The 72,089-nt window shown below is 36.9% G+C and overlaps 1 protein-coding gene across 1 annotated transcript; it reads left to right on the top strand.

Moving 5' to 3' along the window:
* The first annotated feature begins 33,453 nt into the window (after positions 1–33,453).
* On the top strand, positions 33,454–62,463 carry LOC149787389 (mesenchyme-specific cell surface glycoprotein-like). Its single transcript, XM_089977975.1, has 12 exons — positions 33,454–33,707; positions 42,960–43,181; positions 44,063–44,261; positions 45,196–45,325; positions 48,965–49,079; positions 49,902–50,075; positions 51,361–51,408; positions 52,608–52,846; positions 52,964–53,193; positions 56,789–56,889; positions 58,968–59,006; positions 61,992–62,463. Exons 1-12 carry the CDS (start codon positions 33,467–33,469, stop codon positions 62,027–62,029), a joined length of 1,776 nt encoding a protein of 591 aa, XP_089834101.1. The 5' UTR covers positions 33,454–33,466; the 3' UTR covers positions 62,030–62,463.
* The last annotated feature ends 9,626 nt before the right edge of the window (positions 62,464–72,089 follow it).

The raw sequence follows: 72,089 nt of genomic DNA, 5'->3' as shown, positions 1-72,089 counted from the left end.
TATGTCCCAAACATCTCTACTGGCTTTATTCTGTCCATTTGAGAACAATGTTTAAGCATGTACGTTCTTTGGTCTGTTGACTTTGTTTCTAAGTATGTTATTAATTGCTATCTTTAAATTCGTGACTGAACTATACCATCTTTGAAAATACATATATCCTCAGGAAAGCATTTAGAAATATTGATACCTACCGTAACTTTTAATTTTCAATGTTTTAAGAACTTGGAAAATAAACTATGTAGCGGCCCCTTAGACGTAAGCGTAGTAAGTGTAGTACATGACGTGGTATTTCCATGAGGTCTCATAAGCCTTCTACGAGTACCAATAGAGAGCCATTATAAAATATGTTCTCGCTTTATGAAAGTTTTATTGATAATTATTGCAAGTACGCCGATAAGATCGATTATTCTTCTCTGGCGTCTGAATTCACACTGAAAGTCTGATAATCGTTTGTTGAATAAAATATTACACACGAGTTTTTGATTTATCATTCTACCTTGGTTTTGAAAATCCCCCTTATTAATGATGTGTGGTAATAGTTCAAAATGTCTGTATGATCCTTTCCGAGTCAAGGTACTGGTTTCACTATTGCTTGATTTATCATTCTACCTTGGTTTTGAAAATACCGCTTGTTAATGATGTGTGGTAATAGTTCAAAATGTCTGTATGATCGTTTCCGAGTTAAGGTACTGGTATCACTATTGCTTCACACTATGATGGCCAAAAGTCGCCAGTTTCTAAAATTTTATCAGGTAATTGTTTACCTGCTGAGATGTCATTGGTTCAGTTGATGAAGAGAGTTATGTAGTTCAATGAAAGTGTAAGACATTTTTCGGGGGGGGGGTAATCTTCATCAGTAACTATTAAAAATTGAAAGCAACATTTTCGTTATGGTTCTTGAATTGGCAGATGTTTTTTTCTATGATTTTCATGTCAAGTGTTTTTCGATAATATTTCCACCAGTGTACTTGGAAGACCAGATAGGGTAATGTCCAGTTTATCAAATTTCTTGTAGTATTTATTTTCTTTCTATAAACACAAATTGCAGGTCATTTTCCATACACATTCCATACAGATTCCATAAGAGAGCAATAGTTTAACATTGAGACATAGGATATCCATTTTTCTTCTTCTCCCTGTAATGGTATGCGTATTTGTAACGTTATCGGATCGATTGAAAACAGCAAGGCGACGAGACGATACGATTAAACGACAATTTAGAATGGTACAAAACAGTACGATAGAGTAGAAAAGGGTATGCTGTGACGTAGAAATGATACGTACGGATCTTTCAATGTTTAAAACTTGTACTCGTTTTAACAGAATTGATATGGAATCGGCTGTTTCTTTAAAAGTCGAATTAAAGCCGAAAATCTAATTTCGGTAACCGCTTCGGTGGCCTAAGTGGTTAGAGCGTCCGAGTCGGATGCGGTAGGTTGTGGGTTCGAACCCCGGCCGAGTCATACCAAAGACTTATAAAAATGGTACTAGCAGCTGCCTCAATAGGCTCTCGGCATTAAGTGATTAGTGTTATGACTGGTCGGCGAGGAGTCAGGATAACGTGACTGGGTGGGGCATGATGTTACATGTAAGCGACATGATGCCCCAGTACTAGACATCACTATAAACTGCCACACTGCAGACATCGTAGCGATATAACTAAAAATTGTTAAAGCTACGTTAAACATCCAAATCACACACACACACACACACACACACACACACACTAATTTCGGTAGCTAAAGACGGCGAGACTCCGGGATGCTAGTGTGAAAAGGGACAACAACTGCACACAGACTCGACTAATGGACAGTTAGAAATGATAAAAAACGGGAACGGTGCAATAGGGAATTGGAATGATCAGAAAAACTGTATGCAAAACGTACGTACAAATGTTAAACATATATGGAGCTTTTAGCTGGTTAAATCCGATATTTATTCAGATTTACATTAGATTAGCCCATAACATTTTCCTTTCAAATATAGCATTCATGAAAGCAATATAAAAAAGCAGCAAAGAGGGTGAACCGACCTCATTTTATAAGCGTTATTTCGGTAAACTAAGGCTTATACAAAAACGAAAAAAAAAGTATACGCTGATAACGTGAAACCGAGGATTTTAACTTTCCCAGAGTCTCTCTGGGGTTTAACTTTTTTTTCCGCGTCTTCGTTTTCGAAAAACCATATACGTGAGTTTTACTACGTTGACGCCTTATCGAGAATAATTCAGCAGTCATCTTCTGGATGTAAAATTTGTCGTATCATCAACAACGCTAAAATACAACAACAATACTATATGCAACATATCAGAAATTACTTGTGTCTCTGAATATTACCTCGGTACCAGCATAAACACTAAGCAACGGTTTAGTAAAGTATCTTCCGGCAACACGGCGGCAGTAGATATTTCTGTTACCATCAACGTCACGATCATGATCATCTTTACCAGGGTGATTTAATAAAAAACAAAACTTTACCCAATTAGTTATTTTTTGTCTGTTTTCTTCGCGGGGGTGGGTGATTTCATGACTGTTGAAACTCGTAAAATTGTTATATTATTATATTTTACGAGTTTCAAAATTGATGATAAAGGTCTCAGGTTGCTAAAATATCCACTATGATGCGTCATGAAACACACTAAACCATCAAGTGCGAGCCTCATCGGCTAGAAGACTGTGTATTTTCAAGCTGCTGTAGAAACTCCTCGATTGTTGGTGGTTGTTTCTTCTTTCTGACATTATATTCAACTAGTGATCGATATCTGGATGCACGGCAATCAGTGCAGAGTTGAAATTTCACTCTGACTCCTTTTTTACATGCTACACACGGTTTTGGTCCAGTTGATTTATTCTTTCTTGATAAAACTGCATGTGTTCCGCAATATTCGCCATAACATTTTTTGCCGCATAATTCCACCAATCCCTGTGGCAGCCACTGAAATTTGTTTGTAGCTAATACCGGAATTGGCATTGTATATAATCTTCCACTATATTTAATACAAAATTAAATATAATTTATTTGAATGATAGATATAAACATTATTTAAATAATAGATTTAAGTTATAATGTGCAATGAGAAGGTGATATATGAGACTGAACAAACCGATGAGTATTGTGAGTGGATCCTTGAATCGTCAGCACGAAACAAGAACACAACAGATTATCTATTTGATAATACACCTGATGATGAACTGATCGATAGTGCGAAGAATGATTTATTTTATTTACGTGAATATTATTCTAGATACTTAGGTAAATTAAACGATGCGGTTTATTTTTATCACAAAAAAAAATCACAATCGACACATTAACGATGAAGAGTTACAACGAAGATAAATATCTGCTGCAAGGGTTAGTTATCCAACATTACAGCAAATTTTATGTATTTCCATTCGACGATGATTTCAATCTAGTCTCCTCGGGTTTTATTGGTCAATCTTTAGTAACAGAAATAACTCCATGTGTACGTAAACGATATGCAGTATTTGACCTTGATACGAAATATATATGTGAGAAGATTCTCGTTTATTACAACGAACATAACATTGCTCAGACAGATGAGAAGATCAACACCGACGAAATAATTACATATTTCTCTGAGTTATGTGATTGTCCAACCGAGATGGCATTTTTATTTGAGACAAATAAGGTATATCATGTTCTATGTAAGTCAGCGTCGGTTAGTTTCGAAAAACATAAAGAACTACTAAATAAAGCCGCAGATGAGAAAAATTAAGGATGGCAGATATATAAGCAAGTTGGACTATATAGCATTAAACTCTCCAGCACAAGATCGTATAAGGTGAAGGACAGTCGTTGTAAGACGCTAATTTCACACAATCATCATTTCACCGCATCTGAGCTACTCGTTTGTCCTACTTTGATTCAGCCTCGATATATCAAAATAAATGAGAAACCTGATGATGATCATGTCACAATCTGCGATGATATCTCCGCGGTTGATTTGGTTAAAATATCACAAGCACTAACCGGAGAACCGGACCAACTAACAGACATTGTTGATAGTCGTGGTAATATTCTCACTGTGTCGAGAAAACCGAGACATTTTTGCAATATTTGTGAATGACGTCCATAGTTTTCATGATTATGCAGAGAGTGAATGCATCGATTGTTTTGTCACGATATGTTCTGACTGTTTTGTTGTAGGATGCTTCAAAACAGCTGGTAGGAGGATAACAATACCTCGCGACTCGTCAGAAGAGATCGATAAATTTCTTCGTGGAGAGTCAGATAATACAGCAGTCGCAGCCGTCGTTAACGATTTACCAAATGACCAGCGAGATCCAGTATACATAAGATACCTGATGAGCTAAAAGTATCTGATTATCCAGGTGATATGGTTAATAAAACAGCATATTATAATTACACTTGGTTACCGTCAAATGAATTTGGATTAGGATGTCGTGCTATCGCTGATGGTGATTACATCGATGGTTCTGCGAGTGAAGTGGGAAAATCGGAGGCTGCGTGGAAATCGATTTCGATGGACAAATCCGCTCTTTGGATAAATTACAGAAAAACCTTTACGGAGACAATTAAGTTGGATTATCATCTGGAATCTTACTTGGATATCACCGGTGAGATCGTCTTCAAGCCAGGTGAATGTAGAAAAGTTATCGTCCAATGGGAATCACTACACCGCGTTAAGGGAATTCCGAGCGTGTTACTCATCGATGAGTGGCACGGCATCCTAAGACAGTGCTTCTCATCAGTAAAATATTGTCATGATCGTTGGGATAAATGGTCTTCTCACAACATGTCCACGAGTAATACTTCTCGATGCTGATGCGGACAACGATGATCTAATGTTAATTCGTGATCACCTAGGTCGATGGTCAATTAAATTTATCATTAACGGTTATAAATCCGATCATGACAAGAAATTTGTCGTTGAAAAATCACATACTGATAATTTAGTTGTTTTGCTAGATTCTCTTAGAGGGGGAAATCGTGTTGTTGTTTTCACTCATAATAAAACTCACACAAATTATTCCGTAGAAGGTCTAGCAAGACGACTGCAACATGAAGGATACCGGGTGCGATATTATCATGCTTATACCAATCCGGCACAAATATAGGGATTTTTCAGATACAAACAACGCATATGATGATATTGATGTTGTTGTGTTTAATCACACACTAGAAGAAGGAGTCAGTATAACCGATGGTCGATTCAGAACGATGTTTGTATTTTCCGATGAATTAGGTTCTGTAGAGGCTACGAAACAAGCTGTCCATAGATTACGCTGTGTTGATGAGATTCACTATTCAGCTGTGCTACGACAGCGAGATAATCTTCCATTAACCCGTGCAGATATAATTCAGACTATAATCAGTAATGAGAATAATCTCAGTGAGCAGCAGAAATTATTCAGAACTCCGAATCTCGGTGAGATAAATACACCATTCGGATTCGCATTTATCAGTAACATTATTGATGAAAATAACTCAAAGTTGTATTTTACTCCGCTGTTAATTGCAATGATGAAAAATACTGGATATGAGGAGATAATTCAAGCTTCACCTGATGAATATGATCGCTGGTTAATGAAGAAAAAGATGAAAAAAAAACATCCAACGAGGAAATCAAAGATAATCCTGCTGTTGATGAGTTTCTAAGCATGAACATCGGAGAACGAATAAAGTCAGCTGAACAACAGTTATATATTACTGAAGGGCAACAGTCTGTAAAATGCTACAAATATGATCCTGAGGAAAAATTACCTCCATATGACGAGAAATTAAGATATCATGATCATCAATTTCAATGTGATGTTGGAAAATTACCCGAGGATGAGATTGAAAAATTCCATAAAAAATATCACCGCAGATGAGAAAAACAAAACGAGTAATTGTTGATAAATTTATTTGTGGATGCTCTGTGGATACAACGATATCCCGATCATACAAAATATCCCCTCGTGAAAAACTCGACAAGATCAGAGATTTCCTGACGATGTTGAATCTTCCCAAGGTGGTCCATGATTCAGACTTAAACGAGACAACTATTGCGATATCTCGTAAAGATCTAATAGTGCGGATTGAAACCATAATACACGACAGAGAACAACTTGAGAATTATAACGCGCTGATGAAAAACTGGTCTGAAAAAAGTTCGTGAGATAAGATTACAATGACGGGAATTAACGACTAGAAATATCATTGAGAAAATTAAGTCGATCTATAAGGGCTTCGGTGCAGAACTAAAATCAAACGATAAAATAAACGCAAATCGAGGTAATTACACATTGGATTATCCTGTCTGGCCTGAGTCAGATTTTATTAACGATGAATAGTGGAGAAACACAATGACGAATAGCCTGGGATTTTACGGCGGAAATGATATACTGATAACAGACAAACACTCGGAGATTTCAAAATCTCATGTCTGGAGCGTCAACAGATGGTTTGTTATGTTTGACGATGCATCATAATGGTTGTTATATCAATTTGGAGTTTCTATCATTGATGTTGAAGCTATCATAATTATATAAATATGAATAATTTTGATAGTTTTAACAACATAATTGACATGTGTCTCACCGACACTAAAACTATCAAACTGAGACCTCTGCGAAACTATCTTCACTACGGTCATCATTCAATCGTGTATTAAAGCAAAATTTATATTGCATATCAGAGAACGAGCTCAGCCAGAATGTAAAATCCGCTACACAAATATCAGTGGTGTAATTTTTGCTGATATCAGCGATGCCTGCTACGGAGGTTTTTCTCATGAATCATCAGTAAGATATTTAACACGCGACGAAATAGCACGGAGACAGTTACAAGAAAAATATAAGCAGCGGTCGCAACAATATTATTCTGGTAAAATTAAAACATAACAACAATATAATTTTGGTGAAATAAAACTGTTACATGATAATTTTGTCTTGTTTGTTTTTTTATTCTGTATTTGACCAAATCACATATTTTGTTGAGTGTTCACAGAAGTTATTTGTTTGTATCCACAGATTATAAATATTTTCAACGCTGTTCAGAAATTCACAGAAATTATTTGTTTGTTTAAAAATTATAAATGTTTTCAACGCTGTTGCAAAATTCACAGAAATTATTTGTTTGTTTAAAAAATTATAAATATTTTCAACGCTGTTGCAAAATTCACAGAAATTATTTGTTTGTTTCAAAAATTATAAATATTTTCAGCGCTGCTGCAAAATTTACAGAAATTATTTGTTTGTTTCAAAAATTATAAATGTCTTTTTTTTCGTTGTATCAGCAATTATAAAACCTAACTCAGCATCGTCTATAATCAATCTTGTACAATATCTTTTATAATCATATGATCCTCCTTGGGTAGATTTACCGATTATTTTTCTGCCAAGAACTTTTGCGATTTTATTTTCTAATCGGGTATATCAGGATTTTCATCATCAAACTATTTCTTTTGTTGTGGTAACCAAACGATATGATATAATTGCTTCACTTACTGTCAGATATATCAGTATTATTACATCGAGCATATATCGTAACAATACTGTTGGTGCCCAATGTTTTTCTGAAAAATGTTTACCAAACCAGACGTAACAAATTGGATGAAGATTTTTGGCAAACTTAAATGACTGGATACAAGCGAATCCAGTCAAGTCAAAATCCAGTAATGGTCCGTTTATCGATACTCTGGTGATCTCGTGTGTGGGATGACCAAATCGCTCAAAATACTTAGAACACTCTCCCATAACAAGAAAACTTCCGGGATAAAATGCAACATATCAACCGAAATAACACCTTTATGATCGTATTTACTGTTCCATAATCCACTGTGTCCGTATTCGTCACAACTCGATATTATATCATTGAAAAAATCAAACCGAGTTGGTTTCCACGACTTTTTCTCTCAAGCAAAATTAGCCTCAACTGACGGAATTGTAAAAGAATTACTGAGTAATTGTTCAGGATCATCGGTATATTTTAACGCAAGTTTTTCATTTCTTCGTGGAGAGATTCTGTAAGATAACTAACTCCATTGGGTCGTACAAACTGAACATAGTGTCCATCGTCAGCACTTTGAAATAACTATGCTGATACAGGATCGATTTTACTTATTTCGTTAACAAAATCAAATATATCATCGTTATAAATTTAACAGTTAGATTTCGTGGAAATATTATTACTGCATAAGTACACGCATGCGCATTATAAGCAATAATTTCAATCGAAGCTCCTTTTGGTTTATATTTTGATTCGTACAAAATCTCTGCGGTTATCGTTTTTACTATTATTGGGAATTTTAGTTGCTTTCCTAGCTCAGCGACATCTTTGACAGACGCTCTGGTATCTTTAACTATATCTCCTCACTCGTTTATTATTTTACGTGTTTTATACGTTAGACCGTTTCCACGAGTCGAAACGGTAAAATATTCCTTTACTTGTTCGGCTACACAATTTAACCTTGAAAATTTCATTGGTTTTAAATTATTAACGCTGGGTTTATCATTTATCGGATACAACACGTAGATAACTGCTGTTACAGGATACGCTCGTTCATAATACGGTTTGTCAATACCATTCCTGGTTTGGAATTTTTATTCAATATGGCAATTTTTTCATCATTAAGGACAGGGTGAAGTTTGTCACTGACAATCCAAGTATCGTCTACTTCCTTAATAAACTTTATTCTGAAAAAATATCTTCGATTGTCGATATAATTAATGATCGTCACTGCTCGTTTGTCGTTCATCGTAGCATCGACGCCTTTATAGCTGCGTATGATTTTGACCATTGACCATACAGGAGATACGCCATCTTTGCAAAATACTTTCTTGGCGTCATGAATTTTATTAATCAAAGTTTTATTCAGCGGATCAATCAGAGCTTTTATCGGTAAGTCAGGGGATATTCTGACAAGATTAAATTTCTCTTGAGAAGGCTTACTCTTACATAATCTATCAAATTCATCCATATTATAGTTACGACAAATATTTAAATTGAAATATTATATCTATATAATAATTAAAACAAAGAACAAATGCAAGTGGTTAATTATAGGTTCTACGACTCCTTGTAACAAAGCTTGCGTAAACGATTTCTGCGGATACCATTTACAAAGCGTTTGTAATGTAAGTCTACGACCAAAACCGTGTTCGAAATGCGGTGTTGGGTGAGAGGAGAAACGTGGTTGTGTGTGCAATGTGGTGGTAAAAGATAGAGAGAGCTCAAAAGATATTATGGTAAAAATAACTACAATAATGACAAAGTCATAAAAAATGCAGAAGATTGTCTAGCACGATTTTCAAAGCAATAATTTAGACTAATAATCAATTAATCAAATGATATTATATATATGGAGCAAAAAGAATATGTCAAACATCCTATCATCAAGAATTACGAAGCATCCCCTGATGGTGTAATCAGAAACTGTCGACTAAGAAAAACAGTCGGTTATGTTAATGGTACTTCTGCTTATCCAATGTTTGGTGTTGATGGAAAGAAAAAGTATTACTGTCACCGATTTATATTCGAATGTTATTACGGAGCAATCGAAGACGGTCTTGTGATCGATCATATTTACTCAAATCCCAAAAATAACACTTTATATAATTTGTTAGCCAATTATGCAGGTCAATTAAGTGTCCGGATTGGTCGGTGATTTTGAAATGTATTCTTGATAATAAATTATTATGACATCGTAAATAAACAGGATTAATAGGTTCTTGTACAATCAAATATCCAGGAGGTACTTGCGATGTAAATGTATAAAGAACTTATCCTTGCTGAGCTTGATTGATTTTACAAGATCTATTTGATTGCTGCCATCAATTGCATCACTTACAAGATTGACTGCGATGGTAGGAGCTATATTTACAATTCCTGGTGAAATATGACGACCACCATCGTATGGATCATTGTCATGCTTGAAATCATTTGAACGACTTTAGGAAAGTTTTCGTTGATAAGATCGTTAAGTGAATTTTTTAGTCCGTCGGTTTCAAATCTTGGTATTACAAACGTTGGTAATTGTTCTTCGGTTAATCTATGATAATAGATAAATATTTCTTTATCAGTTTCTGTTCTGCTTTCATTTAAATAAGCTACTTGTACCTCAGATATGATCTTAATACTTATCTGATTAATATCGTAGAATTCTGATATAAGCTGATTTAAATTTTGTATTGTTTCAATTATGTTCTTTTTAAATCATCATTAGGATACTCGAGAATATTATCTTTAAATAGATTCACTAAGGATGTATATGCAGTTGTATGTTCATTTCTAATTTCACCGGATAATGGTTTAAATAACTCTTCATTAACGGCATAAAATCATTGTACTGATTTCACAAATTTATGGAGATAACATCCATACTTATATTTTAATGGAGTTTCTACTTCTCGGTATCTTGGAGTTGTTATAAACATTTTCTCATTTGTAAAAAAACCACTTCCAGTAGCGCCAGACTTAGGATTCGTAAATTTCATCAGGGTCATTATATTGCTGTTTAAGTTTTTCAACAGTCTTAATTGCTTCTTTATGTAGTCTTTTATATCTTCCCTCTCTACGTCTCATTATTTCTTGTTTAAAGTCAATAAAACCCTGACTAGTAGTATCCAAAGAATCTCGATTTCTATGAGTGGCATATACTGTAGTAATCCATTTTTCAAGCAAAATCTTTACTCAAATATGTTCCTCTATTTCCCAAAACAGCAGCAATTATTGCTGATGATGATCGATTATTAAGTAATAAATGACTTCATTTAACAAATAAATTTCTATAAGCACTAGTTTCTTGTTCAGGAGGTTGTGGTACTGATTGTGACCGAGTAATTCGTGACCCAAAAGATTGTGGTCGTTTTTCTTGTCGTTCTATTTGTTGCCGCGGCGGAGGAAGTTGATAGGAAGGTTCTTGCTGGGGAGGGTGTGGTTTTGATTGTTTCAGTGCCTCATTATAAAGTCGTTTTATTTCACTAATAAAACTTTTATATTTTAGATCATTATATCTAGTTTGTTTCTTGTTATAATATATGCGATATACCCACTTGATGAAATTATCATTACTTAGAGTATCATGATCAAGTTTTAAATATTTAGACTTTTTAAAAATAGCTTCTTACTCGATGCTTTCTATATAAAATAATGTGCACGTAATAATTACTAGAATATAATCACATGTATCTTTTCTCTAAACATCTGCCTTCCGATTATGTGCAGTGTTAAGACTATATGGTCACAAACTAAGTAACAAAAGAGCAAAATCAGCATGTTGTGTAAAACTTAACAAACAATTTAATCAAAGTCATACATGAAAATGTGAGAGGAACTTATAATATCATGAAGTGAATCCAAATTAATCCTTATAAAAGTCTACGAAATTCCTAAATGAATGGAAAGTCAATTATATATTTCAAAACCGGAAATGTACTGGTCCTCCAAGAACCGTGACGTTGTCAAGATGGGGTTGTCCAGAATTCCTTCGAATAAGTTATAGGAGTTCCAGAATAATATTATCATCCCATTAATGAATACTTTCTATTTCCACTTAAATCAAAACAAATGTTTTTCCTCTCAGATGATATCTAACTACTACATAAACCATGCCTGCAGACTTACAACAGGAACACAAGAACTGTGAATGACTCCAAAATAGGACTGAAACCGTTTGCTCATTTCTCTCTTCATAAACACTGTCTATTGCGACCCTATTTTGCAAGAGACAAAAAGCGACTCATTTTGTGTTGAGTTGGACTATTCATTTGACCTAACCCAACCAATGGGAAGTTACACAATTATTCTAGAAACATTGAAAGCACATCAGCCACTGGGAACTTAAGCCATATGGCGCCATGTAAGTCTTATTATTAAGATTATTATTAATAATTGTCAAAGCATACGTAAATATCACAGCTCAACAGAGAATTGCAGCTCTCCCCCCCCCCATTAAATGGTCAGTTCCTTATCGTAGATGAAATTGGTATGTGCGTATAAATTGTTGTATAAGTTGTAATCTAAAAACTGCAACTAAATTGGTATGATTATGTTTACAATATAGTTGACACCTTGTGAAAGACTGCTTGCAAACAATTTACAGTTTCATAACGAAATACAGCCTTGGTGGATATATAGATAGTGTGCTAAAATATTTTGTTTTCATGTATGATGCCTATGACTAAGTTATATTTGCTGCAACTTCAATCGAGATGCAGCTGTTGTCACTAAGTTTAAATCCTCATGTAAATAATAAAAATGAATTATGGACAAAATGTATTTGTTATTTTTCAAATGATGGCTATCTGCGGAAGTATCCGAAATCTTTTCTGGGAAATCATCAACTTAAATTTGTTTCGTATTAAAAATAGCTTCACCTTGTGTGTTTGTAATGTTGAATCTTCCATAGAAGTCTAAATGTCTTATCAAAACGAGCTTAAAATGATAAATTACAGTAAAAAAGCAAAGTTTTGAAGTTTTAAGAACCATACACAAATATAACTTTTAATCAGCGTATGCGATGAAAATGTTTTCTGAATTTATTCATACAACGATGTGTTGATATTGACAAACAAATATTGTTTATAAAAGTCGTAGACTGAGAGTTTATAAATGATTTTCCTAACGTACCAAAGCTAGACATCACTGAACCAAAGCTAGACATTCAAAGATAAACCATTATATTCAAAGCTATTTTGTCAATTTCCTTCACATTATTTCGTTTAAATGAATTAAGAAAGTATTCAAAGCCAAAATCAATAATTATTATTTACATTTGTTTACTATTACCTCATTTTAATTATTGTTCCAATAATTATCGAAATTGTTCATCTTATCTTAATATGGACTCTTTTACTTAATGACTGTAATTCACTTACATCTTATAACCACACATGTGAAACGTTCTATATAAACCAAACTATACTTTTATTGTTTTAAAACAATGAATTTGCCTTATATTAATGCTACAAGCTTGTGATAATACTTACGTTATGTAACATGTGTACTGGGTATTTTATATAGTATTACGTTTGTATACTTTAATACATCAAGACCCGTACGATGCGAGCCTTCGGATCAACAGTCCACCTAGAATAAATAATAATAATAATAATAATAATAATAATAATAATTATTATTATTATTATTATTATTATTATTATTATTATTATTATTATTATTATTATCATCATCATCATTATTATTATTATTATTATTATTATTATTATTATTAACAAGTCTTAATCTCAAATTTAACATAGAGAGATACGATAATATTTCTAACAATGACGAAAAACATATTTTGTGGCAATGGCGTTGAGACTAAATATTATTTTGTTTCCGTCTATAAAACTTCGGAGCTTCAGCGCCGACTGTCGTGCCTACATTGAGTTGTATGCATCTAACTGAAGAAACACAGCGAGCCTGCTTTTCAAAGCAAAACAAATCTGTTTCGCAATTTTTTTGGAACCAAAAGAAAGATTCTTCTAGATTCTCAGGTGTAGTATAAGCATATACTAGTTATTGTAACGTAACCTATTCTTAGTCGTTACCTATATTGTTATTATTGTAAATACTCATTTCTTATTAGGGCACGAGTTGTACGTTACTTAAATAAAGATTTCATAATTGTAATATGGAAGAATAATATAACATCACATGCTATGTTAAACTGCTTCATGTAAATTTTGTTATAAACATGATTAAAAAATTCTATGCTAGCTAAATGCATTTTACATTCTGATCACATTTGTCTTTTTTTGAAAGAAATCAAAATCTGTCAACAGATTTTTTAAAAATACCAACTGTTGCTATCCACATTGGCCAATTTAAATGATTTCGGAAGGTTCTCATTCAACAGTGTGTTTTTATTAAAAATCAAAGTGTAGTTATCAAAAGGATTTTATAAGAAAAAATTAAGTTTCAGTGTGGTTAATGTGTATTCCATTATCTTACCTTACCGGTATTAACATCAACAATAATTGTAGTCGAACATGTGCAGTATCAGTATCTTTGTTTTAATTTTTTTTAAATTCCTGAGTAATAACTGGTTTTGGTGGTGGGTGTGACAATTGAATATCAAGTGGTGTTGCACTTTCTACCAAATGTAGTTTCTTGCCATTCAGATCAAAATTAACTCTAAGATTTCCACCATATTTGCCATCAATATAAACTGGAAATTATTTTCGATATTTTACAGTTAGATTATATAAAACTCGATCTCCAGCTGATGCCATTAAAATACTTATCTATGACACGAGTTTCTTTCATTAAATCTTGCCAATTCTCGTACATTGTATATATTTTGGTTAATTTTTACAACTGACAGCACGTCAATTCATATTTTCTCTGACACGAATATATGTTTAAAATTGACTGTAACATTTCTTTGGGTACTTTAACTTCAGTTATTATAAAAATGTCAAATGAGATTTCTGAAAATATATCCTACATTTGCATATCAATAAACATGTGAAATGTTTACTGGGTTAACTTTATTCATATGGTTTAAATTTTATTTCCGCATCAACTGATTTTGGTTAATTTTCTTTCTTATAGAAGGTTTTATGGACGCGTTAAAATTGTACATGACAAACGACGTTCTATCATATGCAATATTTACGGTGTAATTGCGCTAAGTGTTTCCTTACTTACATTGTATGAAATCTGAGAAGTTTTAAAGTGATATCCATTAAATATATATATATATATATATATATATATATATATATATATATATATATATATATATATATATATATATATATATATATATATATATATATATATACATACATATAAATGACTCTTTCATGGATTCGGACAATGTAGGTATGTGAGAAAGCTTGCCAGTAGCTTCTCGTGGGTAGGAGGTTCTTTGCGGGGTCTTCCCATGTTCTTCCTCCACCATTTATACTGGCCGCCATGTATAGCCTATCTTGTACTGAAAAATGGCGTTAAACCCTACAACAGCAACAAGAATGACTATTTTAAACTATTGCATAGAACTATGTCTGCTTCCAATGGTCGTCAGCGTGACTAGGATAAAGCCTTCTGGATCGATTTATATCTTGCTTGGTTTTGTAGTGTGTACATAGCTTCTTCAGTAAACCATTTTTTTTTCTTCAGTTCATTGCATATCAATTTCGTTAGTTGTTCCTTACCTGTTGCATAACTGATTATTTTGTGGGAGTAACAATAGATTTTGGATCGTAGTAAATATGCCATAAATACATTTTAGTCATTTAAAACGAAGCAAAAACATCCAGCGAATACTTTGCTTACAATGAATTGTTTGTAGGTGCTGACATCAAGCCAAATGGGCAACTGTCTACAACCGTTCAACAATTTTGCACGTTTATTCATTATTTCATTTTAAATGTATTAATTATTTCAGACTTTTATGTGGAATTCTGTAAGTCCCATGGTTGACTCTACAACGGCTACTTCATATGCTGCGTCATCTGTTGTTTTTATTATAAAAATTTAGTTTTTGAAGAATGGTCGTATATTGACCTTGCAAAGTTAACGAGATCCTCGAAATGTGGCACGAATGTGGTTCAATATAAATTTGTGCATTTATCCACGTGAAATTTTGATTATTCATCTGCACTGTTGTAAGAGTTCATGCATTTATTTTAATGTAATCAGCATTGAAAATAATCAGAAAATTGGCATCCTTTCTGAAACATTGGAATATATTTTTTATATTTGAAATCAGAAAATCAAAACTATCATTGTCTTGAATGCTGTTTTACGACACAACTAGCTGTGGTCACACTTTTATTCCACAAAAACGTAATAGTAGATAGTCATTATTATTGCCTTTATGTTCATCTCGTGAAATATCTTAACGTCTCTAAAAACTGTTAAATTCAATACAATGTAAGTAGTTAAGTGGGATACTATAGGGTCTATGGGACTTACCATTAAAAACACCCCTGGGACACTATAAGGTCTATGTAAATCTAACATGGACAAAATCTCTGGGACACTATAGGGTCTATGGGAATTAACATGGACAAAAACCCCAGGGACTGTATAGGGTCTACGTAAATTTAACATGGACAAAAACCCCTGGGACTGTATAGGGTCTATGTAAATTTAACATGGAGAAAAAACCCTGGGCCTGTATAGGGTCTATGAGGAATTAACATTACAGAACCTCTTGGGCCACTCTAGCGTCAAGGGAAATTTAACATGGAGAAAAACCCTGGGCCACTCTAGCGTCAAGGGAAATTGAACATGGGGAAAACTCATGGGCCACTCTAGCGTCAAGGGGAATTTAACATGGGAATAAATCGTGGAACTGTCTAGAGTCAAGGGGAATTTAACATATGGAAATTGAACATGGTGGGTCTGTATAGCGTCAAGGGGAATTGAACATGGTGGAATTGTGTAGGGACAATGATGGTAGAGGGTCAAACACAACAGAGACAGAGACATACATACACTAGTACAAGCGTGAGATTTATATATAAAGCATTACCAAGACCTGAAATCTTGCTGGGGTGTTCAAAAATTTGCATAATTGTAATGATGCTATAAATAGCTATAATCAAGGAAATGCTCAACGACAAAATGGATGTGACTAAAAGTAACGCTAAAATGACGAAATTGTCCCAGAATTTAAAGGAAAATAAACATATCCCCGAAAAATAAGTTACAATGGTTTAGACTAAAATGGATAAAATTAGTAACTACTTACAATATCAACTTGTGTGACGATCGTGGATAAACACCCATGTATATATTTATAGCTATAATCAGCTAAAATTCCTATGAAATCCCACTATCTATTTATGCTACAACTTGTGGGTTATTCCTTTGGAAAACCCCACTATCTTTTTATAGCCTCAGCTTGAGTGACGTTCCTGTTAATGAACTCTAGTACATATGTATAGCTACAACCTGTGGAAAACCCCAAGTCCATATCTATAGTATCAAAATTTCCAGCGTCAGTGACGTCACTGTACTGAAAACTAGGGCATAAATGGCAACAATGTTGCAAGTGGCTGACCTGAATACCCGCTACTGTAGGTAGGTAGGTAGAATGTATTTGATAGGGATAAAGGGAGTTTTATAGGGTAAAACAGAGACCAATACACACACACACAGACACACACACACACACACAGACACACACAAACACACACACACACACCACAGAGGGAAGAACAAAAAACAAACCCAAAATATACTATTCACACAGGGAAGAAGAACAACCCAACAAATATACTATCCAGACGTTCTTACACTAACACACACACACACACACACAACAGATCGAAGAATAAAACCAAAATTAAAATATAGTATCCATACAAACGTACGCTAACGCGTACAAACCCCAAATATACTATCCATACAAACGTACGTGAACGCATACAAACCCCAAATATACTATCCACACAACGTACGCGAACGCATACAAACCCCAAATATACTATCCACACAACGTCGTTAACGCATACAAACCCCAACTATACTATCCACACAAACGCACGCGAATGCATACAAACCCCAAATATGCTATCCACACAAACGTACGCTAACACATACAAACCCCAAGTATACTATCCACACAAAGTCGCTAACGCATACAAAACCCAAATATACTATCCACACAAACGTACGCGAACGCATACAAACCCCAAATATACGATCCACACGTCTCTAACGCATACAAACCCCAAATATACTATCCACACAAACGTACGCGAACGTATACAAACCCCAAATCTACTATCCACACAAAGTCGCTAACGCATTCAAACCCCAAATATACTATCCAAACAAGGTCTCTAACGCATACAAACCTCAATTATACTATCCATACAAACGTACCCGAACGCATACAAACCCCAAATATACTATCCACACAAACGTTCGCGAACGCATACAAACCCTAAATATACTATCCACACAAACGTACGCAAACACATACAAACCCCAAATATACTATCCACACAACGTCGCTAACGCATAGAAACCCCAAATATACGATCGACACAACGTCTCTAAAGCATACAAACCCCAAATATGCTATCCATACAAATGTACCCGAACGCATACAATTCCCAAATATACTATCCACACAACGTCGCTAACGCGTACAAACCCCAAATATACTATCCACACAAACGTACGCAAACGCATACAAACCCCAAATATAATATCCACACAACGTCGCTAACGCATACAAACCCCAAATATACTATCCACACAACGTCTCTAACGCATACAAACCCCAAATATGGTATCCATACAAACGTACCCGAACGCATACAATTTCCAAATCTACTATCCACACAACGTCGCTAACGAGGACAAACAACAAATATACCATCTGCACTCGGGAGGAAGAAGAAACAAACAACCAAATATACGATTTACATAACGTACGCGAATACAGACACACACAGACACACACACACACAGGGAAGAGGAAAAAACAAACCCCAAATATACTATTCACACAGAAGGGAGATAATACTAACCCCAAATATACTATCTACACATGGAAGAGGAAGAATACAAATCCCATACTTACTATCCACACTAAGGTGGGATGTAAAAAAAATAAACCCCATATCTACAATCTACGCAGAGGGAAGAAGAAATAAATAACCCAACATACGCTATCCTCAAAGAGGGAAGAGGAAAAAATGCCATAATATACTAACCACACAGAGGGAAGAAGAAAAGCATTATACACTATCCACACGGAGTGAAGAAATAACCCTTTATATATACTATCAACATAGAATGAAGAAAATAACCCATTATATTCCATTAACACAGAGTGAAGAAGAAAAAGTTTTTTGAAAGCACCTAAACCCTCACCTGCAATGTCCAACTCTGCCAAGCACCTAACCCCACCCCATCCCCAACACTACAAAACCCATTTAACCCGTTATTTTATGGCATCAGTGTGTGATTTAGGAAACATCAAGACACAAAATGATGGATGAATAGACTGACTATTGTTTACCGACTTGCATGTCTAAAGAGCGTGCGTGAAGGAAAACATCCTTTCATTTCAATTCTAACTAAAACATGTTCCAGAGGGATAGAGATAGGTGAAAGAGCACAATTTCATAAAGTGTGAGTAAAAAACAAAACACGTCATCCGTATTATAGAATGTCAAGACTAAGAGACACTTACGTTTTCTTTCTGGTCTATTCTCTTTTAGAAGGTAGTGTGAAATTTCACATCAGGGCCAACGCATCGGCTCACATTGTCAATTGTTTCCATGTCTTTACTGGCACAAGTTCTTCATCATCTTCAATTTCTTCTTCTTCTGAATCCCTCTTCTCTGTTTCGTTTTGTTTCTGTTTCTTCTCTTTACTCGTAGGGCACTCTGAATCCCAGTGTCCTTTCTCCCGACAGCGATATTAGGCATATTGACTTTTGTTTCTCTTTCTTAGACGAAGCAGGTATTCTGGAGACAAATACCCATTTACCTTTGCTGATATAGCAAACTTCATCAGAACTTATACACTTTCGTATGACTCTCATCAAATCAACGACTAAAAGAGTAAGTTTTGTTGCCACTTTCGCCTGTGAATTATGCTTTCGTATGACTTTTAGCAAATATTTGACCAGCAGGTCGATCTGTGCTGACTCTTCCATCTTCTTGATTGTTTGAGAGTGGAATGAATACTCTGACGCTAAGACACTCTCCCTATGTACAGGGACCTGCTGCGTATGAAGCCTAGTCAAATGTAATTTTGCAATAAGATGAAACGATTTCATTGATAAAGTAAAAGACAATGACGTGCCGTGTCGCCTCACACAAGAGCTGAAGTGTTAGCTCAGTTCCGTGTCAGCGATTTCGAAGACGACATAACTGAGCTTTCATCAATGTTCTCCACATATGCCACAAAACCATGAGTCCTGCTTCACGCCAAAAGAAATTTCGTTCAGTCCGTAAACTATAGTATCACATCTGAGAAACGCAAAAACGAACTTCCAGAAAACTGAGAACGACGACTTACACCTACAACGTAAATGTATGAGTTCAAGTAGTGCGTAAAATTTAGTCAAATTAAATTTTTATAGTCAAGACGAAACGATCTCTTTTCGAACAAGAAAGCAGACACCAAACGACAAGGGCGATCCGTGTCACACAACACTTTTCAAAATGTATATTATCAGAGGTTTGTTCTAGCGATCTGCACGGTAAAATGTATTTTGCAATAAGACGGACACAATTTACATGGGATCGCCCATTGTACCATTGTTCGTGCATTAGTTTAATTTTTAAAAATATTTTTTTTATATAAATCGCCTATAGGAGAGACTCAGTAAAGCATGGCCATTCTCGTCACTGTCTGAATAGCTACTCAAGTCAATTCGAAGCCAACGCGGTAAGAAAATAAGTATAGCCAATGAAATGGCTTACAACGGGTGATGCATTGTTTTGTTCTAGGACTGTGTGGCATAATAATCCATATGTTCTTGCGTTGTTACCATTACAGTGCAGACAGACTGAAATGTGAACTTACAAGCCCTCTTTGTGTGTGTTGTACCATTTCTTCTTACCACATCAAAATACTGAGCGTCACAGTATTGGTTCGCGTTTTCAAGCTGACCATTTTTTTATATCTTACTTAAACATTTTAACATAAACACTCACACTCACATCGGTAGAGTCAGAACAGATGTGTTACAGTATTGAGGGGCATGTTATCCTTTTATTTTTCAAACTAATAAATTTGGGGTTTGTATGAAGTTGTTTTTTTGTTCAAAATTGTTTCGTTTCTTTTTTCTTTTTTTGGAACAAATCTAAGCACTAATATAGAGTGGAAAAGGGAAAATGCACATACAAGCTTTGATATTTCTGAAAAAATGAGGGGATATTCCTAACGTTCATAACCACCTATATATGCTTGGACTTGTCTGTGACTTATCCACAAAACAAGATGTACATATTTCTCGTCAAGCTGCAAGTGTGTGCGTGTTTTTGAAAATGGTAAAAATTGGATATACAATTTTCTCGTGACACATATAAAGTGAAGAGTCTGTGCAAGTGTCAAAAGCCAAAGTCATATAAGTTTTGTATTTTGTACGGCTTGTAAAGATTTCCACTTTAGAAAATGTAAAGTATCACAAGTTATTATCACAAACAGAAGTGGAACATAGGGGGCTTGCAAGAAAGAAAATAACCCAGACAGTTGGTGTCATCAAGAGTGCTAGAGACGGTACCCGAACTTGCTTGCTTGCTTACTTGAATTAAAGTGATTTTCGCTCTAATGGAGCATGTATCACTGGTTTAATAACGCACCGCGTGATTTTTAATTACTCCTGGGGAAGGAAAGAGAGCCTCATCCCCCAGGCTTTTATGTCCTCACAGACTATTTTTAAATTTAGCCACTTAGGTGTAGGACTAACTAGTCCTTAACAACCTGACTGAAAGGCTTTAAACATGAGTGGGAATTGTCTCATCACACACTCATTTTTCTGTCCGAGCGTAGTAAAGGAGGAAAAAGGCGCCCAGCAAGACAGCCATGGATGTTAAGTACTCACCAAAACGCTAGCCCGTGCTTATTTCAAATCAAGTCGTGTCTCCAAAAAAGACGACGTGGACGACATCAAAGGCATTGTCAAACGCAGAAACCGTAAAGTGGGCAAACGACGTGTCAAAGAAGTCAAAGTACGTTGGAAAGGATATCCGCCCAGTTTTCATTCTTGGATCTACGATTCGCACGTCATCGACTATAAAAAGAAGTGACCATCATTCCCTTTTACACAGATTCAGCTATTGCGATCACTCCTTCACCCAATCCTTCTGTGCAAGATTTACAAAAACAACCCTTGTGGGTGTGGTATGGAGAACGTGTGCCTAAAACGCAAATCGTCTTTTTCTGCCAAACCTTCGTGGTGTATTGTGTCATCGGGGCAGCCATTGCCAATCTGAGTTTGCAACAAGGAGACAAACAATTGTGGACAATTGTATTGAGCAGTTGCATCGGTTACCTGCTTCCTAATCCCTCCCTGAAAATCTCATCGAGCGGGAACAACGGGAACCTTGTGTCCAGTGTCAGTGCCAGTCACCACTCCAACAACAACCCCATTTTGGGCGGAGACACTCCTCTGACTTCCAGTAACACCTCGGGGAGCCACAAAACTCTGGAATTATGAGCAATAACAACCAATTTTACTTAACCTTACCAGTGACAGTTCCATGGAGGTGTTTCCCAAGAACACGTTGTGCTGTTACACGGTGAAATTACCTCAGACCATCCAGTAAGATCACGAAGCCCATTGGGAAGTGGCTTTAGTGGAAATCATTCACCCAACACAAATTAAAAACATCACCGAAAATCAAAACACTTTCGAGGTGGAAATCCTGAATGCCCAATTGGAGGAAGAAATCAATAAAATCGGGTTTTTAGGAGACACAAGACCAGCCAGTAATCCAGCCTTCATTATCTACACCTTGAAAATTCCTTCAGGTTATTATTTTAGTGGTGAACATTTGGTGGACACTATTGCGGACAGGTTCAACTTAGCCTTTGGCAAAGCACTGAATAGAGCCAAAAAATAGTGTGACGATTGAGTACCATAAAGTGGCTCATCGTCTCATGATCAAATTTCAAGATAACGGACACATTGTCCCTCTGGTTCAATGGTAGTTTGTTTGAAATTTTGGGTGGACATGCAGAAATGGTCGCAAACAATTTGAGCCCCAAGATCAACAGTAATATGGATTTTTACAGAGCTTTTGGAAACCCGGTAGAACTGAACCAAGGACTTAATTTGATCTTTTGTCTATTCCGATGTGGTGGAGTACAACGTGGTGGGACACACCTCTGTGCCGTTACTGCGTGTCATTCCTTTCAAAGTGGATAGTACAACAAACAATGACCAGGAAGGTGCAAACACCTATCACGTACACCGTGAATTTGTACATCCTCACTTTTTGCCCGTCAGTAAGTCGTATTTAGACACTGTCAACATTGCTATAAAAGGAGATCTGGGACAAAATATTCCATTCTCCAAAGGGAAAGTTACAGTGAAACTCCATTTTCGAAAACGGTTCTCTAACGAATTGTAAGTCAAGACAGCGACGAGTGACATTTTCACCCTATAAAATCCGGCCAGATGCGTGTGGAATTTCAGTTTGCAGATAATACGGTGAACTCGTCCTGTATGCTGAATTTGACAATACGATATAAACCAACAGTTTGAGAGAAGTCATTCTAGACTATTACAAGTCATGGAAGACTTTTATCAATGTTTATATAGTAGGGATTCTTTGGACATGGAATGTGAAGATCCTGAGGAAGGAGAACCCTAAGACAAAGACGAAGAAGTCATCATGATGAAGTCTAGATGGCCAGAACAAGAATCACATTTAGTTTCCTGTTATGCTATAGTCTTGACAGAAAAAATTAAGGAATTGATCAAGAAAGATTGCTATGGATGTCATAACGATCATCCCAGTCAAATTCAACACGATAAATGCTGATGCTGAGTCAAGAAGAAAAATTGGACGAATATCTGGACGAAGCTTGGAGTCTCATCTCGGAAGAAGACGTGTTACAACAGCGGTATAAAGGCTTGCGTGAACATTATTGTCCTGCATTAACAACTCAAGAGATCCATCGCATCGAAGCTCTCTTGGATCAGAATTGGGAGACAAGGCGAACAAACGGTTACTTTTCAGACATTTTCAAGCAAAAAGTCAGGATCGAATTGATGACTTATTATTACCTGTGAAGAGAAAAACAACACACAAATGGATACCTGGGAACTTTATTACCTTTTGAACCACAGTTCGTACACTGCTTCTTGGAATCATGTCGTCTGTGCTAAAGATGAACTCCCTCATCGCAAACCTCAAGGCCATCAAGCTTATGTGATCAACACGGACGACAGTCATCTCCCAGGAACCCACTGGGTAGCCGTCTACTTTCCTCAAGAAGGATGTGTGGAATATTTCGATTCGTATGGATAGCCCCCTTTGGAAGACAATATCATCGACTTTATGAGAAGAAATGCTCAGACCACACGATTCAATAATGTGAAATAACAAGGCACATATTCCTTGGTGTGTGGACAATATTATGTGTATTTTCTGCATCATCGTAGTCTGGGCTATTCTTTAGAACATTTAGTGACTTATTTTGATCGTCATTCTTCTAGAAACGATGAGAAAGTAGATCGATGGTTTTGTGACCAGTGTGCTTATCTTTTGTCTCTAACTAGGAAACGTAGTGTCCATCAATGGCCTAATGACTTACAACAGTGGAAATCACAATTTCATTCACAACGTTGTCAGCCCTGTCCGAAATAATTTGTGAGTTGAAAAAAATGTTTGTGATTAGAAAAAAATGTTTGATGTTATATTGCTGGATTATTGTTAAAAAGTGTTAGAGTTATTTGTTAGTGTTAAGTAATTTGGAATAAAAATGTTGTGTTTTGAAGAAAAAAAATGCCTTTGTGGTTTGTTTAACTATAGGTATCCTGATTCATGCTCTTTGACTTCTCTCTATCCCTCCCATAACACTATCTGAACGGTTCGACTCGAAAACCGTGTAGTAATGATTTCCGTCACGTCCGCGCTTTGAAAATAAAAACGGGGCACTCTCCAGTCTCCCCATCCATTGTCGACTCATCTTCCTACGAAGATATGCTCAAGATTAGCCAAGTTGAGCGAAGCCTATGTGAATTTGCATAGGGTCATGACAAGTCTGATACCGAGACCTGAAGAGATAGACAATATCATAATGTTGAAAGTCACTGAAGACCTGAAAGAAGAGCTCTTCAAGGAGGAATTCAAGAAGGAGAAAGAAGAATGGACGGAGAAGTACAGACTTCATAAACAGCAGAGAGAGCAGCAACAGCAGCAGCAGCATGAACCTGACAGAGGCTTTGTCAACAGTTGTATCGACACCAAAGAGTTCTTCTTCTCGTTCCGAAGAAGCAGACCTTATCCTGTGAGAAAGCCTGTCGTCATAGGAGGCCGCCATCTTATAACCTAAGCGATCGCCATAGCTTCAAGTTCCCAAAAAAAAAATTTTCAGGTCTACCCCATACTCTCGAAAAGAAATAACATTCCATTGCCTATGATATGTTAGTCAGTTAGAATAAAAAATACAGAAGTGAGTCTATCAGCACATGATTTCTTTATCTTTGTTAGAAAGTGTGACTCTAAGTTGTTCGTTTCCGTCGCTTATCAACATTTTAAAAATAGTAATGTTCTGTAAAAAGTGAGTGAGTGTTTCTTTTAGGTCTGTGCGGTTTTTTTTTGTTGGTGATAATATGGATAATGTAAGTTCGAGTACAACGAAATTAAAAGAATTAGGCCCAGAACTCGGTGTGGAGGGAAGAAATATACGCAACAGCTGCGGGAGCAAGAAATGCAGACCCAGCCAGTTAGCACTCCACCCACCTCGAGAACACAAATAACATCTAGTCAACAGCCGACTATACCTAACAAACAACCCGCCCCGGAAAGAGTGGTGGCAAAACAAAGGGCCAATGTTAGACAAACGGTATGGCAAACTCAAATGTAATTATCGGAGGCACTACGTTCTTTTCTCACTCCGATACTACAGGCAATCTCAGCTGAAAGAACAACCACAACAACAATAACAGCGACAGACACCATAGCAGCGGATTTGAAACTATCTACCTCAACTGAAGAATTAGTATCAGAACCAAAAGAGGAAATTGAGGCGGTTGAGGAGGAGGAGGGGGACGCTGAACCTCGTTGAGAAGTACACCGAAATGGGGCTAGAACAAGCATTGTATGACGTCAACAAAGCAGGGCAGTTTATTAGAGCCATACAATACGTTGCCTACAAATCTCTAGACACCTTTAAACCAAGACCTTCTCAATGGGGATTATGGGTCAGAGTTCTTCCCCAATTCTACAGACAAGCCTACACTGGATACCCCCTCAGTCAACTGGTAGAAGCCGCTGCTTACATTACCGCCCATCATGGCTACGCATTTCCTGATATCAAGAATCATGAGACTAGGAGTGCGGGAAAGAACGTGAAAGCAAAAGAGACGTGTTACCTTCTAACAGAAAAAAACAGATTCTTTTAGGGCTCCAAAACATTGCTTATTATTAAATAGGGAACCATATTTGGCTTGGTATCCCTCCTTGATTAAACTATTCTCGAAACAAACTTGACCCATTGGAACACCGCAACAAACTTAACTTTTTAAACCTAACAGTGACCAAACTGGTATATGTCGCTTAGACATAATAATTTAAATAAGATCAGTATGGCTATTTGTATGTACACTAAATACTAATATTAGACAGATATGTTAGGAAGTAGGAAATTTAACAGACCCGTTAGGTTTGAACTAATTGCAAAGGTGGTTAACACATTATTGGTACTTTTTATTGTCCATTAGCAAAAATGGGTCTTGATTTGAAATAAGTACGGGCTAGCGTTTTGGTGAGTACTTAACATCCATGGCTGTCTTGCTGAGCACCTTTTTCTTCCTTTACCACGCTCGGACAGAAAAATGAGTGTGTGGTGAGACAATTCCCACTCATGTTTAAAGCCTTTCAGTCAGGTTGTTAAGGACTAGTTAGTCCTACACCTAAGTGGCTAAATTTAAAAATAGTCTGTCAGTACATAAAAGCTTTGGGGATGAGGCTCTCTTTCCTTCCCCAGGAGTAATTAAAAATCACGCGGTGCGTTATTAAACCAGTGATACATGCTCCATTAGAGCGAAAATCACTTTAATTCAAGTAAGCAAGCAAGCAAGTTCGGGTACCGTCTCTAGCACTCTTGATGACACCAACTGTCTGGGTTATTTTCTTTCTTGCAAGCCCCCTATGTTCCACAACATCGCTGTGTTTAATCTAATCATGCTTGCCGTATCTCTTTGTGTTTTAGAGGTCATATTTCTTCTTATGTAAATACACGCATCAATAGACAGATTGGGTCATCATCCTTGAGTTTCACTGTACTTTCGGTTCTTTACTTCATACAAACCCCAAAATTATTAGTTTGAAAAATAAAAGGATAACATGCCCCTCAATACTGTTACACGTCTGTTCTGACTCTACCGATGTGAGTGTGAGTGTTTATGCTAAAATGTTTAAGTGAGATATAAAAAATGGTCAGCTTGAAAACGCGAACCAAGACTGTGACGCTCAGTATTTTGATGTGGTAAGAAGAAATGGTACAACACACACAAAGAGGGCTTGTAAGTTCACATTTCAGTCTGTCTGCACTGTAATAGTAACAACGCAAGATCATATGGATTATTATGCCACACAGCCCTAGAACAAAACAATGCATCACCCGTTGTAAGCCATTTCATTGGCTATACTTATTTTCTTACCGCGTTCGCTTCGAATTGACTTGAGTAGCTATTCAGACAGTGACGAGAATGGCCATGCTTTACTGAGTCTATCCTATAGGCGATTTATATAAAAAAAAAAATATTTTTAAAAATTAAGCTAATGCACGAACAATGGTACAATGGGCGATCCCATGTAAATTGTGTCCGTCTTATTGCAAAATACATTTTACCGTGCAGATCGCTAGAACAAACCTCTGATAATATACATTTTGAAAAGTGTTGTGTGACACGGATCGCCCTTGTCGTTTGGTGTCTGCTTTCTTGTTCGAAAAGAGATCGTTTCGTCTTGACTATAAAAATTTAATTTGACTAAATTTTACGCACTACTTGAACTCATACATTTACGTTGTAGGTATAAGTCGTCGTTCTCAGTTTTCTGGAAGTTCGTTTTTGCGTTTCTCAGATGTGATACTATATTTTACGGACTGAACGAAATTTCTTTTGGCGTGAAGCAGGACTCGTGGTTTTGTGGCATATGTGGAGAACATTGATGAAAGCTCAGTTATGTCGTCTTCGAAATCGCTGACACGGAATTGAGCTAGCACTTTAGCTCTTGTGTGAGGCGGCACGGCACGTCATTGCCTTTTACTTTATCAATGAAATCGTTTCATCTTATTGCAAAATTACATTTGACTAGGCTTCATACGCAGCAGGTCCCTGTACATAGGGAGAGTGTCTTAGCGTCAGAGTATTCATTCCACTCTCAAACAATCAAGAAGATGGAAGAGTCAGCACAGATCGACCTGCTGGTCAAATATTTGCTAAAAGTCATACGAAAGCATAATTCACAGGCGAAAGTGCCAACAAAACTTACTCTTTTAGTCGTTGATTTGATGAGAGTCATACGAAAGTGTGTAAGTTCTGATGAAGTTTGCTATATCTGCAAAGGTAAATGGGTATTTGTCTCCAGAATACCTGCTTCGTCTAAGAAAGAGAGACAAAAGTCAATATGCCTAATATCGCTGTCGGGAGAAAGGACACTGGGATTCAGAGTGCCCTACGAGTAAAGAGAAGAAACAGAAACAAAACGAAACAGAGAAGAGGGATTCAGAAGAAGAAGAAGAAATTGAAGATGATGAAGAACTTGTGCCAGTAAAGACATGGAAAAATTGACAATGTGAGCCGATGCGTTGGCCCGATGTGAAATTTCACACTACCTTCTAAAAGAGAATAGACCAGAAAGAAAACGTAAGTGTCTCTTAGTCTTGACATTCTATAATAAGGATGACGTGTTTTGTTTTTTACTCACACTTTATGAAATTGTGCTCTTTCACCTATCTCTATCCCTCTGGAACATGTTTTAGTTAGAATTGAAATGAAAGGATGTTTTCCTTCACGCACGCTCTTTAGACATGCAAGTCGGTAAACAATAGTCAGTCTATTCATCCATCATTTTGTGTCTTGATGTTTCCTAAATCACACACTGATGCCATAAAATAACGGGTTAAATGGGTTTTGTAGTGTTGGGGGTGGGGTGGGGTTAGGTGCTTGGCAGAGTTGGTCATTGCAGGTGAGGGTTTAGGTGCTTTCAAAAAACTTTTCTTCTTCACTCTGTGTTAATGGAATATAATGGGTTATTTTCTTCATTCTATGTTGATAGTATATATAAAGGGTTATTTCTTCACTCCGTGTGGATAGTGTATAATGCTTTTCTTCTTCCCTCTGTGTGGTTAGTATATTATGGCATTTTTTCCTCTTCCCTCTTTGAGGATAGCGTATGTTGGGTTATTTATTTCTTCTTCCCTCTGTGTAGATTGTAGATATGGGGTTTATTTTTTTTACATCTCACCTCCGTGTGGATAGTAGGTATGGGATTTGTATTCTTCCTCTTCCACGTGTAGATAGTATATTTGGGGTTAGTATTATCTCCCTTCTGTGTGAATAGTATATTTGGGGTTTGTTTTTTCCTCTTCCCTGTGTGTGTGTATGTGTGTCTGTGTGTGTCTGTATTCGCGTACGTTATGTAAATCGTATATTTGGTTGTTTGTTTCTTCTTCCTCCCGAATGTAGATGGTATATTTGGGGTTTGTCCGCGTTAGCGAATTTGTGTGGATAGTATATTTGGGAATTGTATGCGTTCGGGTACCTTTGTATGGATAGTATATTTGGGGTTTGTATGCGTTAGAGACGTTGTGTGGATAGTATATTTGTGGTTTGTATGCGTTAGTGACGTTGTGTGGATAGCATATTTGGGGTTTGTATGCGTTCGCGTACGTTTGTATGGATAGTATATTTGGGGTTTGTATGCGTTAGCGACGTTGTGTGGATAGTATATTTGGGAATTGTATGCGTTCGGGTACGTTTGTATGGATAGTATATTTGGAGTTTGTATGCGTTAGAGACGTTTGTGTGGATAGTATATTTGGGGTTTGTATGCGTTAGCGACTTTGTGTGGATAGTATATTTCGGGTTTGTATGCGTTTGCGTACGTTTGTGTGGATAGTACATTTGGGGTATGTATGCGTTCGCGAACATTTGTATGGATAGTATATTTGGGGTTTGTATGCGTTAGCGACGTTGTGTGGTTAGTATATTTGGGAATTATATGCGTTCGGGTACGTTTGTATGGATAGTATATTTGGGGTTTGCATGCGTTAGCGACGTTGTGTGGATAGTATATTTGGGGTTTGTATGCGTTCACGTACGTTTGTATGGATAGTATATTTGGGGTTTGTACGCGTTAGCGTACGTTTGTATGGATACTATATTTTAATTTTGGTTTTATTCTTCGATCTGTTGTGTGTGTGTGTGTGTGTTAGTATAAGAACGTCTGGATAGTATATTTGTTGGGTTGTTCTTCTTCCCTGTGTGAATAGTATATTTTGAGTTTGTTTTTTGTTCTTCCCTCTGTGGTGTGTGTGTGTGTGTGTGTGTGTGTGTGTGTCTGTGTGTGTGTGTGTACTGGTCTGTTTTACCCTATAAAACTCCCTTTATCCCTATCAAATACATTCTACCTACCTACCTACAGTAGCGCGTATTCAGGTCAGCCACTTGCAACACTGTTGCCATTTATCCCCTAGTTTCCAGTACAGTGACGTCACTGACGCTGGAAATTTTGATACTATAGAGATGGACTTGGGGTTTTCCACAGGTTGTAGCTATACATATGTACTAGAGTTCATAAACAGGAATGTCACTCAAGCTGAGGCTATAAAAAGATAGTGGGGTTTTCCAAAGGAATAACCCACAAGTTGTAGTATAAATAGATAGTGGGATTTCAGAGGAATTTTAGCTGATTATATCTATAAATAGATACATGGGTGTTTATCCACGATCGTCACACAAGTTGATATTGTAAGTAGTTACTAATTTTATCCATTTTAGTCTAAACCATTGTAACTTAATTTTCGGGGATATGTTTATTTTCCTTTAAATTCTGGGACAATTTCGTCATTTTAGCGTTACTTTTAGTCATATCCATTTTGTCGTTGAGCATTTCCTTGATTATAGCTATTTATAGCATCATTACAATTATGCAAATTTTTGAACACCCCAGCAAGATTTCAGGTCTTTGTAATGCTTTATATATAAATCTCACGCTTGTACTAGTGTATGTATGTCTCTGTCTCTGTTGTGTTTGACCCTCTACCATCATTGTCCCTAGACAATCCCACCATGTTCAATTCCCCTTGACGCTATACAGACCCACCATGTTCAATTTCCATATGTTAAATTCCCCTTGACTCTAGACAGTTCCACGATTTATTCCTATGTTAAATTCCCCTTGACGCTAGAGTGGCCCATGAGTTTTCCCCATGTTCAATTTCCCTTGACGCTAGAGTGGCCCAGGGTTTTTCTCCATGTTAAATTTCCCTTGACGCTAGAGTGGCCCAAGGGGTTCTGTAATGTTAATTCCTCATAGACCCTATACAGGCCCAGGGTTTTTTCTCCATGTTAAATTTACGTAGACCCTATACAGTCCCAGGGGTTTTTGTCCATGTTAAATTTACGTAGACCCTATACAGTCCCAGGGTTTTTTGTCCATGTTAATTCCCATAGACCCTATAGTGTCCCAGAGGTTTTGTCCATGTTAGATTTACATAGACCTTATAGTATCCCACTTAACTACTTACATTGTATTGAATTTAACAGTTTTTAGAGACGTTAAGATATTTCACGAGATGAACATGAAGGCAATAATAATGACTATCTACTATTACGTTTTTGTGGAATAAAGGTGTGACCACAGCTAGCTGTGTCGTAAAACAGCATTCAAGACAATGATAGTTTTGATTTTCTGATTTCAAATATAAAAAATATATTCCAATGTTTCAGAAAAGATGCCAATTTTCTGATTATTTTCAATGCTGATTACATCAAAATAAATGCATGAACTCTTACAACAGTGCAGATGAATAATCAAAATTTCACGTGGATAAATGCACAAATTTATATTGAACCACATTCGTGCCACATTTCGAGGATCTCGTTAACTTTGTCTCAGAGGTTTTGTCCATGTTAAATTTACATAGACCCTATAGTGTCCCAGGGGTGTTTTTAATGGTAAGTCCCATAGACCCTATAGTATCCCACTTAACTACTAATGTAGCTTTGTTCCGTTATTTAGGTCATGCTAAAAAAAAAAAATTGAGATTTTTTCATGTTCGTTATACTACACCATAAAAGCTACTTCATTTTCGTCGTATGTCTGGTCTAGCAATTTTTAAAGTAGTGTACATCTAGTGAGCGATGAAATCAGAATATTTCGATCTAGTCACTTATTTATTAGTTGTCCATGGGAAGAAAATGGATGTGTAGTTGCATTATATTTCACCATAGCTCTCCATATGTACACTACTGAGCTGTTAAACAAGAAAACGTGTTCAGGTACAGTCTGCTGTCATTATTATGGCATTCTTTACAGCTAATTATTCGTGTTCCGCCGGAAAACTGATGGTAACAAAATTGTTCCATGGTAAATTTTATCTTATAACTGAAGATTCTGCTTCCGATACCAACAGAATTTATATAGCAACAAAAAATCATGTTTTGTTAATACATTGTTCTTTACAACGGCATTTATCCTTCCTAGGGATTTTACTTCTATCGAGAATGTGTGTGAGGACAATGTTTATACATTTTATTTCTAGAAAAAAAAAATGAGTTTCAATTATCAGAAAATATCCTTGAGATTTATGAAACAATGAAGATAATAGAAGAGATGAAGTAAAAATCTATATAGCTGACTTATTCTGCTAGTTTGGTGACGACGAAAGCGTGAAGGCTAATTCTCGTGATTAAAGGCATGGTCTTTACAACCACGAATTCTTTAATGCGACAAAAATGCAAGAAACGAAACTTTTCCATCAGGTAAAGTTGACTATTTTTTATTACTATTTGAAAAAAAATCATTGCTGTGTTAAGTATACCTTTGAGAAGAAAGTGTAAAACATTTCATTGATACCGGTGCTTCTGTGAAATAGAATAGGTTATTCTGGAAACAATGAACTTCATATGCAACCGTTTCAGTTTTTATAAATTTTTTCTTTTTTCGTTTAAATTTTACATTTCCCTCCTTTCAGAATTTTTTTAATAATTTACCACGCGTGGTTATTTTTCCTTTTAAATGTAATTGTAGTGTCATATAAATAAGCCTACAGGTTATGTTAAAAGCCACAGTAATTATACATTGTTCAGCCTTGCATCTATTTAGCGTCAAGCCAAATCAAATTCAGAAATGCGCTCTTTTTGAGTTATTTAATATCCAGGGTCCTTCAAAATGTTTTCATCTACGAAACAATAATTATGTACCTATGGTATAGTCAAGAGGGAAGGAATCACTTAAATAAACCGCTAATGAAACAGAGAGAAAAAACACAGGTGAATAATACAACCTATCATGTCTCTTTAAGTCGCTGTTGATGAGTTACATGCTCAGTCACATATGTGTAAATAATTAACGATAGGATCTATGATTTCGTTTATTGGGTGAAATATCATCTTGTATACGCAAACGTAGAATGAAATACATGCAGTTTCATTATCGGTATGTTTTGTCCGATGTGTGCATGTGTGCGAGCATATACATGTTCAATTTTTATCAAGGCGGAGTTTTGTTCTGGCATGGCTGTTTATACGGTAATGGGCCATAATTAATATGCATAATGAATAATGACACGCTGTTAACAATTAAGCTTTATAGGTGCTTGGTCTGTCATGTATTGCAGTTTATCTCCTCACGTACACAGATCCAACATGAAGAGCAGCGGCCTTCGTTGCACTATTGCCATTTTGTCATTATTCTTACAAATTTCTGTATCTGTCAAAGTTTCTTTGGAGAAACTTACAACATTGTATGTTCCTCACAGTTTTGAAGGTACACGACGGTATGGACTTTCATCGGGTGCCGTTGCCCGAGCCGTGTTCGACCCAGAAGCCAAATTACTGTTTGCTGTTGGTAAGCTATACTCTACCTTTATTTAAGTTCAAAATTTCCATCTCTTGGTTTTGCAGCGATGAAAAAGTTCGTGATGCTGTTCTGTCCAACTAAACAGACTGCAAAACTTAAACGCAGGTATTTTGAAAACATAATATACGCAAGTAGCTAATTGGACAGGTCTGACTTAAAGCCATTAACTGAAAGCTTAATAATTTAAGATGTCGTATAAACATTTTATTTCAGATGGACTTGACCCATGAAAAGTTACATGTATGAGCTTACAATCCTACGCAAAGGTATATGTATCAGTTACAATCCCATGTTACTTAAAACAATCGTCAAATTTATTTATGTACTTATTATGTTATTTATTTATAGAGAGTATTTCAATGTAGAGTATGTTTAGTGTGTCTAAACATGAACGCGTAATTTAAATAAATGACTGAAAACTTTGCAGAAAGTGTTTTACACTGAGAGATGTCATACATGTACATAGTTACTAAAGATTTAACACTATCAATTTATCTTGTCATTCTATTTAAACATCTACAATATTGTCACGCTTCTAGACTGGCATTGTGCTCGCTATTTCTATAATCCTATCTTAGTCGTTTTTGCCTTTTTCATTGGTGAGAAATATATTGTATCATTCATACATAATTTTTTTATTATTTTCATAAGTATTTTCATTTTGTTATAGAGTTCCCGATGTTTGTTTTTTTCAATTAAAATTTGTTACATTCATGATGAATATCAACCGTTCAAATGGACATGTGTCTTGCAGGAAATACATTTCAACGTTCAAGATACCTCAGGATGAAAACATTTCCGTAGATTTCTCAACCTTTTTAAAAGCATCTTTGGGACATTTTACAACTTTATTGTATAGGGGAAATGTTAAGAATGAAATCGAATAGCTAGAAATATGTATCAAGTCAGACTATCAGGAACCATTCCGCCACCAGCTCCCATAGTCTAATCCCGAGGGTCATTCTTAAAAGTACGGTTGAATCATTTTTGAAAAAAGGAACTCTTCTTTTAAATCTCAGATAACGAGGGTTTATATGTTTGGTTGTTCTTAGAAATAATCTACTGCATAATTTACATAATATTTCAAGTTAAAAGTGTTACTTCACTGCAGTAGGCGAACGGAAATTTGTTGGGTCATTTCAGTCATGTCTAGAAATAACCTCAGAAGTGGCTGTAGGAATTAACATCAATTTTATGTACTTGATGATTCGCCTCTGACAGAGTGCACCACATACAGTATGCTACGGCAGATAAGGTGAGGTCATTCTGATCGTGACTTTGTCTCCTTCCGCCACTATACTGTTCCCCTTATGAACAAAAGTAGTTCAGAATATAGTTCTTAGTGGTGACAAATTATATCCGAGGATTCTTTCTCGTCTTAACGGAAAGGCCGATAATGTTCCGGTTGAGCAGTTTGGAGCAGGTATTATCCCTCCCTGAATGCTGAGAGAACAGACTAAAGTAAAATATTGTATAACGACAGTCATTCATTGTATGCTGATGTATGAATACTGATCTTGTAGAAATAAAGGATACTGAAAAGACAAATGCTGTATCTGTAAAAAATAATGTAATCGATGGAGATTCTTTTTTTCAAGAAATCATTTCGATAATTTGGAAGAATTTACAGAAGTATTTTTAGATTTCCAATGCGATAGTACTATCTCGGCATTTCGATATATATTTCCAAACCTTGATATTATATAAGTCACAGAAAGAAAAAAAAGCGTGTAAGTAGCTAGCTTTATTTAAAATGATCTATAATAATTCTGAGAATAAACTTAATTTATTTGGTGTTATAATGGCGGGGGGGGGGGCATTATTGTCGCCCTTAGACAAAAATAACATTTCGCCCTGCTTACTCGATATTTCTGTTTTCATTTCTCCTTTGTTAATCGGTAAAAATGACGCACTTTGCATGAGAAATATGCGTTCGATTATAATTTACGTACTATATAAAAGGGGACGGTTTTTTCCATTTCTCTGTCTGTCTTTCTCCCCCCCCCCCTCCACCACCATTTCCACGACAGCCACAGCAACTCAGTGTTAGAAGGATCGGCTACCATGCCATAAGGTCGCTGGCTCGAATACTACCCAGACTAGCCAGGGTTAGCTGCCCCTGGAGAAGACAATTTACTTCCATAGCCTTGGTACTCGATAGTCACTAATGTCATGCTGTGCTGTTACATTAGAAGCTTCAGACAGAATAGTATCGCAAAGTGCTTTCCATACCCGATTGGACACGTTATTTTTTCATTCATATTTCCATAATTTCCCCCCAAGAAATTAAAAACAGAAAAACAAAAAATAATCATTTGCCCCCTTTACATTTTTCTGATCGAAGATACTGACTGTATGCTGTAGGACAATGGATATTATTTCACTTGATTTGACCGTTCAATCAATACACTTCTATGACAATAGATGGTCTATTCGTTTTGAAGACACATGTAAGAGCAAAATGGGCCAACTCAAGGGAAGTAATACAGTCGGTAATTTGGGCGAATATAACTGAACTAATTTTAGTGCTAAATTAAGGTGGGAGTAAATTGTGAGAAAGAATTGATTTTGTAACGTATACATTATTGTTCAATAAAAGACGAAAAAACACCATAGAGTTACTTAATGATGATAGTTAGCATTTAAGGATATGTGTCAAGGTATATAAGATTTAGAAAAAGGCACTCACATTAAGATGGTCTGAATTAAGTAAGTAAAGCTTTCTTTGCGAAAAATAGCATGACAAACTATTTGCTCATATAAAACTTCTTTAAAGTGAGTGTAATTTATGTGATGCGTGTTTAACTTAGTGTCAGAAAACAAACTGTTGAGTATCACATGTCTTTTGAGTGACAGATGATTTATATAGCTTTCATCCGACCGACATGTAGCTTACCAGCTGAATGTAAAATACCTTCATATGAAGAAAGCTAACCATAATCATGAAATCTCTCTGAGCGTGAAAGTGTATGTCCTATTAGGAATGTATCCCCAGGTAAAAACATGTAATTAGTTTGTTTTTCAGGCAGCGAACAGAGCTAATATAAATTATTACGTTTTATGATCGTTAATAACACTTTTATGACCTGAAGATGTATTTAATTTTCAGATTTTCATAACACGCTTTTGCAAAAAAATAGACAAAGATCCCACATCAGTTTTGTATTCTTCAAACATTAAAAATAAAATGGTTTGAAAAGTGAACTTAAATTTATTTGGTAGTACTACGCTGTACGACAACGTCATTGCCTAAAAAATTTCAACCAAAAAAGAAAAAGAAAAAAAATACGAGATTTTATGCATTAGCTGGTTACAGAGTTATACACGTTTAAAGAGCCTGCTTTTTAGGCACCTGTACGGAACATGTTAAAGTAAAATTAGTGTACTTGAGGTCAAATATCATTTATTCTCTTGAGCTGTTGTTCATTTCAGGTACTAAAAAAATAGTTTGACTCAAAGGGAAAACAAATAATCGCAAATATACACGATGACCTAAATGACATATGCAGCAAATGGAATACTTCTTGGTTTTTTTTATATTTTATTTTGAAGCTGTTGTACATACACCGAGTTTCTTTGTTAATTAGAGGTCAAGAACATCAAACCTCGCATGACTGAACTGTACATGTAATCCGACAGTTTCAACCTCGCATGACTGAACTGTACATGTAATCCGACAGTTTCAACGAAAGAAAACACGTATAATGAGCAACATTCGGCAGGCCCCGTTTTAAGTGAGTGTATTATCATGAATTTGTAGAATTTCGTTTCTTGGGAATATTATATAAAAAATTAGGCTGAATTATGTTGGACGTAAATGTTAAATCATAGATCTTTGAAAATATTCTTTAACATAAGAAATACCGAGTGAATCAAAAACATGAACCTGGCTTACGGCCCATGTTTCCATTATTTCCAAGGACCTCAAGACAACATATATTGTCAACTGAAGGGTTCTTAAACGCACGAGTACAACAAATCATTTTCTATAATCACCCAATGACACACATCACGAAACTTTAATGTCGCACTTGTATGGGTTCTTCTTGTTTCACAGTTGTATGACTTGTCGCCTTTTCGAGTCATGCATTACACAAAGGGACTCAAACGATTCCTATCTCAAAGTACTAAACACGTATACCTAAAAATTATCCAGAGAATTTCTTATGTTAAGAAATTTACGAAACTAATCCACGTTGTCATAAAGTTGAGTGAATATGACGTATAATATGACGTCTGGTCCAAGAAATTGTCTAATTACACAGGATGAGAAATATCTTCCCAACACCGATTCCACACAATCAACAAAGAAACACTAAAATATAACAAAGCCATGAACGGACACGTAAATAGAAATACCACATACCCTAGGTTTATCACAATATTACTTGCCTACCCCTCCCTCACCCCACCCCATATATATATATATATATATATATATATATATATATATATATATATATATATATATATATATATACACACACACACACACACATTTAAAAAGGTGCACAGAAGTGCATTCGTCATTTTAAAATGTCTAACCTAATTGTCGGGGGTGGCAAGGTGGGTGGGGGGATTGACACTTTTTCATGTTAGAATTTCAATCCAAACGCGAGTTTCTTTACTAATTCGGCTATCACATTTGCGTAGACAAGTATTTATGTTCAAAACAAGAGAAGTGATGTAATTCATCGTATTAGATAAACTACGAATAATTCCGTTAATTTCCTTAACAACTTGCAACCCATATACATAAGAGTTACACTGCTTCCTTTCTTCAGTTATTTGGAAAAATAATAAAAATAGACATTGCAAGTATTGGATGCAGACGATGCAGCTTTTAACTTGTGTATGTGTAGTCTAAGGGTCCCACACCTTCACTGACAATGGACTTTTCCACTATCCAGAAAAGGGCATTGACCAGCATGATTGTTGAAACTGAAAACTTCCGTTTGGTTTTGAAGGTGATCAACATTTCAGTGTTACAGATTCTCTGGCGACAATCAGGATATAAATTATAAAATATGAGTAGAATGACTAAGCTGTTCGCATTTGTATATCCTTGATTCTAATCGTTTTAAAAATCGATATGATATTCGTATTCTCCTACGTATAAATAGTTTCTAATCATTGCTTTAAATTGACCGTTATGAATTAATTTTATTACAAGAGAGAGAACGAGATGAGGAAAAATATTTGCGTATATTACCTGTTTATTAATCGATCAATCCAAATGTTATCCAGGGGCTGCGATGGCATAACCACCATCAGCAATTAAATAGACAGTATACCATTTGTTAACAGTTGTCATTTGTTTGTAAGCTTTATAAAATATTTTTATCAACTAGAGCCAATACATATATACTAATATTTCAATGTATACACAATCTCTCTCTCTCTCTCTCTCTCTCTCTCTCAATAAGGTCTGTTGATAATCTGGTCTTTCGTATTTCAAAAGTGTAAAGGGAACATCTTATTCTAAAAATATTGGTACCTGTTATCCTTTCAAGTGAATTATATTTGTATTGACCAAATCACATACGTCTAGGTTTTTTTTAAACTTTGTAGTCTTGTTCCCTTTTTTGTCACTTTATAAACCCATTTTGTCGTATTTAGAGAAGACACATTTAACCGTTTTTCTTCCCAATTTGTATCAATCATGTAGTCCTAAATACCCACATGTTTGCTGCAATATACTCATTATCAGTGTTTACATAGAGTTCTCTCGTGCAAAAGAAATCAGTTTGGTAAGATCTGTGGATCATATGCACAGGTGGACTTCATGTTGAAATACATGCCCTATAGCAGGTATATCGTTAATCTTTTACAAACATAAACTTAAAACGCGATTTGTTCTGTATAAAGAAACACGTAAACATTGACATTCCTTATTATCCAACTGGGTTCTTAATATTTTTTAAAAACAACTGCGTACAAATCTGAATCATTAATTTCCACTGCGATTTGTTTTTGGGGATACAGAGTTTCATATTCATTTTTTTTTTCTGTGGCTTTTTAAATCCAAATTCAGCCTTCAGCGGTTATCCAAACCACAGGAGAGAAGTGTTTCCTACAAATCACAAAATATTTCATTGCTCAACGATTGTGGTGAATTTTACAATGTTAGAATTCTTTCCTCGGGGCCCCGAGTGGCCGAGTGGTCTAAAGCGCTCTCCGTTACGTATCAATGCCATCTCACCTCTGTCTGCGTGGGTTCGAGTTGTCTGCGTGGGTTCGAGTTTCGGATTCGGCTAATGTGGGTATGTGAGAAAGCTTGCCAGTAGCTTCTCGTGGGTCGGTGGTTCTTTCAGGGGATTTCCCGCGTTCTTCCTCCACCATTAATACTGGCCGCCATGTATAGCTTATCGTGTGCTGAAAATGGCGTTAAACCCTACAACAACAACAATACTTTCCTAGTCAACTAGATCATATCTCCTTTCCTCTTAACCAAACAACACTTTATTAAAAGAAATTCGATGTTGATTAACTTGAACGGTGTTCAAGTCTTGACTTCACGGAAATTCACGAAGGTCATTGAAATGACGCCGTATTTTCGCACCTTCTACTAAATTGCCTGCTTTTACACTTACCTTAAAATGCTGATATGCTCTTCATGTATTGCTCTTATTATTCCATGTAACATTTAAAGACTTTACCCTTTACTTAGGAAACTTCATCCAGAAATTTTGATTAATTATGAGACCTTTTTGTGTTTAAAGACACGTTTGTTTTTTGAAAGAAATGAATGATGTCTATATATGTATAATGAATTACATCACTGGCACAACCACATCACACGATATACATTATCATAACAATCTCATAATTTCATATGCATAACAGGATCAGAAGGATACACGATTGTAATGAAAACTGAGTCATCGAAATCACAATTCAGAGACTAGCAGTCTAAATATATCGTAGTTCACATGACTTTAGTTATGAATATTCCCTCCACTTGCCCAAGAAGGTGTATATTTGTTAGTCCCCAACACAGCACTAGTGTTTTATGCCCCAACACACAGCACTAGTTGTTTTTTTTTTTTTTTTTTTTTTTTTTTTTTTTGGGGGGGGGTGTTTTTGCCCCAACGCAGCACAATGGGTTTTACGCCCAAAACACATCACTTGTAGGTTTTATGCCCCAACACAGCACTAGTAGGTTTTATGCCCCAACACAGCACTAGTAAGTTGTATGCTCCAACACAGAACTTAAGACTTACGCTCCAACACACAGCACTAGCTGGTTTTACGCCATACCACACGGAGCTAGTAGGATTTATGCCCCAACACTGCACTAGTGGGTTTTATGCCTCACAACAACATCATCTGATTATACCTCCTCGTTTGTTTGTAGCCCCCTGCCGATTTCAATAACGGAAATCTTTATTGTGATAAAAAGTGCACAGAACTTAGTTCATTCATTTATAGTTTCTAACCTGACTGTGACCAGAGTGGTCCTAACACTGCACCCTCTGCGCCTTTCATGCTAAACGGACTTAACATAGTAACAAGGTGCAAAGTTGCGTACACTATGGGTGAGTTTCTTTTCCTCCGACAACCTTGCGACGCAGTTCATCCTATTCGGTAACTGCCGGATAATTCCGTAAATTACCATAATGCTGAGTTTAGAATTATATTTCTTTGCACACATGAACATAGAAATTACACCGCTTGCAAAATCCACGTTAAAGGCAATTTTGTATTTGTCGTTCTTTTCCTTTGCTTGATACGACATTGTAAATATCGAAGTGCGTGTGTGTGTGTGTGTGTGTGTGTGTGTGTGTGTGTGTGTGTGTTATTTGGATTTGTAACGAAGCTTTAATATTTTTTAGTCATATCGCTACGATGTCTGCAGTGGCAGTTTCAAGTGACGTCAAGCACTGGGGCATCATGCCGCAGACTCGTATCATGATGTCTCACTCGGTCACATGATCCTGACATAAGGCCGACAAGTCCTGGCACCTACCTATTAATGCTGAGCGCCAAGCGAGGCAGCTGTTAGTACCATTTTTATAAGTCTTTGGTGTAATTCAACCGGGGTTCGAACCCGAGACCTCCCACATCCGAGGAGGACGCTCTAACCACTAGGCCACCGGAGCGGTGTGTAAATATCGGAAGCAGACTACGTCGTAGTTTCCTTCTATGTATACACGTCTTGCATTCACCCCTTCGCTGAAAATGGACTTGTCCAGAAACTGGAAATGACTGGCGAGCAAGGTCGTCTTTTACAATGAAAACTTTCGTTTGGAGTGAAACGCGCAGACGATAACGGTGTTTGAGCTTCCCCCCCCCCCCCACAAGCATAGTCAGGTTTGAAATTATAACCCAATAAATGAACTAAGTTCTGTGCATCTTTTTATCTCGTTTGTGCTTTTCGTTTTCTAAAGCGGTGTGGGGGTACAAATAAACGGGGAGGTATGTTCAGACTATTTTAGGTTTTATGCCCCAACACACAGCACTGGTAGGCTTTTTGCCCCAAAACAGCTATATGGGTTTATGCCCTGACACACGGAGCCAGTAGCTTTTATGACCCACACACAGCACAAGTAATTGTTATGCCCCAACACACAGCAATAGGAGGTTTTATGCTTCAATACACCGCTAGTGGGTTTTTTCCCCAATGCACAACAATAGTAGATTTTTTGCCCAAACAGAGCAGTAGTGGGAGGTAAGCATATAGTGTTAACCTTGTTCTTCCGTCCGTCCAGGGCCGTGGACAAGATTTGTGAGCCCTAGGACAAATTCTCCAGGTCGCTCCTATGAATTACAAATTGTGACGGTGGTGGGCCCCCTGACCATTGTGAGCCCCCGGAATTTTGTCCAAGTTGTGCTACCCTGTATGCGGCCCTGCATTACCCCAAACGCACCTAAGACCACGATACACCTCCTTCTTTCGATTTTGCGTTTAGGACAGCATAATGGGTAATGCTGTCGAGTATCAGTACTCGATAAGCAAAACAGTTCTAGTTTCAGTTCTAGCAATGATTAAGGAGAAGGATTGTTGCTTTTTACAGGGAGCAAATTAAACTTCACATGCACTCTTTAAAACTTCAGACCGTCGTCCATACATGATTATGGTACAAATATACGACGCAATTTAAAGAAAGGAAGACAGACTAACATTTTGTAACAAACATGGAATTATTTTCCAAGGATATGTTTACATTAGCTAATTGCACTACTGGATGAAATTGAATTTGTCTTTCTATATGGTATATTGATTATACAATCTTGCAGGTTCCAAAAACATAATCATCGTAGACACAAGCGATCCCCGCAATCTGACTAACACTAGATATCTCCCCTTAACCGGAGTAGATATCACTGACGTCACATTTTGCGGCGGTTACATATTTGTCGCCGTCAACGATAAATCGGACCCAGGGAAAGGAAGAGTTGTGGTCTACCAAGCCTACAACAGAGGAAGTAGCTCCATCACAGAAGTTCACAAAATAGTCGGTAAGTCTGTATGTATTACATTCACATTCTAACACACCTTGCAGATGAATTAAAGTCAGATTCGAAGAAGGAAAACAAAAATGCGTTGGTAACCTGCTTACTTTAAATATTAGTGGTGCATTTTTCGATTCCCGACTTTGACACATGTGCGGAAAAGAGGTCAGTTATTCAAGGTTTATGGTTTAAATTCTCCACGTCAAATGACACCCGCAATACTCATCATTCGAGCTCTCGAAAATACTTACTAGATATTGTGAGAATTTCATCTGCAATCGATGTAATGGTTCAAGTTCGGGGCCCGTTATGACACAATACTAGCACTGTGGACTTAAAATGTGTCATTTGTACGGCAGAGCAATACCATAATGTACTTAAGTACTGAGACAATTAGAGTAAATTTGACTTGTCCAAAGACACAACACGGTACCTGACATGGAATAACTGGACGGTATGATTCGAGTCAGCCTTTTTTCTGTCGCAAGTCCGGCATGTTAACAACTGAGCACTTGTGACCCCTGCCTGCATTACGATATGCAGGAGTGCGCATCGTACCCATTCTACATCCCAGAGCCCGCAAGGTGTATATATTTAGTACACTCAGGGGATACAATAATATTTCCATACTCTCTCTCTCTCTCTCTCTCTCTCTCTCTCTCTCTCTCTCTCCGGTAAACTCTTACGCTTTACATGAGATGCTAGCTGCAGATGAACCGTCTGAATATGTGCATTCTTTATTTGGGTGTCAATGAAATACTACCTTCATCTATTCCTCGCTTAATGCTTTGGAGCAAGACATACCAAATATTCATATTTGTACCAAAAGTAATAGAAGGAAATAAAATACAGGTATTGGATTTAATTAATGTGTTACTATATCCTAGTGGGTGGTCGCCCGGAGATGCTGCTACCGACTGCGGACTGCAGAAAAGTGGTCATCACAATAGAAGCCGAGGCATACCAGAATAAGACTGGTCATGTGATTGATCCTGAAGGTGGAGTGGGAATACTGAAGTTTGACACGGCAAATATTTCCGGAAGCTACACTTTCCGGAAACTGGACTTTAAACACTTCAACGACAAGTATGTATGCACAAATGCCTTTTAAGACAGGTAAATGCCTTTAAAAGCGTTCCCACACCCAAATACGAGTCGTCAATTAAAATCATCACAAACAAAATCAACACAAAGATTGAGAGATTCGGACACATGTTCTATGTCATTTTAAGAAAAGGCTAAATGAAACAAATTATTTGACGATTAGCTCTTAATATACGTTTCCACCTAGAAACCAAGTCAATGCTTAGGATTCTTCAGAAAACTGACTTCTTTCTCTTAAAAAATATTATGTGATATGGTGTCATAAACATATCAAACACTGGCTCAGTGCGTCATGAAATATGCACAGATTCTGCTAAGTTTAAGCTTTGTTTTGTGAATATTCAGTTAGTGAAGAGTGATATACATGCGATTTTGAAGACCGGCAAATAGACTGGATAAATCCTTGTTACAAATCTACATTCAGTATGTGCCAATAGAAGACTTCCAAATTTTAGGACAGGGAATTGTTCTTTAAATGTCTCCATTTTGGAGCACATACACAAATCTTGCACATTTTATTATATATGTTTGCCTTTCTAGCCACTGTCTTCATTAAATAAACTTAAGTCGGCGACCATAATTGTGTTATCATTTCGACACTTTTGAGAACGTTTTGTGCTTCGCTCTTATGGCTTAGGGTCATTCATATATGCGACTTCTAATTGCTTTCCTGTCATCGAAGTGTGGAATGGACATTTCTTGTAATCAACTACTTAATTTATGAAATTAATTCTTCAAGATAGGATCAATTGGAATACCATTATTGCAACAACAAAATACATCAAAGGGTGTGTTGATCATCTCAATCTTGATTACCACGACAAAAAAGTTTAAAGTTTATAATCGTGCCTCAAGGATCTAGTGGTCTTATGCAATCAAATATGATTTATTGTGTCTGTCTCCTTTCTCCGTTTAGGGTGGATGAATTAGCAACGAGAGGAGTTAGGCATGTATTTAGGGAGAATAACAATCCATTTTCCAATGATGTTGAACCAGAACACGTGACATTCAATACAGAAGAGACGAAGGCTTATATATCGTTACAGGTACGTATCATCATAGATAGAGTATAAACAGTCTTTGCTAAGTTCAAACGTTTCGTTGGACACGAGTCTTACGATTCATAGTATTTCCTTAGTACTCTAGAAGACTCGTGAACTTGGCAATCCGAGTATGATTGTTTTCCACAGTAACAAAAACTAGATGAATGCATCATTTACAGCTTGTATTCGATAGGAAACGATAATAATAATAATAATAATAATAATAATAAATATTACTACCAATACAAATAACTTGACCGCCTTGTGCATTTCCCGTCTGTTTGAGAACATCTCAAGGGCTTTGTAACACGTGCCTAACCAACCAGATCCGGTCGAATCATGTGACAAATTTTGTCAGTCGTTGCGTAAAACTTATGTAGAGGATATTGATACGATAGTCATTATATATTATGGTACTCTTTGTACCACAATATGACTCATATTCCTTATTACCGCATATAAAGAGTATTTTATTATATACCAAACTTGCTCATGAACCGAAGCTAATTCTTAATTTTTGTACTGATAAAAATATCCCAAATATGAATAGTAAATCGCCTGATCGATGAGACATTTATAGTAAAGGCCATAGAGGTCATATATGCATTCAGTACCAACTATTTCAGTAACAGGTGTAGATTACATAATTTGATAACACATACCTATAAATAGCGATTATCCATTTTATTTGGATCCTCTACATCCATATTCCTTTGAATGGTCATTATTTAGAGGACCCGATAAACACATACGATAAAACTTAATATTAAAGTAGGTGGTCATTTTTGGACGAGGTCAGCTTAAAGGTGTGATCCAGTACACACCGCATCGAATGTCGCGCATCACAATGAAAGCAGCGGATATTGAAAACAAACTTCGTACTACCATACATTGTGACGATTAAAACAGACGTGCACTTTTCTTCAATCAGCTTAGTACCTTGCAACCATTGTAAAAGTCAAAGCGATCAAAAATTTTCGTCTGGATGCTTTGATTATAGTTAATTTGCAAAACACTAAATAATCAGGATTGAATGGACTTTGTTTAAACTATGTTAATATTAAATTTTAGAACAGAAATTAATATTTACTTTTCAGATGAATAAATGTGCCTACATGACGACATTGACATTTGTTATAGTTAGCGGCAGTGGTGCATAGTGAGCGGCCCCGTGATTGCATCCTTTAGTTCTTCTCTGTTTTCGTAATGATTTCCCCGTAACGAAGCTTTCAATTTCGGAAAAAGACTAATTCCTAATTCCTTGGTCAGAATTTCATCGTTACTTCCGTATGAAATATAAAAATCGTGTACTACCTGTTGGACAGTAACACGTCTTCCTTCACATATGCTTCCACATATTTGACTACTTCCTTTGAAATAAAAGTAAAATCCGTTTCAGCGAGGAAGAATTTTGTAAGATCACTTAAGTTGATACTATCCTAACGATAATTTTTCACTTACTACACATTATAACGTTATATTGTCGGTGATGTCAACACTTAATCACGGTATGGAATCCAAAATGTATCCGTTTTATTTAAACAGTCTTTAAGGAAGTGCAATTTCTCCTGTATTTTCCCCTGACTGATATAGGCATGTTTCTTCCTAGATGTGTTTAGAATATACATATTTCGTTGTCGCTGAGGGAACGGTACTACAACGGTACTACAACGGTCCTACAACGGTACTACAACGGTACTTCTGCGATATTCGTTATCTTAAGGTCTCACTGGACAGCTTTTTGTGAATCTTCATCGGACGATGAAACATTGTAACAACAAAAAAAGATACAATTCAAATGTAAACAACGATTTTTTTTTGCGAAACGCATGCTTGTAACATTTTTATTAATGTATTTGGGTTAATACTAAAATGACATTACCCCAATGCTTGTAACATTTTTATTAATGTATTTGGGTTAATACTAAAATGACATTACCCCAATCTTTTGTCATTAGTGCTCAAATCTGACTATCAGCCGTGCTTTTGTTTTGAATATGTTCTTGTTACAAGGTGGCTGAAACAATTCATATGGGACTTATGCACGAATAAATTATTTGTTATTATTACTGGTGTGCTTTTTATTCGCTACTCAGAAATGACGATTTCGAAATATTTACCACCGTAACAGACATGCATAAACATATAACCAAAACCCTTAATTTCAAACCCAAATTATGCATTTGTTCTCCTATCCTGGTCTAACTGCGAAAGATATGCACCAAAAATGCCAATATATTTTCGAGCCTAACTCAAAGTAAAGGTAAACCAAATTACATATTTAGTTTAGGTGTGAGTTTATAAAAGTTATGCGCATGTTTATTAGGCAGTAGAGTGATTACTGCTCGGTAACACCGTGTTTTTTGAGCAGATATGGGTGTTGATCAGTAACACAGTGTGTTATTGAGCAGATATGGGTGTTGATAAGTAACACCGTGTGTTATTGAGCAGATATGGGTGTTGATCAGTAACACCGTGTGTTATTGAGCAGATATGGGTGTTGATAAGTAACACCGTGTGTTATTGAGAAGATATGGGTGTTGATAAGTAACACCGTGTATTATTGAGCAGATATGGATGCTGATCAGTAAGACGGTGTATTGGTCAGGAGAAATTAGTGTAGGTTAGTAATACTGTGTGTTGGTCAATCACGTATACCCTGATCAATCAGTCAAGCAGCATATATTGTTAGCTGTTTTCAAAGTCAGAAAACGCAAATCTCTTATAGGACACCATACTTTAACCACAGGGGCTCGTGTCGTTGCTTACAGCTTACCTGTCAGTCATACATGTAATATAACATACTACAAGTCACACATGTCCTATAAAATACTTTCAGTATTTTATAGTACATGTATGACTGATAGGTAAATTATAAGCAACAATATCCTTTTCTTCCCGAATAGCAGCAATACAATAAGAAAGAGAGAGTATCAAATCTTGGGAATCAAACACGTAAACAGTACTGCAAAGTGAAGAACAACACTGGCATTGGATATTCTGCAACACACTTTTGCAAACGCTTAATGAATCGACTATCGTTTAAAATCTAGAGTTACAGAAACAAACAATATTGCAAAGGTAGACACCAAACTGACACTGGACATTATGCAACACAGCTTCTGTCATAGACAGTCTTACCCCACTGAGCCTATGGACATGTATTACCTTTCCCTTTTTGACGCCTTTGGATGTTTTAACATTATTTTTCCCCTTCTTTGTAAAGAGGCCCATTATGTTAAACCCTTGTACATTTGCTTTAAAATCACTTTTCCCCATGAAGCGATAGTCCCCTGGTAAGAGCCACCGACCCACGGGAAGCTACTGGCAAACTTTGTTACATACCTACATTGGCCGAGCCCGAGACTCGAACCCATGTGGACAGAAGTTGAATGGCAGTGATCGGTAAAGACGATCCCTTTAGACCACTCGGCCACCCGAGACACCTCTTTTTCCCTTGTTCATATAGAGATCCGTTTTTCCGTTGTTAACTTGCCTGTACTATTTCCATGCTATTATTACGTTCATTTCAGAAAGTCATTGGGCCTGGGAATAAATCACACAAAGAATACATTAAACAGTTAGCCTCACTATCGCCTAAGAAAAACTAAACATTAGTAAAATTAGTTTTTATTGTTCCAGGAAAATAATGCAATTGCTGAGGTCGACCTAGTATCTGAAACGATAACTGCAATCCATGGTCTCGGCTTCAAGGATTGGTCAAAATTTAAGATGGATGCCAGCGACAAGGATGCTGGTAAGACAACCCTTATCTGGTTTTATTATTATTATTATTATTATTATTGCTTGTTCTCAAGTGTATGTCATATTTCGAACTAATCGCACACAAGATTTATTACTTAATAAAAAAATATGTATCTATCTGTTTGTCCATGTACGTGTATCTACATGTTTTTTATTTTCTTCTTTTCATTTGAATTAATATTAGTAGTATTAATATTGTTGAGTAGTGGCGGTAGTATTAGTGGCAGTAGTATAAATGATAGCAGAAATAGTAGCAATAGTAGTAGCAATAGTAGTTTTTGCTATTGTTCTTTTCATCTTCATCACTATTGATGTTGCTTTTAGTGGTAGATTTGGTGGTGCACAGAGAGAGAGAGAGAGAGAGAGAGAGAGAGAGAGAAAGGGGCAGGAGTCGTACTATTCCTCAGAGAATGCCAGATAATTTTGCTAAGTTTTCGACCACGGTGCACATAGTTTATTGGGGCCCAGGCTACTGAGGTGTCTAAGGCGATGGCCTTTACCTATCATCAGTTTCCGCGTGAGTCGGCTCGACGAACATGGGTATGTGAGAATGTTTGCCAGTAGCTTCTCGTGGGTCGGTGGTTCTTCCCTGGGGTTTCATGAGCTTTTCCTCCACCAAATATACTGGCCGCCATGCATAACCTATCATATGCTGAAAAATGGCGTCAAACCTCACACAACTAACCAAATTTTACTCATATTCAGCTGTAGCCAAACAGTGGCTTGAAAAACTTTATTTAGCATATTTAATCAGTTTCAAAATGTTGCATTCTGGTCTGGGTTTTTTCTGGTCTGGTTTATTTTATTTTTATAGATGTTCATCTGAAGACTTGGCCAATATTTGGCATGTACCAGCCTGACGCAGTAAAATATGCAGAGATTGGAAACATAGGATACCTAATCACTGCCAATGAAGGAGACGCAAAGGAGTACAAGAACTGGTCAGAGGAAAGTCGCATGGCGGAACTAGAGCTATCTGATATATTTGGTATGCCATGGAATTGGATCTATAGACAAAGTTCCTTCTATCTACTAATCTCATGTTACTGAATTTAATAAAAATTAAAGAAATTATATTAAACCCATCACACACAATTCAGTAACATTTTTTTTATATTTTAGATTGAACATTTTAAAAAAAATAGATTATAACAATGCGATTGTGTATATGATACTTAACAAAAACCACTTTTGGTGTCAGAGCCTTGATTTAAATACCACACCCATCTATTCACCTTTCTCGTATTTAGAGTGTGATCCTCGATCGCATTCAGTCGATATTCTGCACTTTAAGAGACAACACGGTATTCCGTGGATATGCAAATTTCTGAGCTTAAGCGTTTGTGTGGAACATATCCAGCACATAGAAGTGTACATTTGTTTAAACAACGACGCTTTACTTTTTGTTTAAAAACAAATGATAATTTGTTTTTGTTCAAACAATGAGTCTTTACTTTTTATTCAAAGAATGATGATATAAGTACCTTTTGTGCAAACAACAATGCTGTAAACAAAATATTAAATAGTTGTCGGTCGCTATAGAAGAAATGTTTGTGTAAATACAGTCGAATCATGCTGACTCATACATGGTTGGCTCGGACACATTGGCCATCTCTAACTACGATCTAAGTCCCAATAGAGTGCCTTTGACCCCCCCCCCATGATAATAGTGCTGTCCTCATATTTGATAATTAACAGGTGTAACTCGTACCACCCAAACATCTTAGCATCCAAATCTTTTAGTTTAGTTTGTTTTGTTTCTGCGTTTTTATGCTACAATGAAAGTTAAATATCAATTACTCTTTTCGTTTCCTTTGTGTTCATTTCGCTTAGCAATACATTTAAAGAGGTCTATTTTTAGATATGAGTTTCAGCGTATGAACTAAAGAGGTCTCCGTCTCAATGTGCTTACTTATTTCATAGCCTAGTTTCAGAGGTCTCCGTCTCAATGTGCTTACTTATTTCATAGCCTAGTTTCAGAAAGTTTGTGTCGTTCTCATTTAACTTTGTTTTGCTGGATCTATATTGTCGGAGAGAGAGAGAGAGAGAGAGAGAGAGAGAGAATATTAACAGTATTATTTTTAAAATTACTACATTCTTATGTCTGTACATGGTGGTTACATGTCAGTGATTACTGACCATTCGAACTGATTAATTTGGACTAATGAATTTCGAGCTATACAGACTGCAAGATGTAGCAGATGATCAACACGTCATATTGTTACATTGATATATGGAACAATTAACATGTTGGGATGTTTTATTTGTTTCAGAGAGCAACGCGACCCGTAGAGAGGAGTTAAGACAAATCACCCAGCTTGGTAATGTATAGTAGTAGAAATACAGCCAAAATATATTTTAGAAACTAATGTGAGGAATTTTAGAGTTTCTATAGATTTTAAAAAATGGAACTTTCGTCAACATTAGAGAGCATATTCAAGAGAAAACTCCCAGCCAACATGAAAGTCAAGGACAAGAAATTCAAGATCCTGGATGCAATTACTCTAAGTACCGTGATTTCCGACTTGTCTTAGATAATAATGCGGGTTTACAAGCAAGTGACGTTTATTTTGTAAACTACATAATACAAGACTAATGCTTCTCTAAGATTATAGGTTAAATATTCAGATCATTATCAAGGGGGTAAACATGTTTATTTGAATCGGAGTCTATGGTATCAGTTTTAACGTCTTGACAACTTTGAATATTTTAAACAGGAAACTGCCATACACTCTAGCTCTATTACTGTGCTTCAGCTTTTTATATAATGTTGTTCACTTGAAAAATTACTCTTCTTATTAATGCCTTAATATCTGAAGCAGAATCAGTCTTATTATCGTGTTCAGATTTTAATTTGTGTGGAATTATTTATTCAAATTATTATTCATTGCAATTACAAAGTGCTCAATAATATTTTTAGACTGGAAAATTATTTTTGGAAATATAGTGAATTCAGACAAGATCAGTTTGGTTTATATTATTGTGATACATCAGTAGACTGTGAGCACATCGCCACACTCCAGGCCATTGGCACATGAGCACGTTGGAGACTCCAGGCATATCAACACCTTCAGTATTAGAATTTATTTGGAATACAGCGGTTATTCAATTGGAACTTCATACAGTTGGACTTGTCATAGAACTTTTGAGGACTATTTTGGGATTTAACTCACAATAATTGTAAGTTTCTTTGTAAATTTTCACTTTGTTTTCTAGGGGAATAAGTTATTTATTGAATTTTACAAAACTTGTTGGTTTTCGTTCTTTTCTGTAACTTCGTTTAGGATGGTAGAGTCGTAAGAGTTCTCTCTAGAAAACGGCACTTTTGATTGACTTTACTCATTATTCAAGACAAAGGAGTACTAGGTACACAATAATAATGTTGATCGCTTATTTGATTGGATAAATGGTTTACTATACAGGATTTTGATTGGCAGATATCATGATAAAATTAAATGGATTATAATAAATATATCAAAAGAACGAGCAAGACTTTATTCCTCAGCATCTTTTTTAACAGGGAGGTTAAAGGTAACAAAAATTGAAGGCAAGAATCTTACAACAGGAAAATACGACAAACTGTTTACATATGGCGGACGTAGCTTCAGCATCTGGAGGGCGGACACAATGGAACAGGTGTACGACAGCGGGGGTGATTTGGAATATTTTACCTTTCTCACGAACGGCTTTCTGTTCAACAGCAATGTGGACGATGGAAGGAAATTGTGTGCTTCGTTTGACTCAAGGTCAGACGACAAGGTAACTAGTTCTTGTCTCAGTAAACTCTGTTTACGAAAGTTACATTTCACAATTTTGGACTGGGTCAAGGTATACGAGTATTAACTGATGTTTCTACTGTATTTTTTAATTTTCAAGGGCCCTGAACCTGAATCTTTGGAACTAGGGTACATTGACGATACACTTGTCATTTTTATCGGCAACGAAAGACCAGGTTCACTCATGATATACACCGTGGACAGAACTAAGTCTGTACCGCAACCAGTCTACCAAGGTATGTATGCTGATGTTCCGTCGGAATTCGCTAAGACTTGGGGTGAGCTGTACGCCGAGAGAAAAGTTACAAACCTGGATCCGGAAGACCTAGTGTACGTTATTTTTTCTTTCTTCCTTCTTTCATTCACATAATTTGCTGGAATTTCTTGAAATTGCTACATTTCTTAAATACACACTATTAATAAAGTTCAAGATCACTGTATTCTGCTATGTCCATAAATGTGAAGATAAGACAAGGACACGTATTCTTGAAATTATGATATTCCCAATAGTATTCCAAACGTTGCTAATAATCAGAACACAATTAAATATTATAACATTTAAGCACACTTAATTACTGGTATCTTCCTCAAATGTTTAATAATAGGAAATTTGTTCCATTCATTTCCATAATGTTTACACTTTCAACCTGCCATAGTTTGTAAATTCCATGTTTTATGTCTTTGCAGAGGTAATTTTTGTCACTAAAAATTAAAAACCAATTATTTTATCTATGATTAAATAAGCACTGATTTTTATTACGTTAAAATTAAAACCTCTATGCAAGTGTATTGATTGAATCATAATGTAAAAGGGATCAAACTAGTGTTATGGCATGCATTCTTGCACTCTCCCCGTATAATAAAGTCATGCTAAATGATTCTCGAAAAAGGCCACATTAAATACGTATCTCACGTGATTGGAGAAACTGTATGGCACACATTGGCCGAAGGGGTCAAGGTATGTCACGGGGACACAACGTGGCCCTCGAGAGAAATGAATTTAAAGTAGTTCATGCCATCAGAAAGAGGTGTAATTTAATTCATTATTAGAAGTGGTGTGCTTGTTGTAGTTTTTCATCATTAACGTTTGAATGTTTGTTGTTTCTTATATGCTTGGCTATGACATCGTGAAGAGTTAAATTCATTTCACAACTGAAGAATTATATTTTAACGTTAAATTATCTTTTCCATTTACTTGCTAATTGCAAAGAATGATTACTAAGTATACACATACTCTCTCTCTCTCTCTCTCTCCAATACGTTGGTTCGGAAGTCTTTCAATTGCTGATTTGTGAAGTATACTGAAAGTCACACACACTTATGTCAGTTATTGAATAAGCTATACTATTTTTATTGAATATCTTTTGTTGAGTTTCTTATTTATGTGAACTGGATTACTGACGATTAATCCAGGAACAAGATAATAAGATTAATAGTATATGATATTAGTGTAGTGTATACTATTAAAGTGTTTAATTGTCGTCCTTAAGTTCTGAATCTAGATGTCAGATAGATAGATAGATAGATAGATAGATAGATAGATAGATAGATAGATAGATAGATAGATAGATAGATAGATAGACAGACAGATAGATAGATAGATATAGATTGATAGATAGATAGATAGATAGATATAGATTGATAGATAGATTGATAGATAGATATAGATTGATAGATAGATAGATAGATTGATAGATAGATATAGATTGATAGATAGATAGATAGACTGATAGATAGATAGATAGATAAATAGATAGATAGATAGATTTGATAGATAGATAGATAGATAGATAGATAGATAGATATAGATTGATAGATAGATAGATAGATAGATAGATGGATGGATGGATGGATGGATAGGTAGATAGATAGATAGATAAATGGATAGATTAGATAGATAGATGGATGGATGGATGGATGGATAGATAGATAGATAGATAGATAGATAGATTAGTTAGATAGATAGATCTTTCTCTTATCTCAAAATGTGCGGAAATGTTTCCGTAATATTGAGATTAAATATATACGAAACACCAATTTTACATCTTAGCTTCCCAATTAATATTTGAAAGAATTTTTTTCATGATTTTGTTATTACTGTTGCTTCCGGGTTTTGTTTTTGATCACAAATTTCTCATGAGATTTTTTATAAACTTTGTAATGGATTCTGTAATAATTAGAGAATAGTAACTTATTGCAAAATTTTACTGCGTGTTTCCTATCTGAGTACATATCGCGTCTAAAATGTGATCAAATTTAGCACTGAAAGATACAGAGACATTAAAATCTGCGGAAAACAAATTGCTAATTGTAAAACAATTTTGATTCCGGTCTATCTGAGAACTACACACACACACACACACACACACACACACACATACACACACACACACACGCACGCTCTCTCTCCCTCACACACACACACACACACACACACACACACACACACACACATAATCTAATTTCATATGCCTTTCCAACTTCGTATCACGTGGAATAATTGGAACAATTTTATAACTCAGCCTGTTTTTTCCAGTACTTTATTTTCCAAATATTGTTTAGTAATGAGTTGCTTTTCCTCAGTATTTTTTCTTACAAGTATCGTATAATAGTTATGCAGAAATGACTGTTGTTTGTAATGATCTACCTTTTATATGATGGTAGGTAATATATACATTTATGTAAACACTCTGCATGATTCTTACTGAAATCTGATGAAAGCCTACAAAAGCTTCTCGAAACGTACGGCCTCTTCTCTCGTACGTAGCTTTAATTTAATTTTGTTTGACAAAACAAAGGTCACGCTTTTTGACTTTACCGCATCATTGCCACATTGACCTGTTATCACTTGTTTCAGAGTTGAAAGTATTACAAGGTTCCATAAGGAGCTCTTTCGACTTTTCTGCAGTTCTCTTTATTGCTGACCACAATTTGGTTGCAAAATAATATAACGATTTTAAAATATAACTAAGTAGCGTCTTATTACACGGCTATTCTATTTTCTGCATGCTAATAAACCTGCGGTCACTGACCAACTTCAACGAAATTAGCACACGTGGGCCTCACCTGTCCAATGTATTGCTCGGTTACTTGACCGAAGGATATCCTGCTAACCGAATTGTGCGTTTCGTGGGTTAACGTTATTTTTTGGGAAAGTTTTCTCACATATCCACGTTGGCAAAGCCGAAAATCGAACCCACGTTGACAGAGGTGAGATGTCACTGATCTGTAAAGACGAGTGCCTTTGACCACTCGGCCAGCAAGGGCCCCACGAACCGAATGAGAAATCGCTCATGTACCCAAATTGTACCATTTTAATTCTATTCTAACTGTTAGTCATTTCCTGTAAAAAAAATTCACGAAATCACAAAGAAATGAAAATAATAAAAAATATTTGGGCGGGGATATGAATAGTTGTCATTTCGATAAAAAAAAATGACGCTCTTCTTACCTTACTTACGATAGGTATTAGGCAAGGAGTAATTTTGGTCAAGACTGCTTCTCGTAATATATTTTATGATAAAATCATTGTTATCAAATGCAGATTAGAAACTCTATACATGTATACAGACTATAAGCACAGTCTATGCAGGAGTTATATTTTTTATATCCTGAAAATTCGACTTACTACGTTGAAGAATCAAACAGGCAATTTTAAATTTCAACATACTTAAGTTAAATTTTCAAGACCAAAAATTGTTCACTTCTAAATGATTTCTGCATATTATAGTCAGCTGTGTATGATTTTTTTCCCTCTCGACATATGTTCAGTCTACCATTTTGGAACTTGTGTGTGTAAAGTCTGTAAACTATCTTCCCATGCCGGCATTGATCCTTTGATAAGTAAATAAGTAAGGTACGTATTTCTTGTTAAAATGATGTACTTTTTAAAAGTCTAATACTTCTTATCAACTTTTTCCATCAGATTCGTACCTGCTTCTAAGAGTCCTACTGGGCAGCCATTGCTGTTCGTCATTGGAGCGAACAGTGGGACGATCACTACCTACAATGTTCTACATCAAAAACGTAAGGAAAACAGATTTACATCCTGGTTTCACATAATTTTGGTATTATCAGACAATGCGTAATGTAATGACCAAATTCAGGCTTGTGCTGGTCTGCGACCAAACGATTGTCATATCCCTGGATTCAATCGTATCCACGATATTTTTTCTTCAACTTTTAAAGTTCCCAAAATGTTTCTTCCAATAAACTTATTACTGTAGCCTGTTTACAAGGGATATTTTTAACTCAATACTAGACCAATGAGTTGTTCTACGTCTTTTTCTTTTGGACATTACAGGCTAGAATAGAGAACAAAGGTGCTTCATAATTCAAAGACAAAAGACCCGCTCCTTAAAACCTCTAGTGGGAAGAGAATTTAGCATTAATTCCTATCTTCGCCTACCTGGCACTTATGAACTACTGTTTCAGCTGTATCATAATGGCCATTTATGAACCTGATTATTTATATAGGTCAACACCTTCAATACCCCACGACTTTGCTAATGTTACCCCTCCCATTACAAGCAAGTCGGTTATATACGCATGCCGGGGTGGGTGGGTGGGTTAAAATTTAGGCATTAAAAACAAAAACGCTAGCGTGAATGATTTTGCAAAGTGAAATCAGCTAGCAAGAAAGATGGAGCCAATGACTGATTCTTTAGAAATACAACTAATAATTCTTAGAAATACAATTAATAATTTATTTGAAATGTAAATTGCAACACCGTCAACAGCAACAACAGGACTGCCGCCGGCAGGTGCAGATTATTTTCTCTTTGTATATGCTGCCATTGTAACCGATTTTGAGGAGCGAATTCAGCTAGCGTAATGATTTTACCCATTGGAAATGTAGACGTTTCTTGAAGCTGCTAGTGTAAACCTTCCCGCGCGTGAGTCCCATAAGTGAAGTTCCCAGCTATACCATAAGTGGAGATTTTCCTTTGTGGAAATATAATAGGCAAAAAACATTACCACAACAATATGATTCCTGATAGTGACTATACCATATTCTGCTGAAAGTTTGTGACAATATTGTTGCTATATTTCTATAAAATATGTTTGATAGAGATTTTTCTCTTTCAGTATACTTGACAATTACTGCGACAAATATTACCGATTGATGCATATAGAATATTTTGAAATGAAGTTAAACTATTTTACATTTATAAAGAAACGAATTTCAGATATGTAATAAAGAATTTAACATGTGACAAAATGTTTCACATATTTCAAAGATATTTCTGCATATGTGAAATGAAGGCTTATTTTAAATATTTGAAATTCTCTTTCACATGATTAGCATGCTGATAAACCAAACCATTTATTTATACATAAGTTAAAAACCATTTATATATGTGACAAATATTTCGATTTATTTCAAATAAATTGTTTGGCTCTACTGTAAATTTCATCTTCACGTTTGTTAAATGAAGTCAAGGTATTTGACACTTTTCAATTATTTTATTCATGTATTTGAACAATAATTTCACATATTATATGTGAAAAATGAATAAATGCTAAAACGGCTTGCAAAAAATTTTTAAATTTTGCGCGGTTCGCAACTAATGAATTCAGTTCTGTGGACTGACGTTTGAACCCAGACAGCAAGGCAGACTCTTTGACTCTCTCAAAATCATTCATTGTGTTAAACTAATATCGATACTTCTAAAAGCACTGTAGAAGGAATCCATCTTGAAATCGAATGCCAGTCAGTCAGGGAGCTCCGCAACTCTGGTGCAAAGGTTAATGCATTGGTGCAGATATTCTTCCACCTCTGAATTACAGATTACCTGTCATTCCCAGCCGCATCCAGTAATGTTAGAAAATAATGAGAATAATGTGGGAGAATGAATTGTTGACCAAACTTCACCTCGGTTGTTAGTGGCATTTTATATGGTCATATAAGATAAGAAATCACACTTGCATACCACCAACCTATTTATTCGAAACCATCACATAATTACTTCACATTTGTCGAGATGCAAACAATCTCTAAATGTACTGTAGATGACAAAGATGATGATGACAATGACGTCGATGACAACCACAGCTGCTATTATTATTATTATTATTATTATTAAAACCATTATTATTTACAGATTCTGATCCAGACCCATTGCCAGGGGAGAACCAAGAGGGTATCCGATATTTTATTCTCTCTTATCATTAGTAGTATAATTTTGGTCATGATCTTTATTTTTTCTAAAACATTAACTATTGCGAAATGTAGACGTTATTATATTGCAATTGTCTCAGTTATAAACACATTTTTCTAAGCTAACGAAGACAAGGAAGCAAGGAATTGTAAATGGGGTGCTTTTACTGTTGTAGGTATGTCAAATAATCTCAGCGACACGTAGTGTTCTTGCTACACTGGACCGGGTTCCCTTTTCTCAGAAATTCAGAAGTTAATGTTTCATAGTAATGTTTGAATTTTTTCTTCGAGTTAGAGGAAAGAATGCCTGGAGAAAATTTTCCTTAAAAAGAAAGTGGTTGTGCAGTTAAAACACAGTATCTATGATTTGCAAATACAGATGGGGAAGTCGATAGGGAAAGTTTAGAGATATCACAAATGAACAAGCAATGGCACAGCAGATACACTGGCTTCACACTTATAAATTAAAATAAATTGAAATGGAGGATATACTGGCATCACAATGTGAAGATGCTGACGTGGAAAATGAATGGCACCGCAACTGTGAATTAAAAGAAATTGACACTGCAAATGCACGGGAATCACAACTGATATATTTGATTTAAAAATTGCCGCATTAAAAACGTATCGAATCAGACACCTGAAAAATTAAATCTTTATTCTTGTTGAAACAGAGCAAATTGTATGGTATTTGAAAAGAGTGAAGGTGACAATATTGATAAAATACAAAGAATGTGAAGGGTTACGGACAATATGGACATAGAATGTGAAGGGTTGCGGACAAAAATGGACATAGAATGTGACGGGTTACGGACAAAATGGACATAGAATGTGAAGGGTTACGGACAAAATGGACATAGAATGTGAAGGGTTACGGACAAAATGGACATAGAATGTGAAGGGTTACGGACAAAATTGGACATAGAACGTGATGGGTTACGGACAAAATGGACATAGAATGTGAAGGGTTACGGGCAAAATGGACATATAATTGAAGGGTTACGGAGAAAATGGACATAGAATGTGAAGGGTTACGGACAAAATGGACATAGAATGTGAAGGGTTACGGGCAAAAATTGACATAGAATGTGATGGGTTACGGACAAAATGGACATAGAATGTGAAGGGTTACGGACAAAATGGACTAACAAGCACATCTTATGTAGAGTTTTTGCATTCTGATAGTAATGGCAATATTCATAGGAAAAAGTCGAAGTTTGCTATACTGCATGTATAACACTCCCGTTTTATAGATCCAATAAAGATTTCGCGACATAAATGAGGGTAGAGTTTTTCGTAAATATTTATCCAAATTGATAAAAGATTTTACTTTTTATATTGAAGAGTGTACATCCCCCAAATTTCAGACCCATAACGGAGTACAAGTCTGGTTATTACTAAAATAACATTTGTTGGCATACCATCGGTTTTAGTAATGTTCACTTTTATTTAGGTCCAATCACGTACCAATCACATTTAGAACTTTTCTCAGGCAATCCAGCGCTACTTTAAACGAGCAAGCATGTGTGAATATCCCACCAGGATATATGTATTTTTGACCTATTCAATATTAATAGTATTGAATAGAAATATATACTTCAGAGTATGAACTCTATGCGAACCCCCATGGCAAGAATGCTTGTTTTATTCTAATTAAAGCTTAATTTCAGCTATGAGTATGTCCTTTTATCGAAGAGACCAATATGTAACCGTTTGAAGATCAAATCGAGAAAGAAACCTCGGATATAATTCGCCGCCATTGGGGACTATATTCGGAACTAATTTTGTTTACATGGCACAAATATAGCGGCAGAATGAGCCAAGTCACAATTGGAACATTTTCGGCGTTTTCTATTGCAGCATATGTTGATGACTGGCGAATCGCCAAAACCCATCAAATTTATTAACAGTTTTGTAACTACATCCAAGGTTTTTTTCCTTAGTTTTACGGAAATCACCAAGATATGTTCCAACTGCTGCCACTAGCTGTCATTCGGACCACCTCAATTATTTATAAACAAAAAAAAAAAAAAAAAAAAAAAAAAAACAACAAACAATTGACCGAAAAGTTGCGAATTCATCTAAGTATTTTTTCATTCGCAACTTCACGACCAATCCTATGGTCAACTCAATGGTAGAAATGATAGAGACGGTCCGAATATATTGACGTTTTGACGTTTCCTCTTTGGCGAGGAAATCTCTGGCAAATAAATGCATGATTCTTTTGCATATTACTACGCCAACATACATTTGATGCATGATCGTATTGCCCAGAAATATCCGAAATAGTCTGAATGCCACACATCCGAGAATCCTTTACAGAATAAAAGATGATGCTCCGATTGATATTTTCATAAAGTAAAACTCCACACATTCCTATTTTGCACCAGGTTGGTTTTTTTTTTTTTTGATTTTTTTACAGAGAACTTAAGTCCGATGTTTTACCTATGGGATCATGTGTTTTTTTTAAAAAGAATAGAATCCGAGATACTTATGTTGGTGTGGTTCATTTTCATGTTATCAATTAATATGTGTCCTATACTGCAATTACCACTGGGTTTTAATGCGATAGTATGCGTTTAGAGTGTAAGCCCAGTTTAAGAAAGCTTAAATTTGTACGGTACGGTAAATTAAGATTATTTAAATATCCATACGAGTATATATGTAGCAAAATTCGTTTCTCAAAACTGAGGCAAGGTGAATTTCAGCTATTTTTGCAGTAATTTTGCTTGTTCACAGGCTGATTCAAATGGGTGCACGATCAGTCCGAATGCAAAGTACGATAAAAATCACAGGTTACATTAATAAGTAATTTTGTTTTGGATTGATGAGATTAAAAGTTCCATTTTAGTCAGTGTTTCCCCGCAAAGACTGGACATCAAGCAGATGACATTCATGCAAGAAAACGAATTTAGTGAACACTTAGAACTCGTATCCTAAACAGTCAATCTAGTTTTGTTTTTTGCAGGTCTTGGGTATCTTCTATGGATGTTGTGCACCATGTAATCTCCTGCTTCTGGGATGCACTTTACAGACGATGGTTTAAGTCTTAGACATCTGTGTATACATTATGTAACCATTAGAAACGATTTTTAACAATCATATCATGTGCTAAGTATAATACACTTTTTGGTATTCGTAATTCTTTTTCGGTAAAATTACGTTAATGCAGTTCAAGCATGTAATTTAAAAATGTAATGTTAGCAATTCAAGCCCCTTACTAAAACTAATATGACAGTAATGTTACCTTCCACCCCTAATCATTTATTTCAAAATGCCAAGTTATTAGCTATTTATTGCATAAGACACACTTCAAGAGAAAGCGAAGAGAGTATGAAATATATGAGAAACCATGAATAATAACTTCATGATATCTACGTCTGACACATATATGTAAACATAATCATAGAAAACACGAATAAAATATCATATCTGATCAACCATTGTTTTGCTCTTTTGTATCTGCTTTGATAAAGCCTTGAACAAGGAGTGTGTTGTTATTGTTGTTGTTGTTATTGTAGGGTTTAACGCCATTTTTCAGCACACGATAGGCTATACATGGCGGCCAGTATTAATGTTGGAGGAAGAACCCGGGAAAATCCCGGAAAGAACAACTGACCCACGAGAAGCTACTGGCAAAGTAAGTGTGTTAAAGAGTTCGAATCCGGTGCAATGAATACCACCATATCTTACCCAGCGTATCATTGTCTGCTTTAGTCGAACGTGGGTCGTCCATTTCTTGCTGAATATTTACGTTAATGTTGTGAAGGCCAACATATTATAGCATTTGTGTATTGTACATGTTACACGTAATCACACATTCATGTTTTAGTTAAATTTCTTTTATTAAGCATCTATCACAACTTCATAGTCAAACTAAAATGATCCTGACCTTGAGCATTTCTTTAAATTTACTATTGCATTTACACAAATTAGCCCATACCTACCCAATCTGTTACAATATATATATATATATATATATATATATATATATATATATATATATATATATATATATATATATATATATATATATATATATATATATATATATATATATATAACTTTCTTTCGTTACTTTCTCTTCATAGTCTGAGAAATTAATCCACTTTATTCTTATATTTTATTGCTGAAACCATATCTCAGAATATGAAGATAAAGAATACGAAAGAAAGTTACCATGACTAAAGATTACGATAATCATACAAAACTCAATTTGCAGGGTCAATACATATGAAAGGATCATCTTATGTTACGACTCCTTGTATTAAATTATGTAACAGAAAGATAACTGAACCAACGGTTTTAAGTATAATCAACCAATAATTTATTTCTTTACGAGACAATGTAAATTCCAATGGTCTTGAATGTTTTCTGATATATCACAATGACATAATCCTTAATGTATTTTAACTGGTTCATAATAATTAAAAGTAGTATATATAAATCCAATTATCAATGATAACTTTAGTAATTCAAATGAATATTTTAAATAAATAAATAATTCCTTTTGAATTACATCTGACATCAGTAGTAAATGGGGTCACTTTAGGGACAATGGGACTTAGCATTAAAAAACACCCTGGGTCACTTTAGGGACAATGGAAATTTAACATGGAGAAAAATCGTGGGTCACTTTAGGGACAATGGGAATTTAACATAGAGTTTGGGTCTGTCTAGGGACAAGGGAAATTAACTTGGGGGAATAGAGTTTGGGTTTGTCTAGGGACAAGGGGAATTTAATATGGGATTTTTTTTTTTTTAAATTTAAATTTAAATTTAAATTTAAATTTAAAAAAGGGGTAGGCAATTGAAAGGCTATCTCTTTTCGAGAAATATGGCTGGCCCTGAAAAGGGCCTTTGGGTTTATGTTAATGTATCCATTAACATAAAGGGCACTGCATTGGTCTTCTTCTTGTCCTTAGGCTGCGTTTCACTGTAGGACCGTAAATCAGGACTCTTTTGAGGCATCCTTGTCTTTCTACGTAGATCCTACGTATCCACAGACTGGTGTTTGTCCTGTGGACAACGGTCCACTTGGATCGGACATACATGGGTATGTCCGTCCGGAACATCATGGAAGACACAAGCGTAGAAGATTGCACATCTGTCCACATCTTGAAGCGACGAGAACAGGTGAATCAATGCACTGAACTGCGCTTATTTATAGGTAGAGGTAGGATTGAAACGGATTGAGTTCATTCACCAATCCAAACACGCGTTACAAAATTCAGTCAGCCCGCATCCAATCCGAAGAGATTAGTCTGTGACGTCAGTTGGTCTATATAGATTCGCTAGCGCTTGTGTGCAGTCAATCTATGCGACAGTGATTCAACATGACGGAAATTCAGAAAACGATCCATTGGGGTGCACCAGCAGGGGAGACTGCCCAAGGGAACCCGGACTTACTTTCAGAAGAGGTACAATGGGATTTTGTGGATTTTCTTACCTCGCAAGAATTTGTTCCGGAACCTTCGTCTCATTCTTCATTACCGCAAGTGGAGAATTTTAGACAGAGACAGAAAGAAGAATTGGAGAAATTTATGCAACGACAAAAGGAAGCGGAACAAGCTTTTCTCCTACAGCAACAGCAACAGCAACAAGAAGAGGTAAGAAAAAAACAACAGCAACAACAGCAAGAAGAAGTAGCAGCAAAGAAACAAGAGGGTGAAAATCAAACGGCTACGGTACTGTTGGATATTTTAGCGGAGTTAAGAAGTCTGAAACAAATGTATCAGACTTCTTTATCACGACCGAAGAGAATACGACCTTCCCGAGCTAAACACGCCAACCCTGTGACTAAGCCTATCGTACCACTCTTAGTGATTTCAACCCAATCATCAGAAGTAGGCCTTGGCCGTGGCAAAGGCTTAAGGCAGTTAAAGTTGATTGGTTAAACTCACTCCTACACCATAAAGAAAAAAGACCCTTTTCAGGGCCACCCACATTTCTCGAAAAGAAATACAATTTCAATTTGCCAATAACTCAAAAATAAACCCCACCCATTTTACCCTTATAGTACGTGTCTGTGTATTAGTGCGTGAGTGTAGCTTCTTATTTTAAAATCAAAACTCAAAGACACTTACCTTATATCATTAATGTATTCTTTTATCCATTTTTTACAATCCAATTCACAATTCACAACAGAACACTTCTTCTTTCTCCTTGTTTAGTCTCTCTGTTTTTTGAATTTCTTCACCGTTTTTTCCTCATTTTCTTCCCTTCTTCTTTTCTTCTCCTGTTGCTTTGCCTCTTGTAAATAGAATTGTCTTCTTTCTTCCTCTTCTTCCTCTGAAGAATCCCTCTCTTCTTTCGAAGAATCCCTCTCTTCTTCCGAAGAATCCCTCACTTTTTCTGAAGAATCCTTCTTTTCTTCTGACTCCTCTTGTTTCTTTTTTGGGCAATCTGGAGACCAATGTCCTTTTTCTTTACAATAATAACAGGTATCTTGACTTTTGTCTTTTTTAGCCCCTGTTTTTTTTTTCTTTTTTGACGGTCTGGACACTCTGAAGACCAGTGCCCTTTCATCTGACAGATATAGCAAGTATCCTGACTTTTATCTCGAAAGGAAGGAGAGTAGTCCGTAGGCTGGTCTGAAGAGAATTTTCTAATGACCCCTCGCAAAGCTCTGACGAAACGTTCCATTTGGGTAGTCTCTTCCATCGTTGTGCTCGGTTTGAGAGTGAAATGAATAGTGAAAGGACAAGACACACACCCTTTTATATACGCTGGTTTGTCATGACTATAAATTAGTCTATGGTGTTTAAACTTTAGTCATTTGACGTTTTGCACTCAAGATGAAACGATCCTATTCATTCGAGAAGAAAGAAGAAGAAGAAGAAAGTAAGAGGCAGAAACGTGATCTATCGCCTCGTACCAGGGCTGCAATCTTGGCACAAATTCATGCCAGTGATTTTGAAGAGGACATGAGTGAACCAGAATCCGAACCCTCTAAACCAAGTTCACCACCCTTAGTCAACCCTGAAAAGTACTATTCCATTCGAGAGACGGAAAAGCGCTCCTCTAGAAAATTTAGAACCACGGCTTACACCTACACGGTGAAGTTTAAAGATTTCAAGGCCGACGTACCCTTGGAGAAAGCAGAAGGGTTTATCACTGAGATGTGGGATTCTTTGCTCACCTCACTCAAGCGACAATGACAACCCAAAGAAGACGATCGCTTGACACTATCCATAGATCACGACGGTTTGAAATCCCCTGTTTGGATCGAGTTTAGCAGACCCGCAGAACTAACTCCTTCCAAAATCATGGACAAGATTCAACACGTACAACAATCTAATGACCAGTTTGACATCACCGATGGTAAAGCCACACTGAAAATGGCTCACGTCTCTCTTCCTCAAGGGACAGGACGCAAAAAGGTCCTACTGGTGAACGACCTTCGCAACACCAAAAAGAGTCTCGTCCGAATTAACAACCCTCAAGACCAGATGTGCTTAGCCCGTGTCATCGTGGTGGGACGAACCTATGCCAACAAGAACGACACAATAGAATGGAAAAGAACCTGGGAGAACATTCGAAAATCGAACCGAACCAAACAACGAAACGAAGCAGAACTCCTGTTGCAACAAGCTGGCCTGTCCAAAGACACACCCTGTGGCATTCCTGAGATGCAAAAATTGCAAGATGCCCTAGCTCCACGCTACACCTTGAAAGTGCACCCTCAAGAAATGCGCGGGTCTCTGTTGTTTCGAGGCCAGGATTTTAAGGACGGAAAATACATTCATGTTTATCATCACGATGACCATTTCGATACCATTACCAGTATCACTGGATTCCTGGGATATGTTTATTATTGTGAGAAATGTGACCTTGGTTATAACAATCGAGAGCAACACAAGCATTGTGGATGGAAATGCCCAGGATGTTTGGTCTCTCCACCCTGTCTGAGCGAAGAACCAGTGCCTTGTTCGACTTGTCTGCGCACGTTTGTCAGCCCTACCTGTTACCAACAACATTTGAAAACACAAGGTTCACAGAAGAAATGTGCTTGTCAACTCCTGAGATTGTGCCCTACCTGTGGACAAGGCATACGTACCAAGAGTACCAAGGCACACGTATGTCGAGGAAAGAAAAAATGTCACATTTGTCACCACATCGTGGACTTGGAACACCAATGTTACGTGCAAAAATACCAACCCCCACCAGAGAAAGAGGACGGTCACAAGAAGAAAGGCAATTTCATCTTTTTCGATTTCGAATGCATGCAAGAGACCGGCATTCACATTCCTAATTTCTGCGTGGCTCATCGAGCGTGCGAGAAGTGCATTCAAGAACCTATCTTCAGTCATTGCCCTCACTGCAGCAAGATTCCTGGAGGGCGTGAAAAAATCTTTCGAGGACCGAACACGTTAGCCGATTTTGCCCCATGGGTCTTAGACCCCATCGACAAGACGTGGAGCAAAGAGGACATCGAACGTTACGGAGATTGTCATCGTCATGCCACGGTGATGGCTCACGATTTCTCCGGATACGATGGACAGTTTCTTCTCAGATACTATACGGAACAAGGCACCGAGCGTCCTAAAGTGACTTTGAACGGAGCCAAAATCATTTTCATGCAAGTGGGACAAGTACAGTTTAAAGATTCGATGAGCTATTTGGCCATGCCTTTGAGTCGAATGCCTAAAACGTTTGGAATGACAGAAATGGCTAAAGGGTACTTTCCACACTTTTTCAATACGGAAGCCAATCAACACGCCGTTCTACCCAATTTACCTGAGGCTCACTATTACGACCCCGACAACATGCGTACCGAACAACGAGAAGCTTTCTACGCTTGGTACCAGGCTCACGCCTCGGACCCTTTCGACTTTCAGGAAGAAATGCTAAAGTATTGTCGTTCCGACGTGGACATTTTACGACGTTGCTGTGGAAAATTTCGAGAACTATTCATGGAACACGGAGGGGTCGATCCTTTGAAACAAGCTTGCACCATTGCCAAAGCGTGTTCCTTAGTGTATCGACAACGATTCATGCCTGAAAACACTGTGGCTGTCATCAGTCCTCAAACGACCCACTTTCTCAAACGTCAATACTCGGTCAAAGCCCTACGTTTGTTACATTACTTGTGCGACAAGGAAGACAAATGGATTCAGCATGCATGGAGGAGGCGAAAAGACCATCGGAACGTATTCGGTCAATGGCTGGGACTTAGAAAACCCCAAGATCGTGTACGAGTTTAACGGTTGCTTATTTCATGGATGTCCCGTCTGTTACCCTGACCGTGACACTAAAAATCAGTTTTTACAACGAACCATGGAAGACTTGTACCAGGACACTTGTCAGCGGCGCCTAAAGTTAGAACAGCAAGGATACCAAGTGGTGGAAATGTGGGAACACGAGTACGATCACCGTATGAAAACCGATCCCGAGTTTAAACGCCTCGTGGAAAGTTACCAGTTCATGGACCCGTTGAACCCGAGGGATAGTTTGTACGGAGGAAGGACCAATGCCACCTGTTTGCTGTACCAAGCCGACGAAGAGAAAGGAGAAGAAATCAAATACTTGGACGTGTGTTCGCTGTATCCCTACGTGTGCAAATATTGTCGCTTTCCTGTAGGGCACCCGCAATTGTTCACGGAACACATCGACCTGAAAAACATTCGACAATACGAAGGCTTGATCAAGTGCAAAGTTTTGCCTCCCACGAACCTATACCATCCCGTCTTACCTCACCATTGTCAAGGCAAACTGATGTTTCCCTTGTGCCGTACTTGTGCCGAAACATGCAACCAGGACCAACCTTGCCATCACAGCCAGGAAGAACGTGCCTTGACGGGAACCTGGGTCAGCGTAGAATTGTTCAAAGCTCTGGACATGGGATACCAACTGTTAGAAGTGTACGAAATTTGCCTCTTTCCCAAGACACAACAGTACCACAAGGGTGACCCTACTCAGAAAGGCATTTTCGCCGACTACGTGGATGCCTTTTTGAAACTGAAACAAGAAGCCAGCGGCTATCCTTCCTGGTGTCACACTCCCGAAGACCAAATACAGTTCAAAGAGAAATACTACGAACAAGAAGGCATCTCTTTAGACCACATCGAAAAAAACGAAGGCAGGCGATCGTTTGCCAAAGTGATGTTAAATTGCTTGTGGGGTAAAATGGCACAACGACCTGTTTACCCAAGACGGAATATTTGACAGAACCTTCCCGCTACTTCCAGATGATTCACGACAAAGCCAAATACATGAAACACGTGGACGTCGTTCGAGAGGATTTGATCTTGGTCAATTACGAAGAAGATCTGGACTTTGTACAAGACGACCCTTTTGGAAATGTCATCATTGCGGCTTACGTGACAGCTCATGCTCGCTTAAAATTGTACGAAGCTTTAGAACTGTTAGAAGAACGCGTCCTGTACTTTGACACGGACAGTTGCATTTACACCCATCACCCGATTCAACATCACCCTGACATCGAAGGAGACCGTTTAGGAGCCTGGACAGACGAGCATCCCGACGACAAGATTCTAAGTTTCGTCAGTGGCGGCCCCAAAAATTACGGCTACGAATACCGGGACAAACAAGGAGAAGTGCACACGACGTGCAAAGTGAAAGGACTGACTCTGAATCATCGTACCAGTCGAGTGATCAACTTTGGGGTATTGAAAGAAGCCTTGCAATCGGGAGAGGATGGAAACTTTAAAGTGACCACCTATCAACCGAACAAAATTGTACGTTTACCCACTCACCACATCGTCAGTCGACCCTTGGAAAAAGTCTATCAAATTGTATACCAGAAGCGAGTGCGACTTCCCAATCACTTTACGTTGCCGTACGGTCACCTCGGTATTGGTCTGTATATAAAAAGGAACCCTAGGCAAGATCGATAGTTCATTGTTCATTGAAGTAACTTACCATGTCGTTGACGAAGAAGAAACCAGATTGGTTTGGCTTGGACCCAAGAGGTGGCCCAGTATGCACGAGAGTTATTCAAGGAAAAAATTTACTTTTCAACCCGTGTTAGTGACGGTGCCAGAAGAAACCGTCACCCAGGACGGGACTGTCGTGGACAGGCCTGAAAGACCCTTTCGGGAGGACACTTGTGTGACCTTACCCCCTACTATAGAACTGGTTAGAACTTTACCCAAAACATGTGATTGTTGTACAGACACTTGTTTTTATTCCACGTTCATGGTAATCATGTGCCTTTTATTCTTGTACTTAAGCCTTTGGCTTTTATGTATTTTTGTCTTTCGTATTCATGTTTAAAAAAAAACATTCAATAAACGTGTTCTGAAAAAAGTATATAAACTCTTGTCTTGTCTGTTTTCGTGTCACAAGTGACATTTCTCACACCATGGCTACCTCTGCTGTCTCTGCTCCCTCTTCCTCTACTGTCAAAGTCATCGACGACCACTTAGATCGTGCCAGTTGGGAGGCTTTGTATCTTCGCCATCCCTTTAACATGCTCATTGCTGGACCTAGCGGTTCAGGCAAAACCGAATTCGTCAAACGTTTGATCGAACATAAACATCATTTGATCGATCGACCCCCTCAACGAATCGTGTGGTGTTACAAAGAGTGGCAACCGGCGTACAGCCTCTTGCGAGAAAGTCAAGGCGATTCCATCGTGTTTGTGGAAGGCATTCCTAAAGAAGACGACGGTATCGTCTCTGACTCCTGTCAAACCCATTTGGTCATTTTCGACGACATGTTAGGAGAAGACGAAAAAGAAATTAAACTGTGGTTCACGCGCAAAGGGCATCACCGTAATGCCAGTGTCGTTTACATCACCCAAAATTTGTTTCAACAAAGTAAAGCCCATCGCACCATCAGTCTCAATGCGCATTACGTGGTCTTGTTTAAAAGCCCTCGAGATAAATCGCAAGTGCAAGTGTTAGCCAAACAGTTAGGAACGCCTTGGTTGACTCAGGCGTACGACGATGCCACTCAAACGCCACACGCCTATTTACTCGTCGATTTGAAACCTACGACTCCCGAGGATTTGCGATTTCGTACCCACTTGTTTCACCACTGGTGCCAAGACGGAGGGCCTGTCCTGTACACGTCTCCGTCCTCGACTTCATTTCACTCCACATAAAAAAAATCTATAAAAACCTCAGACCCTTTTTCGTCTGTCTCACTCTCAGTGCGAACATGACGTCCCTTCAGTCGCATCTTCCCGTCAAATTGATTCGTGCCTTGTATGGCATCAGTCGAGAAAAAGATCCACAAACACGAGCTCGTGTCTTAGAAGCTAGTCTCAAAGAAGTCTTACGATGGTTCACGGTGACGGCACGTCAATTACTCCAAGGAATCATTCAGATTCCTCATCAAACCAAACGCTTTTTTGATCGAAACAAAGTCGCTTTGGTCCAACTGGCCGATCTCCGCATCGACACTCAAACCAAAAAACAAATCATTTTGAAACCTGGAGGGAGCGGTACTCTAGGAGGGGTCATCATTCGCTCACTCTTAAGATGGGATCCTAATCCCCCCAAAGTTATACCCAAGACAAAAGTCCAACGAAGCCCCAAGAAGAAAAAGACCAGGTCCCCAAGGAGAACTTCTCCAGTGGCAGGACCCTCCTCTGACCAGACACCACCACCCTGGAAAAAGAAAAGAAGCCCCCCGAAAAAGAAACAGAGAAAAAGTCCCCAGAAAAAGAAAAGTCCACAGAAAACTAGTCGCAAGAGAGGCACTTCGGCCAGGACGCAACCTTACACTCGCAAACCACGACCTGCCACGGCGGTGACTGCGTCTCCGGCAGCCTCACGTTTGTCCACTTCTCCGTTAATGACACCCAGAACTGAAGAGTACTTGGAGACGTTGATCACACCAAGAACTTCTCCGTTGATGACCCCCAAAAGAACTTCCCCAGTGGCAGGACCTTCCAATTTAGTGGCAGTGGCTGCTCACAAAGTACCTTCTCCCAAAATCAAAGTTCAAGAAAGATCGGGCATGTTACAAGGTTTACTGGATTTGTCCAAGCAAGAACTGGCTCGATTTAGTCCGTTACGTACCCCTGCACGACGTGTCATGCCTGTCCTCAAACTAATACGACGTCAAGACAATCAGTGGCGACGCGTTCCAGTAT

Source organism: Sinohyriopsis cumingii, chromosome 12, assembly GCF_028554795.1.
Source record: "Sinohyriopsis cumingii isolate HCF-2022 chromosome 12, ASM2855479v2, whole genome shotgun sequence".
Classification (NCBI taxonomy): domain Eukaryota; kingdom Metazoa; phylum Mollusca; class Bivalvia; order Unionida; family Unionidae; genus Sinohyriopsis; species Sinohyriopsis cumingii.
This window is presented reverse-complemented; position numbering and strand designations above follow the sequence as displayed.

What these genes read in the sequence shown, in the direction of transcription:
- LOC149787389 (XM_089977975.1), top strand. Translation starts at nt 33,467, where the DNA reads ATGTATTGCAGTTTATCTCCTCACGTACACAGATCCAACATGAAGAGC. An exon ending in TGCCAGCGACAAGGATGCTG is followed by an intron (nt 49,080 to 49,901) that starts GTAAGACAACCC and finishes TTATTTTTATAG; the next exon opens with ATGTTCATCTGAAGACTTGG. An exon ending in GCCAGGGGAGAACCAAGAGG is followed by an intron (nt 59,007 to 61,991) that starts GTATCCGATATT and finishes TGTTTTTTGCAG; the next exon opens with GTCTTGGGTATCTTCTATGG.